The following is a 72,089-nucleotide window of genomic DNA, read 5'->3' on the forward strand; positions in this document are numbered from 1 at the left end:
GAGCACTGTTCCAGAAATGCCGAGTCTTGGCAGATTTCACTTGGAGGCTCTCTTTCTTGAGTGAAAGGAGAGCCAAGGGACAATCTCACAGTATTCTTTGCCTGAATGAGATGTACTAAATGACTGAGGGGTGCAGCAGCATATGATCACCTTAAATAACTTAAAACATCTTCTGAACTATTGGAAGAGATTGCTTTGTTCTGAATGACTTACCTGAGTGATCATATTACCAAACTACCAATTAATAAGGTCAGCCTGCCTCTCCAAATGTGGTGTGTGTAGTGTGTGTATGTGTGTGGTGGGGGAGGGTGGCAGGTGTGTGTTTGTGTGGGCAGGTTGTGGTCTAAAAATTGTATTTGTAAAATCCCATATGTGCTGAATGACTAAACTACTATTAAAGAATACACGTTGCTGGTTTCTTTGACATATAGGACTTCTTGCCAGGAAGCTACCTGTTCACTTTGGAAGGTGTTTGGGGTGTGTTCCCTATATTTATGGCAAATGAGGATAAGGAGAAAAGAAAAGCAACTGTATCTGACCACTGACTGGGTGGGGGTAGGGGGGTTTGTTGAATGGAGATGGTGCCCAGGCACCTCCATGGCCCTTTTAATCTTCTTGAACTTCATGGAGAAGATAACGAGTAGCATGTACACCTAGAGGAGGTTTCGAGTCTGTAGCACATCTTTATTTGGGGCCAGATGGTACAGGAGTGTGAGGTTCTGTTCCTTAAATCCCAGCCCTCCTGGCCAAAGTGTTTCTAAAATTTTAATTTCATAGTCGTCAGCAAGGAGGCCTCGGTGGAATATGTGGGGCAACCAGGACCCCGGAAGATAGCTCTTATAGTCACCACCACCAGGCTGCATTCCACTAATTATCAGGTATCAGATTATCCTCATTGAGGTTTAGTGGCTCTGCTTAGGGGAGTGCTGATGGGAATGGTGATTAGGAAGCAGGGGCTATTTGGGCTCAGGAAAGAGGGAAGCTATAGGAAACTCAGGTTGGCCATCTCTGCAGCTCACAGCAGTGCAGGCAGACAGAAGCCTGGGTGTCACTCTCCGTATGAGGCCAGGAGCTCTTGGGAGGCTCAGAACTGTTGTAGAATGTCCAGCCTCCCTGGCAAATGGAACTCAGGTAAAAGGGTGGTAGGTATCTCCATCTGGGAGTAGAATGAAGGAAGGCATTTTCTGGTGTACTACACTGAGGCAGAGGGTAGACTGAACAGTAGTCATGTGATGCCAGATATAATCTCCTACCCACCGGGGAACTGGTAGGGAAGGCTGCCACTCCACCTGTGGACTCAGGTACCTGGATCACAGAGAATGAACATTGTCTGATCCTGGAACACCCAGTGTCTCTGTTTATACTGTTTCACATCTTTCCACCAGATTTTTTAAGTCCAAATCCTCAAGGACTCATTTCTCTCACACCCCATCCCTGTCCACCCCTTCTCTTTCTCAACCTATTTTCTCTCTTCAAACCTCCAACACTGCCTCTTCCATCCTCACTCTTAGCGGATGACCTACTCTCAGTTTTTCCTTGAGCAAACTGCACAAGGGTCAACCCAAATCACCAAGTCCAAAATCAAACTCCCCCATCTTCCCCTGTAAACCTTCTCCACCTGCAGTGTTTCCCATGGCAAGGTAATGGCAACTCAGTCCTCCCAGGTTTTCGTGTCATAGACTTGAGAGTGATCTTTCACTCTTCTCCTTCATGCACCCCTTGTCTTCAACCTGTCGGGAAATCCTATGAGCTCTTTTTACACAGTATGTCCAGAATCTGACCACTTCTCACCACTCCACTGCTACCATCCTGTTCTGAGCCACTCTCAGTTCCCCCCACCCCGCCTCTGATTATTGTTTACTGACTTCTTTCCCTGCTTCATCCTCCCACCAAACCACCCCAACTGATCATCAATCCAGCAGCCAGAATAATGCTACTAAAACATATAATCAGATCATGCAGTGCCTCTGCTCAAAACCAACAGCTTTCATTTTGTTTAGGGTAAGTTAAGAGATTGGTAAGCACATCACTTAGACTCTGGATAGAATTTCTTACCTATAAAAATTTCTTAGGAGTTCTCTCATGGCTCAGCGGGTTGTCCATGCTGTGGCTCAGGTTACAGCTGTGGAGAGGGTTTGATCCCTGGCCTGGGAACTTCTGCATGCCAGTGATGTGGCTACAAAAAAAAATTTCTTATAAAAAAAATATATATGTGGTGTGTGTGTGTGTGTGTGTGTGTGTGTGTATAGTAGCTATATACTTGTGTGTTGTGCTTACGCCAGTGAAAGAGAGAAAATGGAAATGTCTATAAATCACCTTTACTTCTTAAGAAAAAAAAAAAGTCATTATAATTGCCTACAAGGCCATATGAGATTTGGCCACTAGTTACCTCTCTTACCTTATCTCATAATACTCTCCTCCTTTCTCAATCCCTTTGGCTACAGTGACATCCTGGCCACTCCTAACGTAAGGGCTTTGCCACCATCAGTTTTTTTTTTAGCCTGGAACATCTTTTCCCCACATGTCTGCATGGGTTACCTCCCTCATCTCTTTCATGTCTTTGATTAAACATCACCTTTCAAAGTGGCTTACCCCTAAACATCTTATTTCAAGTGCTCCACCCCCGACATGCACCCCGTTTCTGTTTACCTTTCTATTTTAGTCTTTCTCGCGTGCCTTTGTTCTTTCAACACATGATGTGATTTATTTCCTTATTATGATTGTTTGCTTGTCTCTGCCCACTAGAACCACTTCAAACCCACAGTTTTTGTTGCCGTTATTGTTGCTAGCACGTGTGTCTGCTGTTCACTTATTTATTCCCAGCTAGTAGTAGGTGCTCAAATAATGTTTTTTGAACGAATAAATACACATCACCACCATCCTCCTTCTCTCTTGATATTTCTTTTGACCCAGTGAAGAGTGAGAGGAAGGTGTTAACGTCCCCCACAAAATCATTTCTCTCAATTTTCCCCACGTGGTTTGTACCATCATCGACAAAATCCCAAGACAAGGAAATATTTCTAACACATATAACAGGCAAAGGGCAAAAACCCTAAGGAACAAAAGCAAGAAGCAACTAGCAATTACTACTGTCGTTTTTTGTTTTTTGTTTTTAAAGATCAGTTTTAAAGTAACAAGATCTCTGACTAGCATGAGTGCCTTGAAAGAAGGTACGGTGCACTATTCATTATCATATACCTAGGGCTTAACTACATAGGGGCACACCTCTGAGCAGGCTATCAAAATATTGGAGATGGAATGAAAGATTTTCTGGGGTATATTGCACATAAGAAATGAGATACACAAAGAGGAGATGAAATATAAACTAAGTGCAATGTCAACCCAATACGGGTAAAGAGCTGGTGCTGTGTCGAAGGTGGGATACCGAAAAGGGAAGCTCTTGTGACACCTCAAAACACCCGTTGCAAAATAAACCAAGGTCTCTGCACTCAGATAGGAATACACCTTAGGTAGGATGGCAAAATAACATCCAGGCCTATAATGGAAGCCCTCTCTTCTAAGAGAGTCTCGGGTCTGCTGTATGGGGCCCAGTGTGACCATCATACTGCATGTAACACAGTCCTTGGCACCCCAAGGGATTCTGACAGCAGAAGTTAAGAAGCGAAAGAGCATGAATATGAAAGCCTTTCCTTTTAGAAATAGACACCTTCTTCTCTGCCTGTTTCTCAAGTATTAGAAGTTCTGAACCCCCAAAACCTATGCGGGAGGAATGTTGCTACTTCCAGACCTACATGCTTCCTAACTATGCTTAAGCCTGAAGGGCCAACCCCGCCTGCCAGTTAGTTCCCCTAGAGAGAACGGATTTTATCTGTGAATTCTGTTCATGGGGACCATCCCATTTCTTCAGATTCCATTCTTTCATAAGACATCGCTGCCTTCAGTTTCTTTTCATCTCCCCACCCCCCCACCTGGGACAAGAAGCCAGAATTGTTCCTGGTCCCTGGCACAGCATTCAGGATTGATGCAGGATTTCTGAGGCTTAGTTGTGCTGCAGGGTGCAGCAGTGAGCAGCCCACCTTTGTTTATACAGCTGCTTAATAATGATAAAGAAAAGCTTAGCTTCCATGAATTGAACAGCTCTCCTCAGTTAGGTTATGTTCCACACTATGTCACTAATCTCAGAATAACTCTGCAACTTTAGGTATTTTTCTTCCCATTTAATATTAAAATGAGAGAGAGAGAGAGAGAAAAGAGAGAGACCCTGGGGAGAAAACACCAAATAGAGGAATGAAAACTTCAATTCAAGGTCCAAGTTTATCACTGGCTGGTGAATCGTGTTTCTTGAGTTTTCCTTCCTGAGAAGCAAGTCTGTTCATCGACTATGAAAGAACAGTAGCTGGAGTCCATGGCCAGCCTGGCAGCACTACTCATGACAGCACCCTGGGGACACCAAAGCTACTTCTCATGGCCAGGGGTAGCTTGGGGTGGGATTGTGGACATGACACAAAGCCGAGAGGGCCTCAAGGAGACTAGTGAGTGGCTCTACCTTTTGGTATGGAAGAGGCTTTGGTGTGTCAGTGTCAAGATGTCAACCCCTGCTGGCCAAAGTACCCCAAGACAGAGCAAGATTTTCAGGGATGTGTGAGTCCTCCCTACAGGGCAAAAGGGATGCAGTTCGTTGTGTAACCTCCTGTAACAATTGTGTCAGGTTGGCTGGGTTGGCATCCTGAGGGCTGCTCTACTTCCCCCTGACCACAACCAATCCTGGAATATGATCACCATGCTCACATGCACCAACTTCAGCAAGACGGCGCAGCCATCTCTTTTACCTTTCCCTGTTACACTGGGTAAATTAGGTTTTCCGCTTTCACAAAATACTCTCTCAGGTGATTTCTGACCACAGCCCCAATTTCTTTCCTCCAAGGTTTTGGCCACACTTTCAAGCCAATCGAGTTTACTTTCCTGTCTGTAGTGCAATGCCCAAACAGTCCTTAAGGACCACGCCCCAAGACTATGCACATATTTGCTACTCAATTCATGTTTAACATCTCGCTGCCCTCATTGTCCTAGGACACCCTATTCTTATCGATTGTAGCTTCTAGCCTGTCTGCATGAGTTGGACTCTGTTCGCTGTTTGAGGTGTAGTTTGGCCAATATCAAATGTATTATACATGTTGCAGGGACACTTGACAATAATGTGCACTATAGAACTGTTAGTTTCAGGGTTCAGAAATCATCCACTAAGTCAAGCTTGTTCACATGTGGCCGTTTGAGCAGTCACCTGCTGAGAGATATGCTAAAATGCCCCACTGTTCTAATGGATGTGTCTATTTCGCTTGTACTTCCTTCCTTGTTTTGCCTATGTATTTGAGGCTATGTTACTGTGTGGTTTGTGGGACAAGCTGGAATCTGGGAAGGCACCCTGAGGTCACTGTTGTGCTCCCTCCTGACCACAGAACACACTCTGTGGATAAGATAGATGTCATCTCTTATATGCTGTTTTCACATGAAACAGCCTCGTAAGATGACATGAATTGTCTTGCCCAGGTTTATATATATCATAGGACACTAACTAACATGGTTTCTGACCACAGCCCTATTTCCCTTCCTGTTTGTTTTGTTTTTTTCTAAATTGTCCAGTGCCAGTGTTTTTCTTTTTCTTTCTTTCTTTTTTTTTTCTCATTTAAATCATTTTATTGTGGTATATATAGTTGTTTACCATGTTTTCTTACCTTCAGGTTTACAGCAAACCACCAGTGCCGAGGTCCTTCAAGTTTGCCTTCCTCATGTAGCCTGACAGCCACATGATCCATATGTTTAGGGAGTATTTACATGGCTTCACCACCTGCGAATAGCAGCACTCACCCAACTGCTTTGCCGCTGACAAACTTACACCCAATGTTGTGAAATGCCTTCCTTGCATATAGGATGCCTTCCTCCACCCACCACCCCACGACAGCCAGCTCCAGCAATTACAGCTTTCACCTTCTCTTCACTCCTGTTATCCCTGGCAGGACAGACATCTCAGCACTGTAGTCAGGCATGGCGATGCCTTCTGCTCACCCATGGCATGTCTCCATGATCTGTCTTAGATAGAAGCTGAAGGTCAACTTAGCGGCACACTTCCAGCAAAGAGAGGGAATCATATCGGTGGACTTCCATCTCCAGTGTTCTTACCCGTACCTAAAGGTCTTTCCTCAGTATAGTTCTTGAAGCCCACCACCTCTCCCCCTTTATGACTGCCTTTTGTTCCTGGCACATTCCTCTTTCTCTTATTTTAATATCCAGCTCCTTGGAACCCATCTGAAACAACAGCCATGGGCACCAAGGTCAATGCTTACTCTGGTACCACTGCCCAGGCTGTTCCCTCACCTGGCAATAGGAAATGCTCTAAGTGAGAGTTTTTTCTCCTGCTCTTTGGGGCACAGAAGCAGTTGGCCCTTCCAATCTTGTGAGCACCCAGTTCTTGGTCTCTGCAAGTATCTAAGGCTGTGAGTACTTGAGAAGTGAGACTTCCCTTCCACTTAAAATAATAATCCTGGAGTTCTTGTGTTGGCACAGCGGGTTAAGAACCCGACTAGTATCCATGAAGATCCAGGTTCGAGCCCTGGCCTGGCTCAGTGGGTTAAGGATCTGGTATTGCTGCAAGCTGTGGCATAGACTGCAGATGCGGCTTGGATCCATTGAGGTTGTGGCTGTGGTGCGGCTGTGGCTGTGCCAGCAGCTGCAGCTCCAATTCCATTCCTAGCCCGGGAACTTTCATATGCCTCGGGAGCAGCCCTTAAAAAAAAAAAAAAAAGAAAGAAAATATATCAAACAAACCATGTATGTACCACACATCTTGATAGTTTTTTTTTTTAATTTAAAGGTGATGATCTGCCCAAAAGATCAGATAGAGAAAATAACCTAAGTGCTTTTTCAGGTGAAAGGCCAGTTGGGTTTCTTGGAATTCTACCCAGATACACTTGTTATGCATTGATGTGGCCGTCATCTTGAGTCTACCCTCTGTTTTCCTGTCGTCTCTTGACCTCCTTGTCAGGACTCCACATTCACTAACATTCAGCATCCATGTGCATGGCCCATGTTACATTCAGACCGCTGGGTTACATACAGACTGCCACCCTTGCAGAACCATGTCTGCTTGTTTTAGCTGAAAACTCTCCCCGCCCCATCTCCTCTTTAGATTGGTTCTCCCCCTCCTCTGAGCTGCTCTGCAGGAGTTCTCAAGACAAAGTCTTCTCAAGACAAGACTTTAACTCATTGCTTTTTGCCTCAGCTGCCCTCTCATGCTTCATAGAAAACCCTGAAAGCATCTGGTGGAACACCTCATTTTCCTGCTTGTGGCCGCCTCTTTTGTTCTGTTTCTCTGGAGATATACCTAGCCCACCTTCCAGGACAGTCTTTTGTATAAGGCCAATTCCCCAGTACACTTAAGTCTCTCTACACCTAACATAATAATTTTAAAAGTCCCTGAGGGTCCTCAAGAAATGAAGAATAAAATTACCACATGATCCAACAACCCACTTCTGGTGTAAATCCAAAAGAACTGAGAACAGGGTCTTGAAGTGATATTTGCACAGCCATATTCATAGTGACATTATTCACAATAGCCATAAGGTGGAGGCAACCCACTTGTTCATTGACGGATGAATGGGTACACAAAATGCAGTGTTTTGCATACAATGGTATGTTATTCAGCCTTAGAAAGGAGGCAATAGTGTCACATGGCAACAACATGGATGAACCTTGAGGACATTATTCTAAGTGAAATAAGCCAGTCACTAAAAGATAGATACCATATAAGAGGCAGGGAAAATGGGAGTTTTTATTTAATGGGTGTAGTTTCAGTTTTGCAAGACGAAAAAGTTCTGAAGATGTGTTGCACAGCAACGTGACTCTACCTAACACTATTGAACCATACACTTAAAAATGGTTAAGATGTACATTTTCGTGTTCTGCGTTTTTTACCACAATTTAGAAAGTCCCTGGACCTCACGTCTCTTTCTAGCTGCAACTCTAGCTGATAACTCTTTTTTTTCTTAAGTCTTCCCCCCACCCCACCCCGCACCAGCTAGCCTCTCTTCTTCCTAAGTAGTTCTGTCCTTGGCCTGACGCTCTCTGTGCTTTGTTTGTTTGTTTTCTTTTTAGGGCCACACCCAGGGCATATGGAAGTTCTCAGGCTAGGGATGGATCGGAGCTGCAGCTGCTGCCACAGCCACAGCAATGCTGGATCTGAGCTACCTCTGCGACCTACCCAGCAGCTTGTGGCAATGCCAGATCCTTAACCCACCGAGGGAGGCCACGGATCGAACCCTCATCCTCATGGATACTAGTTGGGTTCTTACCCACTGAGCCACAACAGGAACGCCTCTTTGTGCTTCTATAGTTTTTCATAGTTTCCCTGGGACAGCTCAATGAAACCTGAAGCAGCAACTATCGGATTCATAGCTCTTATCAGATCTCCCTCAGACTAGTCGCTGCTATCTGAATGTCCCATAGGCTCTTCAAACTCAGCTCCTCAATCAAACTCACCATCCCTCCTCCCTTGTTTTCTAGCTCAAGGACATTTATCCCCCAGCCTATTCTGAAACCTGAATAGGAGTCATCCTGGAGTCCCAATCCTTCTTTATCCTCCATATCAATTAGTCAAAAGTCCTATTGATTCATTTCCCCTATTAATTCTCAAAGTCCATCTCAACTGTCAGTGTCTTGGCTGAGGTTTTTATCACCCAGTGCCTTCAAGTTAGTCTCTCTGCTCCCCATTTTGCCTTCTTCTAATTTATCTTCTACATGGTGTTTTACTGAGCTCCTTGAAACTTATTTTGATCATGAGGCTGGGCTACTTAAAGGCTTTCAGTAGCCTCCTGTTACTTCTACGGTAAGGTCTCAACTCTTCAATGTTTAGCCTATCCATCTGCCTCACTCCAAATTAGGATCACAATGAATAAAAATATATATATTATGTATTCATATGACTGGGTCGCTTTGCTGTACAGCTGAAATTGGCACAGCGGTGTAAATCAATTATACTTTAAAAAAGATCAAAATCACTGCACTCTTGGTCCATCTGTTTCGAACTTCCAAACAATTTTCCATGTTTTTAAAATTTTCAGTGCCTTTGTATGTGAGATTCCCTTTGTCTGGAGTTTTCCTTGCCTCCCTCTTTGGCTACTTTGCTAACTGCCTTCATTATTTAGCTTAGGTGTCCTCTCTTTGTGTTCCCAAGATATTTGATACTATGATGAGATCACCATTTACTTGTTCCCTCACTGCTATGTAGCTCTTCCAGGTCAAGCACTAAATTCTTCTCTCCACCCCATTGCTAGCAGCATGCCTGTTTGTGGCTTGGGTTGCTGCAAAGTGTGTGTGTGTGTGTGTGTGTTGTGTAAGCGTGAGTAGGCACAAATGGAGAATGAATTCGAATCCCTACAGGCACTCAGCACAGGGGGTGTGAAAGTTGTTTTAACTCGATCCTGTCTCATGCTGATCACATATGTTACCGACCATTAAGCCACCTCTGATCAGGAAAGTAGCTTAGACTTGGCAACAACGCCGCATCTTTGCGTCTGCGCAGGGCGGGGGCTGAGAGGTCACGGAGTATAACCTACAGGGGCGGGAGATTCGCGCAGGCGCAGCGGCAGTCGGATGAACGCTGTTTTGCTCCGCCTTTCCTTTTCAAGGAACTGCGAAAGAATCACGCAAAAAGTCATTTCGCGGGGTGTGAAGCCACGCTTTGTCGGCTGCAAGATGGAGGCAACTAGTGGAGCTGATGATCTGGTGAGCGAGAGCCTGCTTAAGGTCAGTGAGCGGGAAATCGAGCTGGGTCGAGCCTTGAACTCTCCTCCCCACCTTTTTTCTTTCCCAGGTTTCCGGGGAACTGGTGTCAGTGGCACATGCTCTTTCTCTCCCAGCGGAGTCTTATGGCAATGATGTGAGTATGACAAACCCACAGCACCCACTCTCCAGCTGTCCAGGAGTGTTTGCAGGGCCAACCTGCAAATTGTTACCCCTACCCCGTTATCTTCTGTAGACCCTTTCCACGTCTGCTAGAAACCAAGCCTTTCAACTAATTCCAATCTCATTTAATAAACGCAGGACTAATGCTAATGGGAGCAGTTCCCAAACCATGCTGCACTTGGGAAGCTTTTAAATATCCCACTATCTAGCTCACAGTTCATCACAATTAAATTAGACTATCTTGGGTGAGAGTCAGGAATGAGTATTTTTAAAAGGTCCCAGGTGATTCCTTTTTGCAGTAAAGTTGCACTGGTTTATGGTGTATCTGGTTTAGATCCTTGAGAAAGCATATGATGTATTTGAGATACAAGATCAGGATATGAAAATAGTAATAACACTCAAATAAGAATGTGATGTATACTAGATTAGAGTTATCAGGACATAAGATCCAAAGGAGTTTAGCCAAAGAAGAAACTCAAAGGACCCAGACAGTACAAGACTAGTTCGCTGAGGAAGTGGATCTTGAACTGAATCTTCCAAGTGTAGGTGGACAAAGGACATGAATTGGCAGTCAGGAAAGGGCATTGTCTAAGGCATAGAGGTAAAAATGCATGTTTTTTTTTCCCTGGGATCAGTTAAATAGATCCATTTAATTGGAGTGAGAGATTCCAATGGAACAGTTGCTTGGTAAGGCTTATTATTGCCTGCTTCATGATACTGATACATTTCTAAACGTTGCAGGATAGGGAATTGGCTATCTGATAAACACAAATGATGATTATGACATGCTACACTTTTAAAAGTGAAAAGTAATTTCACTTCTGTTATATAACTCTGTCCTCTGAACAACTCAGGGTATGTGGGTATTTCAGTTTTACAGTGATTTAACTCAGTCCTGAGAAGGTAATTATCTCCTGCTTATTTTATTTGCTTTTTCCTAAGGGCTGCACCAAGGCATATGGAAGTTCCCAGGCTGGGGGGTCCAATTGGAGCTGTAGCTGTTGGCCTACACCATAGCCACATCAATGCAGAATCCGAGACGTGTCTGCAACTACACCACAGCTCACGGCAACGCTGGATCCTTAACCCACTGAGCAAGGCCAGGGATCGAACCTATGTCTTCATGGATGTAGTCAGATTCGTTAACCACGGCGCTCACAATGAGGGAACTCCCCCATCTCTTGCTTTATATTCTTCACTTCACTAGCTGCTGGAAAAGGGCTAGTGGCTCGTTTTGTTATTAGACTGTGTAGGTAGCTTCTTTGGTTGTCATAGGGACAAAGAGTTATTTTATTGTCCAAACTTAGTAGTCCAGTTTTCAACTTTTTTTTTTTCTTTTTAGGGCATACCTGTGGCATACGGAGGTTCCTAGCTAGGTGTTGAATCTGACCTGTAGCCTCCAGCTTATGCCACAGCCATAGCAACACAGGATCTGTGACCTACACCACAGCTCACAGCAACACTGGACCCTAGCCCACTGATCAAGGCCAGAGATCAAACCTGCGTCCTCGTGGATGCTAGTCAGATTCATTTCATTGAGCCATGACAGAAAGTCCTAGTTTTTAACTTTTGACAAGACCATTAAGCTTGATAGCCTCATGAGCATTAACTAGACATGTACAGGCTTCCTTAATTTGTTTTCTAGTAGTAGGATTGGGTGATTTTCTGACCTTGCATTCTTCACTCCTTTGCAGCCTGATATTGAGATGGCTTGGGCTATGAGAGCAATGCAGCATGCCGAAGTCTACTACAAAGTGAGTTGTCTGTCTTTCATTATTAAGCAGAATTAAAATGTGTAATTTCAGTGTATGGTACTCTGCTTGCTAATCACCATTCTAAGCAAGTTAAAACAGTTGTGTTTGGGAGATAATTTTTATTTACTATAAGATCTATCCACAAGAGAACAGAGTGTGAAGTGCACTTCGTTTGGACAGTGAGGATTTGTGATCTTTGCCCAGTGTTATGTTGCTAACCACAAAAGGGTGCCTCGCCCATAACTGAATTGAAGAAACCATAAAGGGCAATAACCAGGCATCACTAGGGCAAAGGGTTTGATTTGTGGAAGGGACTGTGGTATATTATGGCCCTTTAAAATAATGTCATGCTTTTATCTGGGACCTAGCTGTCTATACTTCTAATGAACTCTTCTGCCCTGAGAACCATGAGAATTTTCTGGGGAAAAGGTGATAGAAGTGTAATAAATTAGAGACTAGCGTCTTTGTGTTTTCTTATTTTCTGGCAGCTGATTTCATCAGTTGATCCACAGTTCCTGAAACTCACAAAGTGATGACCAATCTATTCTGAGTTTCGGGAAATTTTGAGAAACTCAGGATAGATGTATTAGACCCAGAAGAGCTCAAATCAAAATAGCTAAAGAGGTAGGAATTCTCTCTTTTAAATATTGCCTAGCATCTGACCAACAAGTATTAATTGTGAATACATTTTTATATATTAAACTTTTTTTTGGTTTGTTTTAAGGCAAATATGTAAAGAACCAGGTCTTTTATGTAGTTGTGATCAACTAATAAGTGTTTTTAAACTTACAGATTTCTCATGTTCACTGAATCTATTTTTTTCCTCCCCTTTGTCTTGACTTGGAATTTTTTTTTTTTTTGGTCTTTTTAGGATTGCACCTGTGGCATTATGGAGGTTCCCAGGCTTGGAATCAAATTGGAGCTGTAACTGCTGGCCTACGTCACAACCACAGCAACGCAGGTTCTGAGCTGCTTCTGTGATCTATACACAGCTCATGGCAACACTGGATCATTAACCACTGAGCGAGGCAGGATTGGAACCTGTGTCCTCATGGATACTAGTCAGATTGTTTCTGCTGAGCCATGACAGGAACCCTGACTTGGAACTTTCATCCCTACCATCTAGCCCTTTTAGAGGGGAGGAATAATTTACTTATGTGAATAGTTAGGCTTAGATAGAGGAATGGCAAATAGGTACAGAGAGGTGTTTAGAGTCTATGGATTTCAGGTCATATTATCACAGGCCATGAATAATTGGAAAACTTGTGTTTTGCATTGCTTACTTGATTATCTTATACTTTTACAGAGCACTAAACTCTGAGAGTTGGGAAATTTTTTCTGAGAGTAGATCTTGGCTTATGAGAAATTAACTTTTTTCTTTTTTTTTTTTTTGTCTTTGCTTTTTGTCTTTTGTTGTTGTTTGTTGTTTGATTTCTTGGGCCGCTCCTGCGGCATATGGAGTTCCCAGGCTACGGTTTAATCGAGCTGTAGCACCGGCCTACACCAGAGCCACAGCAACGCGGGATCCGAGCGCTCTGCAATCTACACCACGCTACGGCAACGCCGGATCCTTAACCACTGAGCAAGGCGGACTGAACGCAACCTCATGGTTCTACGGATTCGTTAACCACTGCGCCACACGGAACTCCAACTTTTTTTTTTAATAATTTTTTTATTTTCCACTGTACAGCAAGGGGTCAGGTTATCCTTACAGTATACATACAATTATTTTCCCCACTTTCTTCTGTTGCAACATGAGTCTAGACAAAGTTCTCAATGCTATTCAGCAGGATCTCCTTGTAAATCTATTCTAGGTTGTTCTGATAAGCACAAGCTCCCGATCCCCCACTCCCGCCCCCTCCCATCAGGCAACACAAGTCTCTTCTCCAGTCAATTGAATTTTCTTTTCTGGAAGATGTTCATTTGTGGATATTAGATTCCAGTATAGTGATATCATATGTATTGTCTTTGTCTTCTGGCTCATTCACTCAGGATGAGATTCTCTAGTTCCATCCATGTTGCTGCAAATGCATGATGTCATCCTTTTTTATGGCTGAGTAGTAACCATTGTGTATATTACCACCTCTTCCGAATCCAATCATCTTGTCGATGGACATTTGGAGTTTTCATGTCTGGTATTGGTGAATAGTGCTGCAATGAACATGTAGTCATGTGGTCTCTTTTAAGTCGAGCTTTGTCCGGATAGATGCCCAAGAGTGGGACTGCAGGTCTATGGAAGTTCTTATGTATAGTTTCTAAGTATCTCCAAACTGTTCTCCATAGTGGCTGTACCAGTTTACATTCCACCAGCAGTGCAGGAGGTTCCTTTTCTCCACAGCCCTCCAGCACTGTTATTTGTGGATTTATTAATGATGGCCATTTCTGACTGGTGTGAGTGATATCTATGGTAGTTTTGATTTGCATTTCTTATAATCAGCGATGTTGAGCATTGTTTCAAGTACTTGTTGGCCATCTGTATATTTCTTTTGAGAGATGTCTATTCAGGTCTTTTGTCCATTTTCCATTTTGATTATTGGCTTTTTTGCCTGTTGGGTTGTATAAGTTGTTTTCTATATTTCGAGATAAGCCTTGTCAGTTACATCATTTTGAAACTGTTTTTTCCCCGTTCTGTAAGTTGTCTTTTTTGTTTCTTTTGGGTTTTCTTTGCTGTGCAAAAAGCTTTTCAGTTTGATGAGGTCCATGGTTTATTTTTGCTCTAATTCTATGCTTTGGGAGACTTGACCATGGAAGAATATATCATTGATGTTGATGTCAGAGGAGTGTTTTGCCTATGCTTTTCTTCTGAGTTTGATGGTGTCCGTCGTAATTATAGTTCTTTCAGCATTTGGGATTTATTTTTTGTGCATGGTGTGAGGGTTGTTCTAGTTTCCTTGCTTTGCATGCAGCTTCCAGGTTCCCAGAATCTTGCTGAATGAGACTTTGCTTTCCCATTTGATGTTCTTGCCTCCCTTTCAAAGATTAAGTGACCATAGATGTAGGGTTATTTCTGGGTTCTGTATTCTGTTCCATTTTGGTTCTGTTCTGTCTGTTTTGTGATACCAGTACCACCTGTTTTGATGACTGTTGGGCTTTGTAGTATTTCTTGCATTTCGGGAGGTGATGCCTCCTGCTTGGGTTTTGTTTCTCAGAAATTGCTTTGGCGATTCTGGGTCTTTTGGTGGTTCCATATAGAATGTTGGATTTGTTCTGTTTTTAGTTTTTTTTGAAAAACATGTATGGCGTAATTTGATAGGATTGCATTGAATCTGTAGATGGGCTTGGGTAGTATGCCATTTTTTACAATTATTGATTTCCAATCCGGAACATGAATATCTTGTCCATTTTCTTGATTTCTTGATTAAAGTTTTATAGGTTTCTCGGCATATAGGCTCTTCTACCTCCTTGGTCGTGTATCCGAGGTTTTTGACTTTTGTGAGGTAGAATTTTTAAGGTATCTTTTTTGTATCCTTTTTAATGTTTCATTGCTGGTATAACAGAAATGCAACTGACTTCTGAATGTTAATGTTATATCCTGCTAACTTTGCGAATTATTAACAGTTCAAGGAGTTTTGGGGTGAGTCCTTAGGGTTTTTAGGTATAGTTATTTATATTTGTATCTGCATACAGTGACAGTTTGATCTCTTTCTCTTCCTTATATGGATCTTTATTTTCTTTGTTGTCTGATTGCTGTGGCTAGGCTTCCAAAACTATGTGAAGAGCAAGTGGTTGAGAGTGGCACCGCTGGTTTGTTCCAGATTTGAGTGAGAAGGCTTTTCAGTTTTTCCCATTGAGTATTATATTTGTTGTGTGGGTTTATCATAAATGGTTTGATCATATTCAGGAATGTTCCCTCTATTCCCAGTTTGGCAAGGGTTCCTTGATCATGAAGGACGTTGACTTTTGTCAAATGCTTTTTCTGCGTCTATTGAGATGATCATATGATGTTGACTTTCTTTTGTTAATGTGGGTATATGCTGATTGATTTGGCGTTATGTTGAACACATTGTGAAACCTGGGATGACCCCAACCTGGTCGGGGTGTATAATTTTTTGGTAATGTTTTGGATTCGGTGAGCTAAGAAATTTTGTTGAGAATTTTGCATCTATATCAATCCTAATATTTGGGCGATAGTTTTCTTTTTTGGTGGTATCTCTGCTGGTTTGGGAATGAGGGTAGGTGGCCTCATAGAAGTCTTGGGAGTATTCCTTCTCAACTTTGAAAGAGTTTAAGGAGGATGGGGCACCAATTCCTTCTTAATATGTTTGATAAAATTCACCTTGAAGCATCTGGTCCTGACTTTATTTGTTGGGAGTGATTTTTGCCTCTTCAATTTCATTTTAGTGATTGGTCTGTTCAGTTTGGTCTGTTCTACTTGATTCCAGTGTTTGGCAGGCTGTAAGATTTCTAGAGAAAATTGTTCCAGAATGTAAACTTTTAACCTCTAGTCTAATTATGATTCTTGGAAAATTGCCTCTATTGAATGACTTTTTCTTAACTTGTGACCTTGGGCAAATCCTGCCTTCTTGTTCTTGTTTGGTGCTCTATTGGGGATTGATTTAAACTGTTTGGCTGAACTATTCCCAGTACTTTAAACAGCATATATTTAAAAAATTAAATCTCTATTGCAAGGATTAAGTATTTTATTCAAGATATTTTCCTTGTTGGGAAAGTACCGAGCCTAAAGTACAATAGATAGCACAAGAAACCACTGCAGTGAAACTAACAATCAACTCAATCCTAGTCTCTTTCACTATGGTTATTTTCATGCTGGGGAAATGGAAGCCCCTTTCCTGACTTCAGCTAGCCTCCTGTGTTTTTTAGCCAAGGCATCTTTTTTTTACCTTCATAGAAGTGGAGACCATTCTGCTTGAAGTTTAATGGGATTGTTAGAGACTATCAACTATGGTACTTTTGCGAGACTGAAACTGTTCTCAGGCTACACTGAGGAAAACATCTATCTTTGTGATTTCTTTCTTCTGAATGTTTTGTTATAAGGAGAGTGAAGGATCTGGTTTACTGATGAATTAGTGAAGGAGGATTAGTTAGTTGACGGAGTTTATTTTGTTACATCTTTAAGACAATTACACTTACTGTCTTGAGTAACTAAGATAGTTAGGTATTTCCACCCTCATTAGTATAGGATTTTAGAATTCCACATCTCTGACGCTTATGACTATACTTGAATCTTTGCATGGTTAGTCAAACTAATGTCAATAGATTTCCTTAGAGTTTAGAGAAGTAATTGGTGACTGGACAAATAATCCATAATTGTATTGCCTTTCAGCCCCCGGTACAATTTTTTGCCATTGAAAGTTGCTCGGAACCGGGAGCGTATCCTCTCTCTTGTGTCCCACTCTGGCCTCCTTTCTCTATGGGTCTTATCTTTCCAGGTTAGGTCACTATGGGCTTTGCCTTGCTGTAAATGGAGGAGTTTGTCACCAACCCGCAGTACTGTTAGTGGATTGATTAGTGGATTGATTGATTGATTGTTTTTTAGGGCCACACCTGTGACATATGGAAGCTCCCAGAATAGGGCTCAAATCGGAGCTGCAGCTGCCGGCCTAACCACAGCCACAGCAACGCGAGATCCGAGCCGTGTCTGCGACCTACACCGCAGCTCACGGGCAACCCTGGAAGGCCAGGAATCAGACCCGCACCCTCATGGATACTACTTCTTAACCCGCTGAGCCACAACGGGAACTCCCAGGAATTTTAATTCCAGATGAGAGTTTGGAATAGGTCCATAGTACACAGTAGGTCCTAGGTAGTGACCGTGACTGTAATATTCTAAGGAATCCTGTAGTTCAGCATGAAGGTGAAACCATGTTGACAGCAGCATCACAAATTGAATGAAAGAATGCATGCATGCGTGCATGCATAGTCTGTGGAGGACAGCAATGGGATCCCCTCAGTTATCCTGGGTCTGGAGGAAAGAGGGGATTCAACTCTGAAAGGCTATAATAAACCCATCACTAGCTGTGGTTGTCCTTTTTGTAGAGGTGAGGTGCACAGTGAAGGGAAGTTGGAAAAAATAGGCCTTTGGAAAGAATGGCCACCATGAGATCCAGTTGACTGTCCAAACTAATATCCTGAGGCTCGGTCTCAACTTGGGAGAATTATGTCTGAGGCAAAAGACCTGTAAATAGGCAAAGCAAAGTGAATGGCCCTAGTGGGGGGTGGGGGGAAGAGAGGGTGGAACTGGTTGTTGTAGCTTAAGATAGATACTGAAAAGAGTCAGTGATGTCCTGTTAGAGGGCACCTACCTACCTGTGCTGAGTAGGAATATCGAGGACACCAGCTGGTCTAGGCCAAGGTAGTGGCAAGACTTTGCCCTGTTGTGTTGGATGGCAGGTTCCAGGTGACTACGCTCTTCACTTCTTTCTACGCTCAGCACCAGCCTTTTCTCCCAATATGGGATTCATCCTCTATGTTCTGGGCACTGAACATACTCTGCATATAACTCAGCTTCATTATTTCGGGGACAGGATTCTCTGTGGAGGCAGGGGAAAGGGAGGTTACAGGAGGACGAAACGTCTGCCGTGGTATGTTTTGAATAATGACAGTAACAACAATAACTGGCTACACCCATTCGGGCTTTACCATGTGGTGGGGCCCCATGCCAAGGGCCTTCTCCATGTTCCCTCATTTAATCTTCACAGTAACACGGAACACTGGTACTTTATTTCCATTTTATATATGAGGAAATTAAGGCTTAGTTTAAGAGACTTACCTGAGATTACACACCTACAGTGATGGTTTCAGTCTAGCTTTGTCTCTAGTCTGAATGTGTTGTTCCCAGAACAACAGCATCAGCAGCACCTGGGAACTTGCTTGGAATGCAAGTCCTCAGGCCCTACCCTACACCTACTGAATCAGAAACTGGGGTCAGGGCCCAGCCACCTGTGGTTTAAGGAACCTTCCAGGTGATTCGGACATGCACTCGAGTTGGAGAACCACCGCTCTAGTCGATGCCCCAGCGCTTAACCAGTCGTTAGAGCTGGACTTTTCAAACTTCAGTGTGCTCACAGGTCACATGCAGAGTTTGATTCATGGGCCGATCCATGGGCCATACTTTGAGTACCAAGGCTCTAAGCTATACTGCTCTTACCTGTGTCTTAGGGGAGCAGAGCTATTGATTAGATGCAGTTTTAGCTCCTTTTAAAGTCCTAGTCTCGGAGTTCCCATCGTGGCTCAGCAGAAAGGAATCTGACTAGCATCCATGAAGACGCAGTTTTGATCCCTGGCCTCTCTCAGTGGGTTAAGGATCCGGCATTGCCGTGAGCTGTGGTGTAGTTCGCGGACCCGGCTCGGATCTGGCGTGGCTGTGGCTGTGGCACAGGCTGGCAGCTGTAGCTCCCATTCGACCCCCACCTATCCTGGGAACTTCCATATGCCGCAGGTGAGGCCCTAAAAAGACAATCAACCAATCAAGTCCCGAGCTCTGAGAGCTGACAGGCTATAGAATTCTAAATTGCCCTGACTCTATTTATCTTTATCAAATGCTTGCTTGAGCACAACGGAGAGAGAAGTCAAGTGTCAGACTCCATTCTCCCCTCCTGAGCACTGTTCCAGAAATGCCGAGTCTTGGCAGATTTCACTTGGAGGCTCTCTTTCTTGAGTGAAAGGAGAGCCAAGGGACAATCTCACAGTATTCTTTGCCTGAATGAGATGTACTAAATGACTGAGGGGTGCAGCAGCATATGATCACCTTAAATAACTTAAAACTATCTTCTGAACTATTGGAAGAGATTGCTTTGTTCTGAATGACTTACCTGAGTGATCATATTACCAAACTACCAATTAATAAGGTCAGCCTGCCTCTCCAAATGTGGTGTGTGTGAGTGTGTGTATGTGTGTGGTGGGGGGAGGGTGGCAGGTGTGTGTTTGTGTGGGCAGGTTGTGGTCTAAAAATTGTATTTGTAAAATCCCATATGTGCTGAATGACTAAACTACTATTAAAGAATACACGTTGCTGGTTTCTTTGACATATAGGACTTCTTGCCAGGAAGCTACCTGTTCACTTTGGAAGGTGTTTGGGGTGTGTTCCCTATATTTATGGCAAATGAGGATAAGGAGAAAAGAAAAGCAACTGTATCTGACCACTGACTGGGGTGGGGTAGGGGGGTTTGTTGAATGGAGATGGTGCCCAGGCACCTCCATGGCCCTTTTAATCTTCTTGAACTTCATGGAGAAGATAACGAGTAGCATGTACACCTAGAGGAGGTTTCGAGTCTGTAGCACATCTTTATTGGGGCCAGATGGTACAGGAGTGTGAGGTTCTGTTCCTTAAATCCCCAGCCCTCCTGGCCAAAGTGTTTCTAAAATTTTAATTTCATAGGTTCCAGCAAGGGAGGCCTCGGTGGAATATGTGGGGCAACCAGGACCCCGGAAGATAGCTCTTATAGTCACCACCACCAGGCTGCATTCCACTAATTATCAGGTACTCAGATTATCCTCATTGAGGTTTAGTGGCTCTGCTTAGGGGAGTGCTGATGGGAATGGTGATTAGGAAGCAGGGGCTATTTGGGGCTCAGGAAAGAGGGAAGCTATAGGAAACTCAGGTTGGCCATCTCTGCAGCTCACAGCAGTGCAGGCAGACAGAAGCCTGGGTGTCACTCTCCGTATGAGGCCAGGAGCTCTTGGGGAGGCTCAGAACTGTTGTAGAATGTCCAGCCTCCCTGGCAAATGGAACTCAGGTAAAAGGGTGGTAGGGTATCTCCATCTGGGAGTAGAATGAAGGAAGGCATTTTCTGGTGTACTACACTGAGGCAGAGGGTAGACTGAACAGTAGTCATGTGATGCCAGATATAATCTCCTACCCACCGGGGAACTGGTAGGGAAGGCTGCCACTCCACCTGTGGACTCAGGTACCTGGATCACAGAGAATGAACATTGTCTGATCCTGGAACACCCAGTGTCTCTGTTTATACTGTTTCACATCTTTCCACCAGATTTTTTAAGTCCAAATCCTCAAGGGACTCATTTCTCTCACACCCCATCCCTGTCCACCCCTTCTCTTTCTCAACCTATTTTCTCTCTTCAAACCTCCAACACTGCCTCTTCCATCCTCACTCTTAGCGGATGACCTACTCTCAGTTTTTCCTTGAGCAAACTGCACAAGGGTCAACCCAAATCACCAAGTCCAAAATCAAACTCCCCCATCTTCCCCTGTAAACCTTCTCCACCTGCAGTGTTTCCCATGGCAAGGTAATGGCAACTCAGTCCTCCCAGGTTTTCGTGTCATAGACTTGAGAGTGATCTTTCACTCTTCTCCTTCATGCACCCCTTGTCTTCAACCTGTCGGGAAATCCTATGAGCTCTTTTTACACAGTATGTCCAGAATCTGACCACTTCTCACCACCTCCACTGCTACCATCCTGTTCTGAGCCACTCTCAGTTCCCCCCACCCCGCCTCTGATTATTGTTTACTGACTTCTTTCCCTGCTTCATCCTCCCCACCAAACCACCCCAACTGATCATCAATCCAGCAGCCAGAATAATGCTACTAAAACATATAATCAGATCATGCAGTGCCTCTGCTCAAAACCAACAGCTTTCATTTTGTTTAGGGTAAGTTAAGAGATTGGTAAGCACATCACTTAGACATCTGGATAGAATTTCTTACCTATAAAAATTTCTTAGGAGTTCTCTCATGGCTCAGCGGGTTGTCACTGCTGTGGCTCAGGTTACAGCTGTGGAGAGGGTTTGATCCCTGGCCTGGGAACTTCTGCATGCCAGTGATGTGGCTACAAAAAAAAATTTCTTATAAAAAAATATATATGTATGGTGTGTGTGTGTGTGTGTGTGTGTGTGTGTATAGTAGCTATATACTTTGTGTGTTGTGCTTACGCCAGTGAAAAGAGAAAATGGAAATGTCTATAAATCACCTTTACTTCTTAAGAAAAAAAAAAAGTCATTATAATTGCCTACAAGGCCATATGAGATTTGGCCACTAGTTACCTCTCTTACCTTATCTCATAATACTCTCCTCCTTTCTCAATCCCCTTTGGCTACAGTGACATCCTGGCCACTCCTAACGTAAGGGCTTTGCCACCATCAGTTTTTTTTTTTAGCCTGGAACATCTTTTCCCCACATGTCTGCATGGGTTACCTCCCTCATCTCTTTCATGTCTTTGATTAAACATCACCTTTCAAAGTGGCTTACCCCTAAACATCTTATTTCAAGTGCTCCACCCCCGACATGCACCCCGTTTCTGTTTACCTTTCTATTTTAGTCTTTCTCGCGTGCCTTTTGTTCTTTCAACACATGATGTGATTTATTTCCTTATTATGATTGTTTGCTTGTCTCTGCCCACTAGAACCACTTCAAACCCACAGTTTTTGTTGCCGTTATTGTTGCTAGCACGTGTGTCTGACTGTTCACTTATTTATTCCCAGCTAGTAGTAGGTGCTCAATAAATGTTTTTTGAACGAATAAATACACATCACCACCATCCTCCTTCTCTCCTTGATATTTCTTTTGACCCAGTGAAGAGTGAGAGGAAGGTGTTAACGTCCCCCACAAAATCATGTTTCTCTCAATTTTCCCCACGTGGTTTGTACCATCATCGACAAAATCCCAAGACAAGGAAAATATTTCTAACACATATAACAGGCAAAGGGCAAAAACCCTAAGGAACAAAAGCAAGAAGCAACTAGCAATTACTACTGTCGTTTTTTGTTTTTTGTTTTTAAAGATCAGTTTTAAAGTAACAAGATCTCTGACTAGCATGAGTGCCTTGAAAGAAGGTACGGTGCACTATTCATTATCATATACCTAGGGCTTAACTACATAGGGGCACACCTCTGAGCAGGCTATCAAAAATATTGGAGATGGAATGAAAGATTTTCTTGGGGTATATACTGCACATAAGAAATGAGATACACAAAGAGGAGATGAAATATAAACTAAGTGCAATGTCAACCCCAATACGGGTAAAGAGCTGGTGCTGTGTCGAAGGTGGGATACCGAAAAGGGAAGCTCTTGTGACACCTCAAAACACCCGTTGCAAAATAAACCAAGGTCTCTGCACTCAGATAGGAATACACCTTAGGTAGGATGGCAAAATAACATCCAGGCCTATAATGGAAGCCCTCTCTTCTAAGAGAGTCTCGGGTCTGCTGTATGGGGCCCAGTGTGACCATCATACTGCATGTAACACAGTCCCTTGGCACCCCAAGGGATTCTGACAGCAGAAGTTAAGAAGCGAAAGAGCATGAATATGAAAGCCTTTCCTTTTAGAAATAGACACCTTCTTCTCTGCCTGTTTCTCAAAGTATTAGAAGTTCTGAACCCCCAAAACCTATGCGGGAGGAATGTTGCTACTTCCAGACCTACATGCTTCCTAACTATGCTTAAGCCTGAAGGGCCAACCCCGCCTGCCAGTTAGTTCCCCTAGAGAGAACGGATTTTATCTGTGAATTCTGTTCATGGGGACCATCCCATTTCTTCAGATTCCATTCTTTCATAAGACATCGCTGCCTTCAGTTTCTTTTCATCTCCCCACCCCCCCACCTGGGACAAGAAGCCAGAATTGTCTCCTGGTCCCTGGCACAGCATTCAGGATTGATGCAGGATTTCTGAGGCTTAGTTGTGCTGCAGGTGGCAGCAGTGAGCAGCCCAGCCTTTGTTTATACAGCTGCTTAATAATGATAAAGAAAAGCTTAGCTTCCATGAATTGAACAGCTCTCCTCAGTTAGGTTATGTTCCACACTATGTCACTAATCTCAGAATAACTCTGCAACTTTAGGTATTTTTCTTCCCATTTAATATTAAAATGAGAGAGAGAGAGAGAAAAGAGAGAGACCCTGGGGAGAAAACACCAAATAGAGGAATGAAAACTTCAATTCAAGGTCCAAGTTTATCACTGGCTGGTGAATCGTGTTTCTTGAGTTTTCCTTCCTGAGAAGCAAGTCTGTTCATCGACTATGAAAGAACAGTAGCTGGAGTCCATGGCCAGCCTGGCAGCACTACCTCATGACAGCACCCCTGGGGACACCAAAGCTACTTCTCATGGCCAGGGGGTAGCTTGGGGGTGGGATTGTGGACATGACACAAAGCCGAGAGGGCCTCAAGGAGACTAGTGAGTGGCTCTACCTTTTGGTATGGAAGAGGCTTTGGTGGTGTCAGTGTCAAGATGTCAACCCCTGCTGGCCAAAGTACCCCAAGACAGAGCAAGATTTTCAGGGATGTGTGAGTCCCTCCCTACAGGGCAAAAGGGATGCAGTTCGTTGTGTAACCTCCTGTAACAATTGTGTCAGGTTGGCTGGGTTGGCATCCTGAGGGGCTGCTCTACTTCCCCCTGACCACAAACCAATCCTGGAATATGATCACCATGCTCACATGCACCAACTTCAGCAAGACGGCGCAGGCCATCTCTTTTACCTTTCCCCTGTTACACTGGGTAAATTAGGTTTTCCGCTTTCACAAAATACTCTCTCAGGTGATTTCTGACCACAGCCCCAATTTCTTTCCTCCAAGGTTTTGGCCACACGTTTCAAGGCCAATCGAGTTTACTTTCCTGTCTGTAGTGCAATGCCCAAACAGTCCTTAAGGACCACGCCCCAAGACTATGCACATATTTTGCTACTCAATTCATGTTTAACATCTCGCTGCCCTCATTGTCCTAGGACACCCTACTTCTTATCGATTGTAGCTTCTAGCCTGTCTGCATGAGTTGGACTCTGTTCGCTGTTTGAGGTGTAGTTTGGCCAATATCAAATGTATTATACATGTTGCAGGGACACTTGACAATAATGTGCACTATAGAACTGTTAGTTTCAGGGTTCAGAATTCATCCACTAAGTCAAGCTTGTTCACATGTGGCCGTTTGAGCAGTCACCTGCTGAGAGATATGCTAAAATGCCCCACTGTTCTAATGGATGTGTCTATTTCCGCTTGTACTTCCTTCCTTGTTTTGCCCTATGTATTTTGAGGCTATGTTACTGTGTGGTTTGTGGGACAAGCTGGAATCTGGGAAGGCACCCTGAGGTCACTGTTGTGCTCCCTCCTGACCACAGAACACACTCTGTGGATAAGATAGATGTCATCTCTTATATGCTGTTTTCACATGAAACAGCCTCGTAAGATGACATGAATTGTCTTGCCCAGGTTTTATATATTCATAGGACACTAACTAACATGGTTTCTGACCACAGCCCTATTTTCCCTTCCTGTTTGTTTTGTTTTGTTTTCTAAATTGGTCCAGTGCCAGTGTTTTTCTTTTTCTTTCTTTCTTTTTTTTTTCTCATTTAAATCATTTTTATTGTGGTATATATAGTTGTTTACCATGTTTTCTTACCTTCAGGTTTACAGCAAACCACCAGTGCCGAGGTCCTTCAAGTTTGCCTTCCTCATGTAGCCTGACAGCCACATGATCCATATGTTTAGGGAGTATTTACATGGCTTCACCACCTGCGAATAGCAGCACTCACCCAACTGCTTTGCCGCTGACAAACTTACACCCAATGTTGTGAAATGCCTTCCTTGCATATAGGATGCCTTCCTCCACCCCACCACCCCACGACAGCCAGCTCCAGCAATTACAGCTTTCACCTTCTCTTCACTCCTGTTATCCCTGGCAGGACAGACATCTCAGCACTGTAGTCAGGCATGGCGATGCCTTCTGCTCCACCCATGGCATGTCTCCATGATCTGTCTTAGATAGAAGCTGAAGGTCAACTTAGCGGCACACTTCCAGCAAAGAGAGGGAATCATATCGGTGGACTTCCATCTCCAGTGTTCTTACCCCGTACCTAAAGGTCTTTCCTCAGTATAGTTCTTGAAGCCCACCACCTCTCCCCCTTTATGACTGCCTTTTGTTCCTGGCACATTCCTCTTTCTCTTATTTTAATATCCAGCTCCTTGGAACCCATCTGAAACAACAGCCATGGGCACCAAGGTCAATGCTTACTCTGGTACCACTGCCCAGGCTGGTTCCCTCACCTGGCAATAGGAAATGCTCTAAGTGAGAGTTTTTTCTCCTGCTCTTTGGGGGCACAGAAGCAGTTGGCCCTTCCAATCTTGTGAGCACCCAGTTCTTGGTCTCTGCAAGTATCTAAGGCTGTGAGTACTTGAGAAGTGAGACTTCCCTTCCCACTTAAAATAATAATCCTGGAGTTCTTGTTGTGGCACAGCGGGTTAAGAACCCGACTAGTATCCATGAAGATCCAGGTTCGAGCCCTGGCCTGGCTCAGTGGGTTAAGGATCTGGTATTGCTGCAAGCTGTGGCATAGACTGCAGATGCGGCTTGGATCCATTGAGGTTGTGGCTGTGGCTGCGGCTGTGGCTGTGCCAGCAGCTGCAGCTCCAATTCCATTCCTAGCCCGGGAACTTTCATATGCCTCGGGAGCAGCCCTTAAAAAAAAAAAAAAAAGAAAGAAAATATATCAAACAAACCATGTATGTACCACACATCTTGATAGTTTTTTTTTTTAATTTAAAGGTGATGAATCTGCCCAAAAGATCAGATAGAGAAAATAACCTAAGTGCTTTTTCAGGTGAAAGGCCAGTTGGGTTTCTTGGAATTCTACCCAGATACACTTGTTATGCATTGATGTGGCCGTCATCTTGAGTCTACCCCTCTGTTTTCCTGTCGTCTCTTGACCTCCTTGTCAGGACTCCACATTCACTAACATTCAGCATCCATGTGCATGGCCCATGTTACATTCAGACCGCTGGGTTACATACAGACTGCCACCCTTGCAGAACCATGTCTGCTTGTTTTAGCTGAAAACTCTCCCCCGCCCCATCTCCTCTTTAGATTGGTTCTCCCCCTCCTCTGAGCTGCTCTGCAGGAGTTCTCAAGACAAAGTCTTCTCAAGACAAGACTTTAACTCATTGCTTTTTGCCTCAGCTGCCCTCTCATGCTTCATAGAAAACCCTGAAAGCATCTGGTGGGAACACCTCATTTTCCTGCTTGTGCCGCCTCTCTTTGTTCTGTTTTCTCTGGAGATATACCTAGCCCACCTTCCAGGACAGTCTTTTGTATAAGGCCAATTCCCCAGTACACTTAAGTCTCTCTACACCTAACATAATAATTTTAAAAGTCCCTGAGGGTCCTCAAGAAATGAAGAATAAAATTACCACATGATCCAACAACCCCACTTCTGGGTGTAAATCCAAAAGAACTGAGAACAGGGTCTTGAAGTGATATTTGCACAGCCATATTCATAGTGACATTATTCACAATAGCCATAAGGTGGAGGCAACCCACTTGTTCATTGACGGATGAATGGGTACACAAAATGCAGTGTTTTGCATACAATGGTATGTTATTCAGCCTTAGAAAGGAGGGCAATAGTGTCACATGGCAACAACATGGATGAACCTTGAGGACATTATTCTAAGTGAAATAAGCCAGTCACTAAAAGATAGATACCATATAAGAGGCAGGGAAAATGGGGAGTTTTTATTTAATGGGTGTAGTTTCAGTTTTGCAAGACGAAAAAGTTCTGAAGATGTGTTGCACAGCAACGTGACTCTACCTAACACTATTGAACCATACACTTAAAAATGGTTAAGATGGTACATTTTCGTGTTCTGCGTTTTTTACCACAATTTTAGAAAGTCCCTGGACCTCACGTCTCTTTCTAGCTGCAACTCTAGCTGATAACTCTTTTTTTTTCTTAAGTCTTCCCCCCACCCCACCCCGCACCAGCTAGCCTCTCTTCTTCCTAAGTAGTTCTGTCCTTGGCCTGACGCTCTCTGTGCTTTGTTTGTTTGTTTTCTTTTTAGGGCCACACCCAGGGCATATGGAAGTTCTCAGGCTAGGGATGGAGTCGGAGCTGCAGCTGCTGCCACAGCCACAGCAATGCTGGATCTGAGCTACCTCTGCGACCTACCCAGCAGCTTGTGGCAATGCCAGATCCTTAACCCACCGAGGGAGGCCACGGATCGAACCCTCATCCTCATGGATACTAGTTGGGTTCTTAACCCACTGAGCCACAACAGGAACGCCTCTTTGTGCTTCTATAGTTTTTCATAGTTTCCCTGGGACAGCTCAATGAAACCTGAAGCAGCAACTATCGGATTCATAGCTCTTATCAGATCTCCCTCAGACTAGTCGCTGCTATCTGAATGTCCCATAGGCTCTTCAAACTCAGCTCCTCAATCAAACTCACCATCCCTCCTCCCTTGTTTTCTAGCTCAAGGACATTTATCCCCCAAGCCTATTCTGAAACCTGAATAGGAGTCATCCTGGAGTCCCAATCCTTCTTTATCCTCCATATCCAATTAGTCAAAAAGTCCTATTGATTCTATTTCCCCTATTAATTCTCAAAGTCCATCTCAACTGTCAGTGTCTTGGCTGAGGTTTTTATCACCCAGTGCCTTCAAGTTAGTCTCTCTGCTCCCCATTTTGCCTTCTTCTAATTTATCTTCTACATGGTGTTTTACTGAGCTCCTTGAAACTTATTTTTGATCATGAGGCTGGGCTACTTAAAGGCTTTCAGTAGCCTCCTGTTACTTCTACGGTAAGGTCTCAACTCTTCAATGTTTAGCCTATCCATCTGCCTCACTCCAAATTAGGATCACAATGAATAAAAATATATATATTATGTATTCATATGACTGGGTCGCTTTGCTGTACAGCTGAAATTGGCACAGCGGTGTAAATCAATTATACTTTAAAAAAGATCAAAATCACTGCACTCTTGGTCCATCTGTTTTCGAACTTCCAAACAATTTTCCATGTTTTTAAAATTTTCAGTGCCTTTGTATGTGAGATTCCCTTTGTCTGGAGTTTTCCTTGCCTCCCTCTTTGGCTACTTTGCTAACTGCCCTTCATTATTTAGCTTAGGTGTCCTCTCTTTGTGTTCCCAAGATATCTGATACTATGATGAGATCACCATTTACTTGTTCCCTCACTGCTATGTAGCTCTTCCAGGTCAAGCACTAAATTCTTCTCTCCACCCCATTGCTAGCAGCATGCCTGTTTGTGGCTTGGGTTGCTGCAAAGTGTGTGTGTGTGTGTGTGTGTTGTGTAAGCGTGAGTAGGCACAAATGGAGAATGTGAATTCGAATCCCTACAGGGCACTCAGCACAGGGGGGTGTGAAAGTTGTTTTAACTCGATCCTGTCTCATGCTGATCACATATGTTACCGACCATTAAGCCACCTCTGATCAGGAAAGTAGCTTAGACTTGGCAACAACGCCGCATCTTTGCGTCTGCGCAGGGCGGGGGCTGAGAGGTCACGGAGTATAACCTACAGGGGCGGGAGAGTTCGCGCAGGCGCAGCGGCAGTCGGATGAACGCTGTTTTTGCTCCGCCTTTCCTTTTCAAGGAACTGCGAAAGAATCACGCAAAAAGTCATTTCCGGGGTGTGAAGCCACGCTTTGTCGGCTGCAAGATGGAGGCAACTAGTGGAGCTGATGATCTGGTGAGGCGAGAGCCTGCTTTAAGGTCAGGTGAGCGGGGAAATCGAGCTGGGTCGAGCCTTGAACTCTCCCTCCCCACCTCTTTTTCTTTCCCAGGTTTCCGGGGAACTGGTGTCAGTGGCACATGCTCTTTCTCTCCCAGCGGAGTCTTATGGCAATGATGTGAGTATGACAAACCCACAGCACCCACTCTCCCAGCTGTCCAGGAGTGTTTGCAGGGCCAACCTGCAAATTGTTACCCCCTACCCCCGTTATCTTCTGTAGACCCTTTCCACGTCTGCTAGAAACCAAGCCTTTCAACTAATTCCAATCTCATTTAATAAACGCAGGACTAATGCTAATGGGAGCAGTTCCCAAACCATGCTGCACTTGGGAAGCTTTTAAATATCCCACTATCTAGCTCACAGTTCATCACAATTAAATTAGACTATCTGAGGGGTGAGAGTCAGGAATGAGTATTTTTAAAAGGTCCCAGGGTGATTCCTTTTTGCAGTAAAGTTGCACTGGTTTATGGTGTATCTGGTTTAGATCCTTGAGAAAGCATATGATGTATTTTGAGATACAAGACTCAGGGATATGAAAATAGTAATAACACTCAAATAAGAATGTGATGTATACTAGATTAGAGTTATCAGGACATAAGATCCAAAGGAGTTTAGCCAAAGAAGAAACCTCAAAGGACCCAGACAGTACAAGACTAGTTCGCTGAGGAAGTGGATCTTGAACTGAATCTTCCAAGTGTAGGTGGACAAAGGACATGAATTGGCAGTCAGGAAAAGGGCATTGTCTAAGGCATAGAGGTAAAAATGCATGTTTTTTTTTCCCTGGGATCAGTTAAATAGATCCATTTAATTGGAGTGAGAGATTCCAATGGAACAGTTGCTTGGTAAGGCTTATTATTGCCTGCTTCATGATACTGATACATTTCTAAACGTTGCAGGATAGGGAATTGGCTATCTGATAAACACAAATGATGATTATGACATGCTACACTTTTAAAAGTGAAAAGTAATTTCACTTCTGTTATATAACTCTGTCCTCTGAACAACTCAGGGTATGTGGGTATTTCAGTTTTACAGTGATTTAACTCAGTCCTGAGAAGGTAATTATCTCCTGCTTTATTTTATTTTGCTTTTTTCCTAAGGGCTGCACCAAGGCATATGGAAGTTCCCAGGCTGGGGGGTCCAATTGGAGCTGTAGCTGTTGGCCTACACCATAGCCACATCAATGCAGAATCCGAGACGTGTCTGCAACCTACACCACAGCTCACGGCAACGCTGGATCCTTAACCCACTGAGCAAGGCCAGGGATCGAACCTATGTCTTCATGGATGCTAGTCAGATTCGTTAACCACGGCGCTACAATGATGGGAACTCCCCCCATCTCTTGCTTTATATTCTTCACTTTCACTAGCTGCTGGGAAAAGGGCTAGTGGCTCGTTTTGTTTATTAGACTGTGTAGGTAGCTTCTTTTGGTTGTCATAGGGACAAAAGAGTTATTTTATTGTCCAAACTTAGTAGTCCAGTTTTCAACTTTTTTTTTTTCTTTTTAGGGCCATACCTGTGGCATACGGAGGTTCCTAGGCTAGGTGTTGAATCTGACCTGTAGCCTCCAGCTTATGCCACAGCCATAGCAACACAGGATCTGTGACCTACACCACAGCTCACAGCAACACTGGACCCCTAGCCCACTGATCAAGGCCAGAGATCAAACCTGCGTCCTCGTGGATGCTAGTCAGATTCATTTTCATTGAGCCATGACAGAAAGTCCTAGTTTTTAACTTTTGACAAGACCATTAAGCTTGATAGCCCTCATGAGCATTAACTAGACATGTACAGGCTTCCTTAATTTGTTCTCTAGTAGTAGGATTGGGTGATTTCTGACCTGGCATTCTTCACTCCTTTGCAGCCTGATATTGAGATGGCTTGGGCTATGAGAGCAATGCAGCATGCCGAAGTCTACTACAAAGTGAGTTGTCTGTCTTCATTATTAAGCAGAATTAAATGTGTAATTTCAGTGTATGGTACTCTGCTTGCTAATCACCATTCTAAGCAAGTTAAAACAGTTGTGTTTGGGAGATAATTTTTATTACTATAAGATCTTATCCACAAGAGAACAGGAGTGTGGAAGTGCACTTCGTTTGGACAGTGAGGATTTGTGATTCTTTGCCCAGTGTTATGTTGCTAACCAGCAAAAGGGTGCCTCGCCCATAACTGAATTGAAGAAACCATAAAGGGCAATAACCAGGCATCACTAGGGCCAAAGGGCTTTGATTTGTGGAAGGGACTGTGGTATATTATGGCCCTTTAAAATAATGTCATGCTTTTATCTGGGACCTAGGCTGTCTATACTTTCTAATGAACTCTTCTGCCCTGAGAACCATGAGAATTTTCTGGGGAAAAGGTGATAGAAGTGTAATAAATTAGAGACTAGCGTCTTTGTGTTTTCTTATTTTCTGGCAGCTGATTTCATCAGTTGATCCACAGTTCCTGAAACTCACCAAAGTGGATGACCAAATCTATTCTGAGTTTCGGGAAAATTTTGAGAAACTCAGGATAGATGTATTAGACCCAGAAGAGCTCAAATCAGAATCAGCTAAAGAGGTAGGAATTCTCTCTTTTAAATATTGCCTAGCATCTGACCAACAAGTATTAATTGTGAATACATTTTTATATATTTAAACTTTTTTTTGGTTTGTTTTAAGGCAAATATGTAAAGAACCAGGTCTTTTATGTAGTTGTGATCAACTAATAAGTGTTTTTAAACTTACAGATTTCTCATGTTCACTGAATCTATTTTTTTTCCTCCCCTTTGTCTTGACTTGGAATTTTTTTTTTTTTTTGGTCTTTTTAGGATTGCACCTGTGGCATATGGAGGTTCCCAGGCTTGGAATCAAATTGGAGCTGTAACTGCTGGCCTACGTCACAACCACAGCAACGCAGGTTCTGAGCTGCTTCTGTGATCTATACCACAGCTCATGGCAACACTGGATCATTAACCCACTGAGCGAGGCCAGGGATTGAACCTGTGTCCTCATGGATACTAGTCAGATTTGTTTCTGCTGAGCCATGACAGGAACTCCTGACTTGGAACTTTCATCCCTACCCATCTAGCCCTTTTAGAGGGGGAGGAATAAATTTACTTATGTGAATAGTTAGGCTTAGATAGAGGAATGGCAAATAGGGTACAGAGAGGTGTTTAGAGTCTATGGATTTCAGGTCATATTATCACAGGCCATGAATAATTGGAAAACTTGTGTTTTGCATTGCTTACTTGATTATCTTATACTTTTACAGAGCACTAAAACTCTGAGAGTTGGGAAATTTTTTTCCTTGAGAGTAGACTCTTGGCTTATGAGAAATGTAAACTTTTTTCTTTTTTTTTTTTTTTTTGTCTTTTGTCTTTTTGTCTTTTTGTTGTTGTTGTTGTTGTTGCTATTTCTTGGGCCGCTCCTGCGGCATATGGAGGTTCCCAGGCTACGGGTTGAATCGGAGCTGTAGCCACCGGCCTACACCAGAGCCACAGCAACGCGGGATCCGAGCCGCGTCTGCAATCTACACCACAGCTCACGGCAACGCCGGATCCTTAACCCACTGAGCAAGGGCAGGGACTGAACCCGCAACCTCATGGTTCCTAGTCGGATTCGTTAACCACTGCGCCACGACGGGAACTCCAACTTTTTTTTTTTTTTAATAATTTTTTTTATTTTCCCACTGTACAGCAAGGGGGTCAGGTTATCCTTACATGTATACATTACAATTACATTTTTCCCCCACCCTTTCTTCTGTTGCAACATGAGTATCTAGACAAAGTTCTCAATGCTATTCAGCAGGATCTCCTTGTAAATCTATTCTAGGTTGTTCTGATAAGCACAAGCTCCCGATCCCTCCCACTCCCGCCCCCTCCCATCAGGCAACCACAAGTCTCTTCTCCAAGTCCATGATTTTCTTTTCTGAGGAGATGTTCATTTGTGCTGGATATTAGATTCCAGTTATAAGTGATATCATATGGTATTTGTCTTTGTCTTTCTGGCTCATTTCACTCAGGATGAGATTCTCTAGTTCCATCCATGTTGCTGCAAATGGCATGATGTCATCCTTTTTTATGGCTGAGTAGTATACCATTGTGTATATATACCACCTCTTCCGAATCCAATCATCTGTCGATGGACATTTGGATTGTTTCCATGTCCTGGCTATTGTGAATAGTGCTGCAATGAACATGTAGGTGCATGTGTCTCTTTTAAGTCGAGCTTTGTCCGGATAGATGCCCAAGAGTGGGACTGCAGGGTCATATGGAAGTTCTATGTATAGATTTCTAAGGTATCTCCAAACTGTTCTCCATAGTGGCTGTACCAGTTTACATTCCCACCAGCAGTGCAGGAGGGTTCCCTTTTCTCCACAGCCCCTCCAGCACTTGTTATTTGTGGATTTATTAATGATGGCCATTCTGACTGGTGTGAGGTGATATCTCATGGTAGTTTTGATTTGCATTTCTCTTATAATCAGCGATGTTGAGCATTGTTTCAAGTACTTGTTGGCCATCTGTATATCTTCTTTGGAGAAATGTCTATTCAGGTCTTTTGTCCATTTTTCCATTGATTGATTGGCTTTTTTGCTGTTGGGTTGTATAAGTTGTTTCTATATTCTAGAGATTAAGCCCTTGTCAGTTACATCATTTGAAACTGTTTTTTCCCGTTCTGTAAGTTGTCTTTTTGTTTTCTTTTGGGTTTCCTTTGCTGTGCAAAAGCTTTTCAGTTTGATGAGGTCCCATGGGTTTATTTTTGCTCTAATTTCTATTGCTTTGGGAGACTGACCTGAGAAAATATTCATGATGTTGATGTCAGAGAGTGTTTTGCCTATGTTTTCTTCTTGGAGTTTGATGGTGTCCTGTCGTATATTTAAGTCTTTCAGCCATTTGGAGTTTATTTTTGTGCATGGTGTGAGGGTGTGTTCTAGTTTCCTTGCTTTGCATGCAGCTGTCCAGGTTTCCCAGCAATGCTTGCTGAATAGACTTTCCTTTTCCCATTTGATGTTCTTGCCTCCCTTGTCAAAGATTAATTGACCATAGATGTCAGGGTTTATTTCTGGGTTCTGTATTCTGTTCCATTGGTCTGTCTGTCTGTTTTGATACCAGTACCACACTGTTTTGATGACTGTGGCTTTGTAGTATTTCTTGAAGTCTGGGAGAGTGATGCCTCCTGCTTGGTTTTTGTTTCTCAGAATTGCTTTGGCGATTCTGGGTCTTTTGTGGTTCCATATAGATGTTTGGATTGTTTGTTTTAGTTTTTTGAAAAATGTCATGGGTAATTTGATAGGGATTGCATTGAATCTGTAGATGGCTTTGGGTAGTATGGCCATTTTTACAATATTGATTTTTCCAATCCAGGAACATGGAATATCTTTCCATTTCTTTGATTTCTTTGATTAAAGTTTTATAGTTCTCGGCATATAGGTCCTTTACCTCCTTGGTCAGGTGTATTCCGAGGTATTTGATTTTGTGAGGTAGAATTTTAAAGGTATCTTTTTTTTGTATTCCTTTTCTAATGTTTCATTGCTGGTATACAGAAATGCAACTGACTTCTGAATGTTAATCTTATATCCTGCTACTTTGCTGAATTGATTAATCAGTTCAAGGAGTTTTGGGGTTGAGTCCTTAGGGTTTTCTAGGTATAGTATCATGTCATCTGCATACAGTGACAGTTTGATCTCTTCTCTTCCTATATGGATGCCTTTTATTTCTTTTGTTTGTCTGATTGCTGTGGCTAGGACTTCCAAAACTATGTTGAAGAGCAGTGGTGAGAGTGGGCATCCCTGTCTTGTTCCAGATTTGAGTGAGAAGGCTTTCAGTTTTTCCCCATTGAGTATTATATTTGTTGTGGGTTTATCATAAATGGTTTGATCATATTCAGGAATGTTCCCTCTATACCCAGTTTGGCAAGGGTCTTGATCATGAATGGACGTTGGACTTTGTCAAATGCTTTTTCTGCGTCTATTGAGATGATCATATGATTTTTGACTTTTCTTTTGTTAATGTGGTGTATGATGCTGATTGATTTGCGTATGTTGAACCATCCTTGTGAACCTGGGATGACCCCAACCTGGTCGTGGTGTATAATTTTTTTGGTATGTTGTTGGATTCGGTTGGCTAAGATTTTGTTGAGAATTTTTGCATCTATATTCATCAATGATATTGGGCGATAGTTTTCTTTTTTGGTGGTATCTCTGTCTGGTTTTGGAATGAGGGTGATGGTGGCCTCATAGAATGTCTTTGGGAGTATTCCTTCTTCAACCTTTTGAAAGAGTTTAAGGAGGATGGGCACCAATTCCTCTTTATATGTTTGATAAAATTCACCTGTGAAGCCATCTGGTCCTGGACTTTTATTTGTAGGGAGTGATTTTATGGCCTCTTCAATTTCATTTTTAGTGATTGGTCTGTTCAGTTGGTCTGTTTCTACTTGATTCAGTTTTGGCAGGCTGTAAGATTCTAGAAAATTGTCCAAGAAATGTAAACTTTTAACTCTAGTCTATTATTGATCTTTGGAAAATTGCCTCTATTGAATGGACTTCTTTCTTAACTCTGTGACCTTGGGCCAAATCCCTGCCTTCTTTGTCTTGTTTGTGCTCTATTGGGGATGATTTAACTGTTTGGGCTGAACTATCCAGTAACTTAAAACAGCATATATTTAAAAAATTAAATTCTCTAGTCAAGGATTTAAGTATTTTATCAGATTATTTTTCCTGTTGGGAAATACCAGCCTAAAAGTACAATAGATAGCACAGAACACTCACTGCTAGTGAAACTAACAATCAACTCAATCCTAGTCTCTTTCACTATGGTTATTTTCATGCTGGGGAAATGGAAGCCCCTTTCCTGACTTCACTAGCCTCCTGTGTTTTTTAGCCAAGGCATCTTTTTTTACCTTCATAGAAGTGGAGACCATTCTGCTTGAAGTTTAATGGGATTGTAGAAGACTTCAACTATGGTACTTTGCTGAGACTGAACTGTTCTCAGGGCTACACTGAGGAAAACACTATCTTTGGTGAGTTTCTTTCTTCTGAGATTGTTTCTGTATAAGGAGAGTGAAGGATCTGGTTTTACTGATGAATTAGTGACAGGGATAGTTAGTTGAGGAGTTTTATTTGTTACATCTTTAAAGATCACATTACTGTCTTGAGTAACTAAGATAGTTAGGTATTTTCACCCTCATTTAGTATAGGATTAGAATTCCACATCTCTGACGCTTATGACTATACTTGAATGCTTTGCATGTTAGTTCAACTATGTCAATAGATTTCCATTAGGTTTAGAGAAGTAATTGTGACTAGGACAATAATCAATTGTATTCGCCTTTCAGCCCCCCGGATACAATTTTTTGCCATTGAAATTGCTCGGAACCGGGAAGGTTATAACAAAGCAGTTTACGCTACTGTTCAGGACAAAGAAGAGAAAGGAGCCAACAATGGAGGAGACAAGGGAGCTGACAGTGGAGGAGAAGAGAAAGGAGCCAACCAAGAAGGAGAAAAAGAGAAAACCAGCAAAGGAGGAGAAAAAGAGAAGTAATCCTGTAAAAAAATCAACAAAAGTGGTGAAGCAGCTATGTAAGGTAGACAGGGAATAGCACTCTAAAAGCTGCGACTCACCTGAGCCTACAAGTACCATGATGCTATTTGCACAGGCCCTTATGGTCAGATGTATCTCCTTGTTCAGTGGAAGGGCATACAGAAGGATGTCTTTCTGGCCTAATCATTAGCAGCTGCAGTAGTTGTTCTCTTGTATGAATTGGCTTGAAGACTATTAGTGGGGTCTTAGTTGATGGTTTCTTGTTCCTCGCCACCAGTCGAGTAAGAAATTTTGTAAATAAATTTCTTTTGGTTCTTATGACTATATCTGTGATTGACTTTTAAAAGGTATTGAAAATTACTTGACAGTTGATTTTTTTAGGTATATAATCCTTTTGTCATGTCTTATAAAAAATGACTTATGCCTCTCAGTGCTTCTTAGTATTTCCTGTAATGAAATTCCCTCAAACCTGTATAGTTGTACATGGTTTTGGATTAGAAGTCCTTACATAAGAATTGACTCTTGCCATTTGAGTGACTATAGCTTTTTTGATTTTCTTTGATATATCTTTCAAAAGATTTGATAAATACTCTATGGGGATAATAGCAGCAGCCTGAACCAGTTAGACTGGTGAACACAGCCCAGTTCCCATTAGAGCAGCAGGAGACTGGACCTGCTTCAGTACCTGCTTGTCTCTTGTAGCAGTTGTTACCTGAAATATAACAGAAATTAATAATTAAATATAAAACCTGATAGAGTGGCTTTTATTTTTTCCAATTTATTTTTTATTTTTGTTTTTTTGCTTTTCAGGGCTGCACCCACGGCATATGGAGGTTCCCAGGCTAGGAATCTAATCAGAGCTACAGCTGCTGGCCTATACCGCAGCCACAGACATCAGATCCAAGCCACATCTGTGACCTAGACCATGCATCTGTGACCTACACTGCAGCTCATGGTAACGCTGGATCCATAACCCACTGAACAAGGCCAGGGATCGAACCTGCAACCTCAAGGTTCCTAGTCACATTTGTTTCTTACTGTGCCACAATGGGAACTCCCATACTAACCATTTGATTTTGACTTGATCAAAAGTGATAATCAGATGAGTCCTTAAAGGAGACAAGAAATATCATTAGATAATCTGTTGCACTTGAAGAAGCAAACAGATATGTGAGAGAAGGGGGCCATGTGGGAAGGGCCATCTGGGAGCTGAAAGTGCTCCCAGGATGATAGCCAGCAAGAAAATGGAGATGTTATTCCTACGGTTAGAAGAAACTGAATTTTACCTATAACCGGTGAGCTTGGGAGAGGAAGCCAAGCTTCAGATGAGATTGTAGTCCTGGTTAATACTATGATTTCAGCCTTGTGAGACCCTGAACAGAGACCCAGTTAAGCCATACCTGGACTCTTAACCCATAGGACTGTCAGGTAACAATAGGTGTTGTCTTTTTTTTTTTTTTTTTTTTTGCCTTTTTTTTGGATTGGATTAAAAGACTATGTTTGTTAGCCTGTCTTGCATCTAGATTTAGCCATACCACTAAGTATGGCTAATACAATGTAACCTGAACTTTGTTTTGTGGCTCTTTTAGGGAAGTTACTTAAAGGAAGCTAATCTATCCACTGAGGTCCCAAGCACCAGCAGGACTGCTGCCTTAAGAACCCCTGAGCCCATAGCTGCTCCAGGATAGTCTTGTCTATCAGAGGGCCTAGGTCCTGGCTCCACACACTATTGGGTCAGCACTGGCCCTGGGAACCCACCAGCAGGCCAAAAGTCCACTGCCAGAACCCATAGAACCCTACAACCAGAGAACCTGAGACCTGGCTCTGCCCACCAGTGAGCTGGCACTAGCCCCAGAGCACACTGGGCCTCAACCTTGCCTATTAACAGGCCAATACCAGCTCTTGGACACTGGGCCCTTCAGCCAGAGATTTCAGGCCCCAGCTCCACCCACCAGTGGCAGGAACCAGGCCTTGAATCCCTGGACCCTAGTCCTACTCACCAGCTCCAGGATCACCACAGCCCTGCAACCTCCCATACCAGGACCCAGCCCATCCACCAACAGGCCCAGCACCAGCCCTGGAACTCCCTGGACAATAGCCCTGTCCACCAGAAGGCCAATTCCAGGTCTGGGACCCCCTGGGCCCTAGCGCCAGAGTCTTGGCATCTAGTACCATTCACCAGTAGGTCAAAACCAGATTTGGGACACCCCAGACCCCACAGCCAGCTGTGTTAGGAACTGGCCCCACACACTAGCAAGCTGACATCATATCTGGGACTCCCAGCCCCATAACCACCCACTCCAGAACCTAGCTCTGCTTACCAATGAGCAAGCACTAGCCCCAGGAATCCCTGTGACACTGCAGGCAGCAGTCTTGTGACACAGCCCCACCAACTAGTGGCTGGCAGCCTCCTCACAAGGCAGGGCCTGGTAACCAATCGAACCTAGGGGCAGGCTTACCTATCGGATCACCCACAGTAGTCAGCCATCAAGTGTACTAACATTTGCATTATAGGAGTCACAGAAGGAGAAGAGAAAGTGACAGGGACGAAAAAATGTTTGAAGACATAATAGCTGAAAACTTCTCTAACCTGGAAAGGAAACAGACATCCAGGTCCAGGAAACACAGAGTCCCAGACAGGATCAACCCAAAGAAGACTACACCAAAGCACATTGTAATTAAAATTGCAAAAAATAAATATCAAGAGAGAATATTAAAAGCAGCAAGGGAAAAGAAACAAGTTATGTGCAAAGGAACACCCACAGGCTATCAGCTGGCTTTTCAGCAGATAGGCCAGAAGGGAAAAAACCCTACAACTAAGAATACCCAGCAAGGCTCTTGTTCAGATTTTATGGAGAGATCAAAAGCTTTACAGACAGGCAAAATTTAAGAGTTCAACATCACCAAAGAAGCTTTACAAGAAATGTTAAAGGGACTTCTCTAAGCAGAAAAGAAAAATCCACAACTAGAAACATGAAAATTACAAAAGGAAAAAAATCACATTGGTAAAGGCAAATATAAAGTAAATATAATAACTCAGCCATGCACAAAGCTATAAGGAACGTTAAAAGACAAAAGTAGTAAAATCATCTTATTCACAATGCTTAAGGGATACACAGAACAAAAAGATGTAAAATATGATGTTGACAATAGTAAACATGGTGGGTGGTACTAAAAAGGGAGGGTTGTTAAAATGCATGAACTTAAGAAGATGCATTCTCCTTTGAACTTGAGATCAGCATTAAAATAATCACTAATGTATATAGATTGCTATGTACAATGGGAGGAATATAGTAAATATGTAATATCTTCGTGTGGTGACATTGTAAGTAGCCTTAACATGGTGACCATTTTGAAATGTATAGAAATACCAAATCAGTATGTTGTGTAACAGGAACTAACATAGTGTTGTAGGTTAGTTATACTTCAAAACCAAACAAACTCATAGAAAGAGAGATTTGATTTTTTGTTACCAGAAGTAGGGATTAGGTGGAGGGGGAATCAGATGGAGGCAGTCAAAAGGTACAAACTTCCAGTTATAAGGTAAATAAGTATTGGGAGTTTCACTGTGGCTCAGCGGTAATGAACCTGACTAGTATCCATGAAGACCCATGTTTGGTCCCCAGCCTTGATCAATGTGTTAAGGATCTGGCATTGCTATGAGTTGTAGATGCAGCTCAGATCTGGTATTGCTGTGGCTGTGGTGTAGGTCGGCAGCTGCAGCTCTGATTTGACCCCTAGCCTGGGAACTTCCATATGCTGCAGGTGTAGCCCTAAAAAAATAAAAATACAAAAAAAGATAAGTACTAAGGATATAATGTATGACAGAAAAAATATAATTAACATTTCTGCATGTCATATACAAGAGTTGTTAAAAAAGTAAATCCTAAGTGTTGTCATCACCAGGAAAAAAAATTTTTTTTCTATGTCTTTGTGAGGTGATGGACGGATATTCACTACCTATTGTGGAAATAATCTTATGAAGTAGGGTAAGTCAAATCATTATGCTGTACATCTTATACAGTGCTGTGTGTCAATTATATCTCAATAAAATTAGATGAAGAAAAAAAAGGATTAACAATGTTGTTCATTGCTCAGAGGTCCTGGACAAACTTCCACCTTAGCCTTTAGGTTTTCTTCCTGGTAAAATGAGTGTTACAGGGACTAGTATAAAGGTTAAAGAGGCCTTGAACCTTGTAATCTTATATTTTGGGCTTTATGCCTTGGAGAACTTTTTTTTCTTTTTTGGCTGCCCTGTGGCATATGGAGTTCCCAGGCCAGGGATCAGATTTGAGCTGCAGCTGCAACCTAAATCATGGGTGTGGCAATGCCAAATCTTTAACCCACTGTGCCAGGCCAGGGATGGAACTTGCATCTCAGTGCTCCCAGGACACCCATTGTGCCAAAGCTGGAACTCCAGGAATTCTTTATTTGTAGGGCTGGTTAATTCTGGGATGAAGTTTTAGGGGTATATTTGAATTTTGATGGGAGATACAGTGTGAACATCATTTGGAGATTTTGCCCATAAGGAAGGTGGTAACTGATTTAATACAGACAGATGATCAATGTTTCCAGAATCAATTCTAGTACCATCATAGATGGAAACAATAAAATGTTAAAGTGTCAGTTAACTGATTATTACTATCAAACTCTAGAATTATTTACTCTTTTGAGAAGAAAGAAATTCTTTTTTTTTTTCATTTTATTTTCCCACTGTACAGCAAGGGGATCAAGTTATCCTTACATGTATTCATTACAATTACATTTTTTTCCCCACCCTTTCTTCTGTTGCAACATGAGTATCTAGACAAAGTTCTCAATGCTATTCAGCAGGATCTCCTTGTAAATCTGTTCTAAGTTGTGTCTGATAAGCCCAAGCTCCCGATCCCTCCCACTCCCGCCCCCTCCCATCAGGCAACCACAAGTCTCTTCTCCAAGTCCATGATTTTCTTTTCTGAGGAGATGTTCATTTGTGCTGGATATTAGATTCCAGTTATAAGTGATATCATATGGTATTTGTCTTTGTCTTTCTGGCTCATTTCACTCAGGATGAGATTCTCTAGTTCCATCCATGTTGCTGCAAATGGCATGATGTCATTCTTTTTTATGGCTGAGTAGTATTCCATTGTGTATATATACCACCTCTTCCGAATCCAATCATCTGTCGATGGACATTTGGGTTGTTTCCATGTCCTGGCTATTGTGAATAGTGCTGCAATGAACATGCGGGCGCATGTGTCTCTCTCTCTTTTCTTTTTTTTTTTTGTCTTTTTTTTTTGCTATTTCTTTGGGCCGCTCCTGCGGCATATGGAGGTTCCCAGGCTAGGGGTCTAATCAGAGCTGTAGCTGCCAGCCTACGCCAGAGCCTCAGCAACGCGGGATCCGAGCCGCGTCTGCAACCTTCACCACAGCTCACGGCAACGCCAGATCGTTAACCCACTGAGCAAGGTCAGGGACTGAACCCGCAACCTCATGGTTCCTAGTCGGATTCGTTAACCACTGCGCCACGACGGGAACTCCCGCATGTGTCTCTTTTAAGTAGAGTTTTGTCCGGATAGATGCCCAAGAGTGGGATTGCGGGGTCATATGGAAGTTCTATGTATAGATTTCTAAGGTATCTCCAAACTGTTCTCCATAGTGGCTGTACCAGTTTACATTCCCACCAACAGTGCAGGAGGGTTCCCTGAGGAGAAAGAAATTCTGACATGATATTTCTCTAAGAAGTCTTGGCCTAATAAATGGGTAGGGATAGAGGAACTAAAGAGAAAAAGAGTGTGTATCTGTCAAAGGGCCTAAATAAAGTGAAATGGGTTCAGAGGTAGAATTTGAGGTTCATTAGTGATCCACACTTATTTGAACTGTTTTAGTACTCTGAGTCAGGGACTGTTTTATAGTAGTGGGGTTGAGCACTAAAAGTGTGGCTCTGGTGTAAATTAGGACTGGAGAAACATTTCTCCAAGCTGATTAAGAAGGATGATTTGTGTACAGCCAAGCACAGGGAACTATATTCAATACCTTGTAATAACCCATAATGGAAAAGAATCTGAAAAGAATATATATGTGTATATATATTCTTTATATATATAAATGTATATGTGACCTGAATCACTTTGCTGTACACCTGAAATTAACGCAACACTGTAAATCAACTATACTTCAATTTAAAAAATGGTTAAAAAATTTAAAAAAGGAGGATTAGAAAGCACCCCTTTAATTTCTCAAGCTTCATCACTGAGAATTGGGATGACAATGGAAAGGCTGGTTAGAGGGCTGAAGATGCTTAAAGCCCTTAAATTTGTAACAGTCTCTTTACTAATTTTCACTCTGCAATAATTGCAGAAACTAGGTTTCCTCTGAGTTGACTCATCTAGAATGAGAGAGACGTGATTTGCCAGGTTATCTACATCTGGAGTGGATTAAGTTTTCACTCCACCCATTTTATTTTATTTTTTTTTTTACTCTATGGGAAAGGTTCCCGTTCCATCCATTAATAAACATAGAATTAAAAGCTACCTAGGTCGAATCAAAAGCTGAAGGAAGGTGAGAAAATTCTTTCAAAAAAACTCAAGTCAATTATAATAATTATGAGTAAGGCAATCAGATTTTGTGTGCAATCCTGAATTTTGTTCCAATCAACAGGCTTTGGAAAAGAACTAGGGATTTTTCAGTGAAGTTGCCTCGATCCTGGCTTATAGCAATTTAGTGGGTGGTCTCCTCATTCTAATTCTAGACACCTTTCATGATTTTCAAAATTAGCAATTTTTATTCAGTGTTGGGCTTGGCCTTTCCTGATAAGCATATCCTATGGCTAATATAATTAAGAGAAACCAGATTGATAAATTTGAATGACTATATTAAATTTATCTGGAAATCTGTGAGGATCTTCACTTATTTGGGGAAAATCTTTGACTATGGATCAAGTTCAGCTTTAGTGCAGGGAGCATAACAAATTAAGTGTTTAGCTTTAATATCCTCAGAAGGCTTAATTTTAAAGGAATAGATTTTCACATGTTCAGAGCAAAAGGGAGTAGGGACAGTTTCTGAGAAAAGGGGACATACAGCTAGTATGGGGAATTTGGGGATATAGAGGAGGCATAGGCAGTGTAGAAGTAAAGGAGGGAAATGATGTCAGAGGCAGGTTATGACCATGAGGAGCCAAGGTAAAGAGACAAGTAGTGGTGGAGGTGAATCCTGAGACAAAGAAGCCAAGGGAGAAGAGCTTGGGCCATTTTATCTTTCTTTATTGTTTTCTTCAGTTGATCTTAAAATCTTATTTTACAGAGAGGCAATACATGATTATGCTATATCTTTTCATTTATGGAATTAATTTTTGTGATATTGTATTCAATTAATAAACTTTTTTTTTCTTTTTCAGCTGCCCTGGCCAGCTGTGAACTATGCCACAGCTGCAGCAATTCTGGATCCTTAACCCACTGTTCTGGGCTGGGGATTGAACCATTGCCTCCAGAGAGACAAGCCAATCATTAACCCACTGGGTTCACAGAAAAATTGTATGAAAGTTCACAGTTCCTCTATAGTCCTTGTCCTCACATATGTGCAGCCTCCCTTATTTTCAAATCCTGCACCATGATTGTCTATTTGTTAAAATCAAGAAACCTACATTGACACAATATTATCACTCAAAGTCCATAGTTTACATCAGGGTGTATTTCTGGTGGTGTATATTCTATAGGATTTTTTTTTTAGCAAATTTATAGTGACATGTTCCCATCACTGTACTATCGTATGGAGTATTATTACTGCCCTAAAAATTCTATGTACACTCTTATTCATCCCTCCCTTGTTCCTGACTCCTAACAATCACTAATATGTTTACTGTCTTCATAGTTTTGCCTCTTTCCCAGCATGTTATATAGTTGGAATCATATGCACTGGAGGCTTTTTTTTAAATGATTTTAATTTTTTCCATTATAGCTGGTTTACAGAGTTCTGTCAATTTTCTACTGTACAGCAAAGTGACCCAGTCACACACACATATATACATTCTTTTTTCTCACATTATCATGCTCCATCGTAAGTGACTAGATATAGTTCTCAGTGCTATACAGCAGGATCTCATTGCTTATCCATTCCAAAGGCAATAGTTTGCATCTATTAACCCCAAATTCCCAGTCTATCCCGCTCTCTCCCTCTTCCCCTTGGCAACCACAGGTCTGTTCTCCAAGTCCATGATTTTCTTTTCTGTAGAAAGGCTCATTTGTGCCACATGTTAGAGTCCAGATATAAGTGATATCATATGGTATTTTTTTATGGCTGAGTAGTATTCTATTATGTATATATACTACATCTTCTTAATCCATTCATCTGTTGATGGACATTTAGGTTGTTTCCATGTGTTGGCTGTTGTGAATAGTGCTGCAATGAACATACGGGTGCATGTGTCTTTTTCAAGGAAAGATTTGTCCAGATATATGCCCAAGGGTGGGATTACTGGGTCCTGTGGTAGTTTATTATTTAGTTTTCTGAGGTACCTCCATACTGTTTTCCATAGTGGTTGGACCAATTGACATTCCCACCAACAGTGCTTTTCTCCACACCCACAGAATGATGGCCATTCTGACTGGTGTGAGGTGGTACCTCATAGTAGTTTTGATTGGAGGCTTTTCTTTTTCTTTTTTTAAAAATTTCTTTATATATATATTTTTTCTACTGCATATCATGGTGACCCATTTACACATACATGCATACATTCTTTTTTCTTACATTACGTGTTCCATCATAATTGACTAGACGGAGTTCCCAGTGCTACACAGCATGATCCCATTGCTAATCCATCCCGAAGGCAACATTCTGCATCTATTTAACCCAAGCTCCCAGTCCCTCTCACTCCCTCCCCTTACCCCTTGGCAACTACAAGTCTATTCTCCAAGTCCATGATTTTCTTTTCTGTGGAAAGGTCCTTTGTGCCATATTTAGATTCCAGATATGTGATATCATATGGTATTTGTCTTTCTCTTTCTGACTTCCTTCACTCAGGATGACAGTCTCTAGTTCCATCCATGTTGCTGCAAATGGCATTATTTTGTTCTTTTTTATGGCTGAGTAGGATTCCCTTGTGTATATATACCACATATTCCTGATCCAATCATCTGTCAGTGGACATTTGGGTTGATTCCATGTCTTGGCTATTGTCAATAGTGCTGCAATGAACATGTGGGTGCATGTGTCTTTTTAAAGTAGAGTTTTATCTGATATATGCCCAAGAGTGGGATTGCTGGATCATATGGTAGTTCTATGGATAGTTTTCTAAGGTACCTCCATACTTTTTTCCATAGTGGTTGTACCAGCTTACATTCCCACCAACAGTGCAGGAGGGTTCCCTTTTCTCCATAGCCCCTCCTGCATTTGTTATTTGTGGACTTATTAATGATGGCCATTCTGATTGGTGTGAGGCGGTACCTCATGGTAGTTTTGATTTGCATTTCTCTAATAATCAGGGATGTTGAGCATTGTTTCAAGTACTTGTTGGCCATTTGTATATCTTCCTTGGAGAAATGTCTATTCAGGTCCTTTGCCCATCTTTCAATTGGGTTGTTGGCTTTTTTGCTGTTGAGCTGTATAAGTTGTTTGTATATTTTAGAGGTTAGGCCTGTGTCAGTTACATCGTTTGAAACTATTTTCTCCCATTCTGTAAGTTGTCTTCTTTGTTATCTCAATAGATGAAGAAAAAGCATTTGACAAAGTCCAGTATCCCTTCATGATAAAAACTCTTACCAAAGTGGCTATAGAGAGAACATTCCTTAACATAATCAAAGCCATTTATGACAAACCCACAGCAATTATAATACTCAATGGAGAAAAGCTGAAAACCTTCCCACTAAAATCTGGAACAAGACAAGGATGCCCACTCTCACCACTGTTGTTCAACACAGTACTGGGAAGTCCTAGCCATGGCCATCAAACCAATGAAAGAAATAAAAGGCATCCAAACAGGAAGAGAAGAGGTAAAACTGTCACTGTATGCAGATGACATGATACTATATATAGAAAACCCTAAGGACTCAACCCAAAAACTACTTTAACTGATCAACAAACTCAGCAAAGTATCTAGATATAAGATTAACATTCAGAAATCAGTCATATTCCTGTATACTAACAATAAAATATTAGAAAAGGAATACAGAAATATAATACCTTTTTAAATTGCACCACAATTTTAAATGGGATTTAAAATACACCTGGGAATACACCTGACCAAGCAGGTAAAGGACTTATATCTGAGAACTATAAAACATTAATCAAGGAAATTAAAGAAGATGTAAAGAAATGGAAAGATATTCCATGCTCCTAGGTTGGAAAAATTAATATTGTAAAAATGGCCATACTCCCCAAAGCCATCTACAGATTCAATGCAATCTCTCTCAAATTACCCATGACATTTTTCACAGAACTAGAACAAACAATCCAAAAACTTATATGGAACCACAAAAGACCCAGAATTGCCAAAGCGATCCTGAAGAACAAAAACCAAGCAGGAGGCATAACTCTCCCAGACTTCAAGCAGTATTACAAAGCCACAGTTATCAAGACAATATGGTACTGGTACCAAAACAGACATACAGACCAATGGAACAGAATAGAGAACCCAAAATAAACCCAGACACTTTTGGCCAATTAATCTTCAACAAAGGAGGCAAGAACATAAAATGGGGAAAAGACAGTCTTTTCAGTAAGTCTTGCTCAGAAACCCAGACAGCTGCATGCAAATCAATGAAACTAGAACACACCTTCACACCAGACACCAAAATAAACTCAAAATGGCTTAAAGACAAATATAAGACAAAACACCATCAAACTCCTGGAAGAGAACACGGGAAAAAAACATTCTCTGACATCAACCTTACAAATGTTTTCTCAGGTCAGTCTCCCAAAGCAACAGAAATAAGAGCAAAAATAAATGAATGGGACCTAACCAAACTGACAAGCTTTTGCACAGCAATGGAGGCTTTTCTGAATGGCTTCTTTCACTTAGTAATATGCATCTAAGTTACTTTAATTATTTTTCATGGCTTCTTAACTCATTTCTATTTAGCTCTAAATAATATTTCATTGTCTGGATGTACCACAATTTAACTATTCCTCTATGAATGATATCTTGGTTGCTTCCAAGTTTTGGAAATTATGAATAAACATCCATGTGCAGGTTTATGTTTAGACAGTTTTTTTAATGCATTAGATTTATTTATTAAAGTATAGTTGATTTACATAAATAGGTTTTTGATTCATCTGTGTAAATGTGAAGGAACATGATTGTTGTATCATGTGGTAAGAGTATGTTTAGTTTTTTGAGAAACCACCAAAATATTATCCAAAGAGTCTGTGCCATTTTGCATTCCCATGAGAAATGAATTAGAGTTCTTATTGCTCTACGTTCTTGCCAGCATGTGATGTTTTCAGTGTTTTGAATTGGGGCTATTGTAATAGGTGGTTGTGGTATCTCACTGTTGATTTAATTTGTAATTCCTTAATGAGATATGTTGAGCATCTAATCTTATGCTTATTTGTCTCCTGTATATCTTTGGTGAGATATATGCTCAAATGTTTGCATATTTTTAGTCAAATTGTCTCCTTATTGGTAAGTTTTAAGAGTTCTTTGTATATTTTGGATAATGCTCTTTTATCAGTTGTGTCTTTTGCAAATATTTTTTCCCAGTCTGTGGCTTGTCTTTTTAATCTCTTGACAAGGTTTTTTGGAGGAGAAATTTCAATTTTAATGAAGTCCACCTTATCAATTACATTTTTCATGGATCATAACTTTGGTGTTGTATTTAAAGTTATTTCCCTAACCAATAGACATTCTCCTATGTTATCTTCTGGAAGTTCTATCAGATTTTTCCTCATATATTTTGATTCTCTGTTGTTAGACACACATGCATTAAGGATTGTTATGTCTTCTTCCTTGTTTTTTTTTTTTTTGTTGTTGTTGTTGCTTTTTTAGGGCCGCACCCATGTCATATGGAGGTTCCCAGGCTAGAGGTTGAATCAGAGCTACAGCTGCTGGCCTATGCCATAGCCACAGCAATGCAACACAGGATCTGAGCTGTGTCTGCGACCACACCACAGCTCACTGCAATGCCAAATCCTTAACCCACTGAACGAGGCCAGGGATCAAACCACAACCTCATGGTTACTAGTTGGATTCGGTTCCTTTGCACCATGACAGGAACTCCTGTTATGTCTTCTTGAAGAACTGACAACTTTATCATCATGTAATGCCCCTCTTTAACCTTGATAACTTTTCTTGTTCTGAAGTTGGCCCTGTCTTAATTTAATATAGATACTTCCAATTTATTTTTATTAGTAATAGAATGGCATAACTTTAATCCTTTTAGTTTTGTTTTCCTTTTTTGCAGAAGTTCTCGGTCCAGGAATTGAACATATGCCACAGCAGCAACCTGAGCTGCTGCAGTTACAGTGCTGGATCCTTAACCCACTGTGTCACAAGAGAACTCCTAGTTTTGATCCATTTGTGCCTTCTATATGTTTCGACAGAGAAACCAGCTGGTAGCATTATGGGGGGGGGGTCCTTTGTGACTGACTCTGTTTTTCTCTTGCTTTCTCTTTATTTTTTTATTTTTATTTTTTTGGTTTACTGTTATTGCTGACTTTAGAATCCTCTTTTTATCTTCAATGTTTTCTGTTTTAATTAAGATATATCTTGGTGTGGGTCTACTTGGGTTCATCTTGTGTCCATTTGTGACTCCCATACCTGGATATATGTTTCCTTCTTTAGATTTGGGAAGTTTTCATCCACAATTTCTTTAAATACAGTTTTGATCCCTTTCTTTCTCTCTTTTCCTTCTGGAACCCCTATTATGCATAGGTTGGCACATTTTATATTATCCCACCAGTCTTATATGTTTTTTGTTTGTTTTTTTGTTTTTGCTTTTAAGGCCACACTTGCAGCATGTGGAGGTTCCCAGGCTAGGGGTTAAGTTAGATCTGCAGCCGCCGGCCTATGTCACAGCCACAGACATCAGATCCAAGCAGCATCTGCCACCTATACCACCTATCTTCAACCTACACCACAGCTCATGGCAAAGCTGGGTCCTTAACCCACTGAGTGAGGCCAGGGATCAAAGCCACAACCTCATGGTTATTGGTCAGATTCATTTCTGCTGCACCACAGTGAGAATTCCTACCCACCAATCTTATATGTTGCTTTCATTTTAAAAAAATCACTTTTCTGTCTGTCAATTCCAATTGGGTGATTTCCATTATTCTATCTTCCAGATCACTTATTTACTATTCAGTGTCATTTATTCAGCTATTCATTGGTTCTACATTGCTTTTTATTTTGGAAATTGAATTATCTACTTTTGATTGGTTTACTTTTATAGTTTCTAGTTCCTTGTTGCAATGTTCTGCATTTATATTAATAATCTTTATTCAGAGTTCCCATGGTGGCTCAGCAGAAACAAATCTGACTAGGAACCATGAGGTTGTGGGTTCAATCCCTGGCCTCACTCAGTGGGTTAAGGATCTGGTGTTGCTGTGAGCTGTGGTGTAGGTTGCAGACGTAGCTCGGATCTGACATTGCCATGGCTCTGGTGTAGGCTGGTGGCTACAGCTCTGATTAGACCCCTAGCCTAGGAACCTCCATATGCCATGGGTGTGGCCCTCAAAAGACAACAAAAAATAATAATAATTTAAAAATAATCTTTATTTGGTTAGCATTTTTATTATCACTTTTTTTCTTTTTGGTCTTTTTTTTTTTTTTTTTTTTTTTTTTTGCCTTTTCTAGGGCTGCTCCCACAGCATATGGAGGTTCCCAGGCTAGGGGTCCAATCGGATCTGTAGCTGCTGGCCTATGTCAGAGCCACAGCAATGTGGAATCCAAGCTGCATATGTGACCTATACCACAGCTCAAGGCAAACACTGGATCCTTAACCCACTGAGTGAGGCCAGGGATCAAACCTGCAACCTCATGGTCCCTAGTTGGATTCGTTAATCACTGAGCCACAGTGGGAACTCCTGATTCAGTAATTTTTCACAATACAAAATTAATATACAGAAATTTGTTATGTTTTTATACTCTAATGATGAACTATCAGAAAAGGAAATTAAGAAAACATTCCCATTTACAATTGCATTAAAAGGAGTGAAATGCCTAGGAACGAATCTAACCAAGGAGGTAAAAGACTTGTATTTGAAAATCTATAGTGTATTAATGAAAGCAATTGAAGATGATATAATCAGATGGAAAGCTATACCATGCTCAGGAATTGCAAGAATTGATATTGTTAAAGTGACCATACTATTCGGGCAAGCTACAGATTCAATTCAATCCTTATCAAAACACAGATGATTTTTCACAGAACTGGAACAAATAGTTCTAAAACTTGTATGGAAACACAAAAGACCCTGAATAGTCAAAGCAATCCTGGGAAATAAGAATAAAGCAGGAAGTATCACATTTCCTGCTTTCAAACCATATTATAAAGCTATAGTAATAAAAAATTCATGGTACTGGCAGAAAAACAGACTCATAGATCAATGGAAGGAAACATAGAGTCTGGAAATAAACCTACATTATCTGGTCAATTAATATATGACAAAGTGGCAATAATATACAATGGGGAAGACAGTCTCTTCAGCAAGTGGTGTGGAGAAAATTGGACAGTTACATGTAAAAGAATAAAACTGGATGATTTACTCACACCATATACAAAAATAAACTCAAAATGGATTAAAGACTTAAACAGAAGACCTAAAACCATAAAGCTCATAGAAGATAACATGGGCCATACGATCTTTAACATTGGTTAGTGATATTTTTTCAAATCAACCTCCCCAAGCCAGGGAAACAAAAGCAAAATATATGCAATGGGACTACTTCAAACTAAAAATCTTTTGCATAGTGAAGGTAACTACCAAGAAAATAAAAAGGCAGCCCATTGAATGGGAGGAAATTTTCAAACCATTTGTCTGATAAGGCCTTAATATCTAAAATATATAAGGAAATCATACAACTCAACAGCAAAAAAAAAAAAAAAACCCAAAAACAAAAACAAAAAACAAAACCCGTAAATAATCTTATTAAAAATGGGGAGTGGATGTAAAAAGACATTTTTTCCAAAGAAGACATATAGATGGCCAACAGGTACCACAAAAATTTCTTAGCATCACTAACCATTAAGAAAACACATATCAAAACCACAAGGAGCTAATACCACACATGTGTCAGAATGACTACCATCAAAAAGATAGCCAATAACTAGCTTTGGTGGGGCTGTGGAGAAAAGGGAAAACTTGTTCACTCTTGATGGAAATGTAAATTGGTATAGCCAATTATAGAAAACAGTACGAAGATTCCTTAAAAATTAAAACTATAACTATGTTATGATCCAGGAATCCCACTTCTGTGTATATATTCAAAAGAATTGCAGTCACTCTCAAAGAAATATCTGCACTCTTGTGTTTACTGTAGCATTATTCATAATTGCCATGATATAGAATCAACCTAGGTGTCCATCAACAGATGAATGGATAAAGAAGATGTGTGTGTGCGTATATATATGTGTGTGTGTATATGTGTGTATATATGCATATATAGTATATGTGTGTGTGTGTGTGTGTGTGTGTGTGTGTGTGTATTATCGACCATAAAAAAAGGAAATCCTGACATTTGTGACAACATGAACGTACCTTACGGGCATTATTCTGGATGAAATGATTCAGAAAGGGAAAGACAAATACTACATGTTCTTGATTACATATGGAAGATAAAACAGCCAAATTCAAAGAAATATAGAGTAGAATGGTGATTGCCAGGGGATGTGGTGTGGGAGAAATGGGTTATGATTCTCAAAGTTTACAACATGTAACTTTTGAAGATCTAACGTACAGTGTGATGGCTATAATTAACGATAATGTATTACATACTTGAAAGTTTAGAGAATGAATCTTAAAAGTTTTATCTAAAAAAATAAATGGGAAATACATGAAAGGCTGAAAGTGTTAACCAATATTATTGTGGTAATTACTTCACAATGTGTATGTGTATTGCATCATGTACATCTTAAATTTACATGTATTATATGTCAATATCTTGATGAAACTAAAACAACAATATCTCAATATATTCTAAGATAAATATTTCAATACAGTGAAGGCAAATTCTCCAGTATGAGGTAGCCTAATGTAGAGTTTAAAAGCAATATGTCTGACATGCTCCAGAGGTTACTTTATAGCCATGTTAAACTATTCTTTTATGTAGCTCTCTATCCCTCCATTTGCTTTTAGTGGTTATAATAACTGTAACAAATGCTCAGGACTTTTATAAATATTAACTAATATTAGAAATTACTCAAAATTGCTTTTTGTGTACGACTGGTGTATGTGTTTGCTAAGTAAATAAAAATATTTTTATGAAAACATGTGCTCATAATTTCCATAAATCACTTAACTCTCATTGTTGTCACAATATATACTTGTTTGTTTAGTTTCATTCATGTTTATTTTTTGATTTCTTACAGCATTACATGATCATTATTCTATCATTCCAGTTCTATAGTATGCTGCCTCTGTTACATTTCTTTCAAGAAAAAGCTTCTTCAGATTTTAAAGAAGTCAATATTTGAACTATCTTGTGAAATTTCATTTCTTAATTCTGAATGTAATCATGTTAAAAAGCAAGTGGTTGTGCTGCAAAATGAATTATTATTCAGGAGTTTCCACTGTGGCTCAGCGGGTTAAGAACCCAACATCTCCATAAGTATGTGGGTTTGATCCCTGCCGTTGCTCAGTGTGTTGAGGATCTGGCAAGTGATGGCAAAGGTTGCAGATGCAGCTTGGGTCCAGCATTGCTGTGGCTGTGGTGTAGGCCTGCAGCTGCAGCTCCAATTTGACCTCAAGCCTGGGAACTTCCATATGTCGCAGGTGTGGCCCTAAAAAGAAAAAAAAAAAAAGAATTATTATTCACATCTTAATGTAAGTAAATATAAGTATTTAAAGACAAATAGAGAAGAAGTACTAATTCTCATATCTTGTGAAACACCAAATACTTTTTAGACTATGAATGCTATAAATCTGAACATGTTTCTGCAATCTTGTCTTTGCATTTGTGCCAATGACGTAAAAAAAAAAAATTCTGCTGATTCTCAAAGTTGACGAAATATCCCTCTCTAAAAGATAATTTATAGTAGAATGGAAATTCTTATGAAACTATTCTGAAATATACCTGTGTAGGTTTAGTTTCTGAGTGCATCTACTTACAAGGTGGGTTAATACATGGATCAGAAAAATAGTAGTATTAAAGCTCTATGGATCTTTTCCAACTATTTCTAAAAGGATGCTGACTATGCTTTGGAGAATAAAGAATTATACATAATGTATATCGACACAGAAAATTAAGCTGTCTATTTTTTAAAGGTTGTTTTAATTTATTGATCTATTGGCATTTCCATTTCTTCTTATAGAACTGGATTTCTAGGTGATATTTTTCTTCAGCATTTAGAACATCTTTCAGAATTTAGTAATGCAGCTCTGGAAAGGATGAGTTCTTTCACCTGTTTGGCCAAATATATCTTTATTTATCTTCATTTTTGAAGGATATATTTATGATGTTTGGAGTTTTAAGGTGACATAATGATGGTGGTTTTTTTTCCCTTTACACATTTAAAAAATGATATTCTTGTCCTCCAAGTTTAAATTGAAATACAGTTGCTGTACAATATTATGTTAGCATCAGGTGTACTATATAGCTATTTGACATTTACATACGTAATATCTTCTATTATTGTCTATCCCAAGAGACTGGATATAGTTCCCCATGCTATACAGTAGGACCTATTGCTTATCCAACCTAAATGTAATAGTTTGCATCTACCAACCCCAAATTCCCCATCCACCCCACTTCTTTCTCCCTCTCACTTGGCAACTGCAAGTCTGTTCTCTATGACCATGAGTCTCTTTCTGTTTGGTAGATAGGTTCATCTGTGTTATATTTTAGACTGAAAGATATATGCACTCCTATGTTTACTGAAGCACTATTCACAATAGCTAAGACATGGAAACAACCTAAATGTCCATTGATAGATGAATGGATTAAGACAGATGTGGTATATACACACAATGGAATACTTCTCAGCCATAAAAAGAACAAAATAATGCCATTTGCAGTAACATGGATGGAACTAGAGATTCTCATACTAAGTGAAGTAAGTCAGAAAGAGAAAGACAAATACCATATGATATCTTTATCTTTTTCTGAGAAGTTTTTGAATATTGTTTCTGTCTCCTTACTCATTATTGATCTGTTAAAATTTTATGTTTATTCATGATTCACCCTTGGTAAGTTTTATGTTTATAGGAATCTACTCATTTCTTCTAGGTTGTCTGATTTGTTTACATATAATTCATCATGGTAGTTAGTCTCGTGTTCCTATGTATTTCTTTGGAATCATTTTTTTTTCCTTTTTAGGGCTGCACCTGTGGCATATGGAAATTCCTGGGCTAGGGGTCAAATCAGAGCTGTAGCTGCTGGCCTACACTACAGCCACAGCAACACAGGATCCAAGCCATGTCTAATATCTACACCACAGCTCATGGCAATGCCAGATCCTTAACCCACTGAGCAAGGCCAGGGATTGAACCCGCATCCTCATGGATACTAGTCAGGTTCATTACCACTGAGCCACGATGGGAACTCCTGGAATTAGTTGTAGTGTCTCCTCTTTAATTTCTGATTTTATTTGAGTCTTCTCTCTTTTCTTTTTTAGTCTAGCTAAAGAATTGTCAACTTCATTTATTATTATTATTTTTTGTCTTTTTTAGGGCCGCACCTGTGGCATATGGAGGTTCTCAGGCTAGGAGTTGAATCAGAGCTGTAGCTACTGGCCTATGCCACAGCCACAGCAATGCCAGATCTGAGTGGTGTCTGTGACCTACACCACAGCTCATGGCAATGACAGAACCTTAACTCACTGAGCAAGGCCAGGGGTCAAACCTGTGTCCTCATGGATACTAGTCAGATTCGTTTCCACTGAGCCACAACAGGAAGTCCATATATTATTTTTATACACTGGCTCTTAGTTTTTAAAACTTTTTTGTCTTGAAGTGTATTTTGCCTAATATGAATATGGCTGTACTTGCTTTCTTTTGGCTGCCATTTGCTTGGAGTATTATCTTCTATTCCTTTACTTTGAGTCTAGATTTGTCTTTATAGCTGAAGTTGTCTTCTGGAAGAAGCATATATCTGTGTCTTATTTTTTAATCCAACAACTCTGTATCTTTTGATTGGTGAATTCAATCTACTTGTTTTTAGGGTGATTATTGATAAATGAGGGTTGCTATTGTATCTTCTATATTCTGATTGCTTTGTATCTTTTTTGTGTCTTCGTTAGTGCGTTTCTCTCTGCCATTTTACTTTGGTGATTTTCTATGACGCTTTTCCCAGTTTCTTTTTTATGTCTTGTATCTTGTCTTTAGATTTATGTTTTGTGGTTACCATGATGTTTGTCTAAAATGTCTCATAGATCAAATAGTCTTTTTTGTTCTGATATCATCGTACCTTTATTTGCCTATTTAGGTTTGGTCCTTTTTATCTTCCCCCATTATGTCTTTGTTGTTGCAAATTATCCCTTTTTATATTATGAGCGTTTTACCAAATTGAAGTATCTGTAGTACTTTTTTTTTTTTTTTTACTGATTTCCCCCTTTAACTTTTATGTTACAATTACATGTTTAACAAGATACATGCACTCATGTTCATTGCAGCACAATAGCCAAGACGTGGAAACAACCTAAATGTCCATCGACAGATGAATGGATTAAGAAGATGAGGTAGAGGAGTTCCCGTCATGGTGCAACAGAAATGAATCTAACTAGGAACCATGAGGTTGTGGTTTGGATCCCTGGCCTCGCTCAGTGGGTTAAGGATCTGGCATTTCTGTGAGCTGTGGTATAGGTTGCAGATGCAGCTTGGATCTGATGTTGCTGTGGCTGTGGCATAGGCCAGCAGCTGTAGCTCCGACTGGACCCCTAGCCTGGGAATCTCCATATGTTGCTGGTGAGGCCTTAAAAAGGGGGAAAAAAAGAAGATGCAGTATATATACACATTGGAATACTACTCGGCCATGAAAAAGAACAAAATAATGCCATTTGCAGCAACATGGATGGAACTAAAGACTCTCCTACTAAGTGAAGTAAGTCAGAAAGAGAAAGACAAATACCGTATTATATCACTTATATCTGGAATCTAATATACGGCACAAATGAACATTTCTACAGAAAAGGAAATCATGGACTTGGAGAACAGACTTGGGGTTGCCAAGGGGGAGGAGGAGGGAGTGGGATGAACTGGGAGTTTGGGGCTAATAGATGCAAACTATAGCAGTTGGAATGGATAAGCAATGAGATCCTGCTGTATAGCACTGGGAACTATATCTAGTCACTTGTGATAGAACATGAGGGGGGAAAATGTGAGAAAAATAATATATATATATATGTATGTATGACTGGGTCACTTTGCTGTACAGTAGAAATTGACAGAACACTGTAAGTCAACTGTAATGGAAAAAATAAAAATCATAAAAATAAAACCAAGCTATTTTGTTATAAAGTTGTAATTTCTGATTCTATCAATTTGCTCAAAATTTTGTATACTTTTGCTTTTTAGTTTCAGGTAGAAGAAATGTTTTGTTTCAACATATCTTTTTTTTTTCCATTTTTCTACTGGCTTATGGACGTTCCTGGGCCAGGGATCAAATCTGAGCCACGTATGTGACCTATGATGCAGCTGTAGCAATGCCAGATCCTTAACCTACTGCTCCAGGCTGGAACTCAAACTGGCAATGCCACAGAGACAAGCTGGATCATTAATCCACTGTACTACAGTGGGAACTCCCTGTTTCAACATATCTTGTAAGGCAAATCCAGTGGTGATGAACTCTTTCAGCTTTTGTTTGCCTGGAAAAACCTTTATTTCTCCGTCACAATTGAGGGATAACTTTGTTAGATAGAGTATTCTAGGGTTCAAGTTTTTATATTTTAGTATTCTGAGAATAGCATTCCATACCCTCCTGGCCTGCAGGGCTCCTGCTGATTAATCTGCCAGTAGCCTAATTGGGGTTTCTCTGTAAGTCACCATCTTTTTTTTCCCTTTAAAATTATTTCTTTGTTGTTGACTTTGGACAATTTTAGTATAATGTTTCTTGGATAAAGCCTTTTTTTTTTGTCTTTTGCCTTTTTAGGGCTTCACCCATGCACCCATGGCATATGGAGGTTCCTAGGCTACAGGCTGAATCAGAGCTGTAGCTGCTGGCCTATGCCACAGCCTACGGCAACGCCAGATCCTTAACCCACTGAGCGAGGCCAGGGATTGAATCTGCGTCCTCATGGATGCTAGTCAGATTTGTTTTTGCTGAGCCACAACGGGAACTCCGAGTAAAGTCTTTTCGTATGGAGATAATCAAACATTCTCTTTGGCTTCATTGACTTATGTATTCAGTTTCTTATTCAGGCTTCAGAAGTTCTCAGCTATTATTTTTTTGGTCTTTTGTCTTTTTAGGGCTGCTCCCACGGCATATGGAGGTTCTCAGACTAGGCACTGAATCCGAGCTGTAGCCACTGGCCTATGCCACAGCCACAGCAGCATGGGATCCTAGCTGCATCTGCAACCTACACCATATCTCAGGGCAATGCTGGATCCTTAACCCACTGAGTGAGGGCAGGGATCAAACCTAAAACGTCATGGTTCCTAGTTGGATTTGTTTCCCCTGCGCCATGACGGGAACTCCATGACAGCTATTTTGAATTCTCTACCAGTTAGACTGTATTATTCTATGACTTTAAGTTTGGTTTCTGAAGAACTGGCATTCTTGTTTCATGATGCTGTACTACTGTGGTTTTCATGGTGCTCAGTGAGTTGTTCCTCTGCTGATATATTTGAAGCAGCAAATAACTTTCTTCTTTAGGTAATTTTTTTTTTTACTGGATTTAACAATTCAAGATTAGTAATTATGGGGCCTTTCCTTTCTTTTTTTCAGTAGGTGGCTATATAGCACAATTGGTTTCTCTTGCCTGAGCTGCCTCTGGTTATTTGTGAGGATTGGCAGTTTTCACCTTCCACTGTGTCTGCCAGGGGTGTCCCTTGTTGTCACTGTTTGTGCCTCCTAGGCTTCTGGTAAGTTGCTGCTGCCAGTGTTGCTGCTGTCACTGGTGCCGCTGCCTAGGGCATTGGGATGGTGTGTACTTTTACCACATCTGGTGTCATCTGGGTCAGGAACTCCACTGCTATGAGGGGAGAGGGAAAGGTAGTGAGGAGCCAGGATCATGGGTGCTTTTGCTGAGTTACAGTTAGGTTCGGAGTTCCCGTCGCCCGCGTTGCTGTGGCTCTGGCATAGGCCTGTGGCTACAGCTCCGATTCGACCCCTAGCCTGGGAACCTCCATATGCTGCGGGAGCACCCCAAGAAATAGCAAAAAGACAAAATAAATAAATAAATAAATAAATAAATAAATAAATAAAGTTAGGTTCATTTGTGCCATCACTGTTGGAAGGGTGGTTCGGGTTACAGGCATCTCTGCTGCTGAAGGGATTAGGTCACAAGCCCTGCTGCCAGTGCTGCCTGGTTCCCTGTGGCTGTGCATGCAGTTATGGCCAGGAGGCCAGAGTTATCTGGGGCACCTCTCCTGCTGCTGTCAGTTTCCCTAGGGCTGTAGGCCCAGTCACCATACCAGAGAAGCTGGGGTGGCAGGCACCACCTCTGCTCTTCCCCTAGTTCTGCCTCTTCTATGTGTTCCAGTCCACCCACTTTTAGATGTACAGATGTGTAGAACTCTCTTGTATCCTTGTGTGTTATATAGAGAAACCATCATTGAATTATAGAAGTTTTATTGGTTTTAGATTGAAGGGCAAATACAAAGAGAGTATTTCATGCTGCCGTGATACTGATGTAACTGTTCTAACTTAAAAATTATGTTTTATTTAACTGAATATATCCAAAATGTTATCATTTCAACATAAAATTAATATAAAATGTATTAAGATGATTCATTTTTATAAATATACAATTAACATGCTGTAAAATTACTTTAATGTATATAATTTAGTAGTTTTTAGTATTTCACAGAATTGTGCATTCACCAACCCTGTCTAATTCTAGAACATTTTCATCTTTCTAAAAAGAAACAAAAAAATAGGAGGAGGACAAGATGGCGGAGGAGTAGGGGGACACGCTCGCCCTCTCCCACAAACACAACAAAAAAAGCACATCTACAGAAGAAATGACTCGCACAGAACAACAACCAATCGCTGGCAGAGGAACCTAAACTCCAATAACGGCAAGAAGTTCGTGACATTATTGGGCAGAACGGGAGAAAAGAGGAGAGTGAGAGAAGGTGAATCCGAGCGGGACGGGCGCTCCCGAAAGGGAACTGCGGAGGAGAAAGGGATCCCGCACCCTGGAAAGTCTCCTACCGGGGGAAAGATCAAACGAACCGGAGGAATCTCCAGATGCAGAGAAGAGTGTAGCAGTAAGTCGGAGTACGGAAAAACGATCAAGAACCCAACGGACCATCTGAACTACGGGCACAGTCACCAAAAATTGAGACGCCTGGGTGGGGGCTGGGCACCGAATCCTCGGCTCCAGAGGTTAGTCCCCGGGAAAGGGCCGGGGGACGCCTGGGTGGGGGCTGGGCACCGAGACCTCAGCTCTGAAGGTTGGTCCCCGAGAGGGGGCCGGGGGACGCCTGGGTTGGGGCTGGGCACCGAGACCTCGCCTCCGAAGGTTAGTCCCCAAGAAAGGGCCGGGGGGCGCCGCCTGGGTGGGGGCTGGGCACCGAGACCTCGGCTCCAGAGATTAGTCCCCGGGCTAGGGGGCGGGGAAGAGCGGAAACTGCTTGGGAGGTCTCTAAACCATTTGACGGGGCAGAGACTGCCTGAGAGACTAGAAAACAAAGCTGTCGCAGAGGAAGGGAGCAATACTCTAGGGGCGGGGAAGTGGAAAGCCGCCTCAGAGGGAACCTGGGAGAAGAGCCTGGTCTGCGCCCGTGCTGGGGAGGGGAGAGAAGAAGGGGTGGGTCCCCATAGAATACCCCCCACGCCACAGCAAGCTTACAGGCCCGCTAGCTAGCAGAAAGCTGTGCTTCCCAGTGCATTCCCTCCCCCCACCCCCGCCACCCCCTACGCTCTCGCCGAACCTGGGGCTGCCTGCCATCCAGGAGGGCTGGCCTCAACAATTGCCTGAAGCCTACCACCGCAGGGGCTCTCCCTGCACAGGCCTGCTTGCCCTTTGGAGGGGCTACACTTCCACAGAGCAGCACCAAACACCACCAGCCCCTAGAAAAGGCCTGCAGCCCAGAAAAGCTAGAACAAGCCTAGCCAGGCCGTGAATAGATCGACCTAATTCTCCGACGGTTTTTCTGAGACGGGCTCCCCCGGGGAGGAGCCTCTTGAGTCTCCAAGGGCCTTGCTACACGCCCAAGACCCCAGGGGGTGCTAAGACCTAGGGGACCAGCTGCATAGGACTGCCAGCTCCAGGCAGGACCCCCTGCAGCCCAGAAAAACTGCAACAAGCCTGGCCGAATTGGGAAAAGATCTCAGACGGTCTTTCTGAGTCGGGCTGTCCTGGGGAGGAGCCTCTTGAGTCTCCAAGGGCCCTGCTACCCGCCCAAGACCCCAAGGGGTGCTGAGACCTAGTGGACCAGCTGCATAGGACTGCCAGCTCCAGGCAGGACCCCCTGCAGCCCAGAAAAGCTGCAACAAGCCTGGCGGAATCGGGAAAAGATCTCAGACGGTCTTTCTGAGTCGGGCTGTCCTGGGGAGGAGCCTCTTGAGCCTCCAAGGGCCCTGCTACCCGCCCAAGACCCCAGGGGGTGCTGAGACCTATTGGACCAGCTGCATAGGACTGCCAGCTCCAGGCAGGACCCCCTGCAGCCCAGAAAAGCTGCAACAAGCCTGGCCGAATCGGGAAAAGATCTCAAACGGTCTTTCTGAATCGGGCTGCCCTGGGGAGGAGCCTCTTGAGTCTCCAAGGGCCCTGCTACCCACCCAAGACCCCAAGGGGTGCTGAGACCTAGTGGACCAGCTGCATAGGACTGCCAGCTCCAGGCAGGACCCCCTGCAGCCCAGAAAAGCTGCAACAAGCCTGGCGGAATCGGGAAAAGATCTCAGACGGTCTTTCTGAGTCGGGCTGTCCTGGGGAGGAGCCTCTTGAGCCTCCAAGGGCCCTGCTACCCGCCCAAGACCCCAGGGGGTGCTGAGACCTATTGGACCAGCTGCATAGGACTGCCAGCTCCAGGCAGGACCCCCTGCAGCCCAGAAAAGCTGCAACAAGCCTGGCCGAATCGGGAAAAGATCTCAAACGGTCTTTCTGAATCGGGCTGCCCTGGGGAGGAGCCTCTTGAGTCTCCAAGGGCCCTGCTACCCGCCCAAGACCCCAAGGGGTGCTGAGACCTAGTGGACCAGCTGCATAGGACTGCCAGCTCCAGGCAGGACCCCCTGCAGCCCAGAAAAGCTGCAACAAGCCTGGCCGAATTGGGAAAAGATCTCAGACGGTCTTTCTGAGTCGGGCTGTTCTGGGGAGGAGCCTCTTGAGTCTCCAAAGGCCCTGCTACTCGCCCAAGACCCCAAGGGGTGCTGAGACCTAGTGGACCAGCTGCATAGGACTGCCAGCTCCAGGCAGGACCCCCTGCAGCCCAGAAAAGCTGCAACAAGCCTGGCGGAATCGGGAAAAGATCTCAGACGGTCTTTCTGAATCGGGCTGCCCTGGGGAGGAACCTCTTGAGTCTCCAAGGGCCCTGCTACCCGCCCAAGACCCCAGGGGGTGCTGAGAACCAAGTGAAATCTGCTACCATCGTGGGGTGGACCTCCCAGTCCTGTCTGCCCTCAGGAAGTCCTCCTTTGCTTCAAAGAAACACTGTTAGTCCCATCAACACTCCAGAAAAGCCACACTGCCTCAAAAAAAAGATTGACCAACAACGACAGCCCTCAGGAAATATTCCACGGCAGTGACAAGGCAAACACTACCCGATAACGGAGAGTACAACTCCCTCAGGAGAAAGAAGACAACAAGCAAGATGAAGAAGCTGAGAAACCACCCCCAGTCAAACCAACAGGAGAACTCACCTAAAACAGTCAACAATGAAACTGATCTCTGCAGTCTGACAGACCTGGAGTTCAAAAGAGAAATAGTGAAAATACTGAAGGAATTAAGAGAAGATATGAACAGCAATGCAGATACCCTCAGAAAGGAGCTAGAAAATATAAGGAGGAGCCAAGAAAAACTAGAACATTCATTTGCAGAGATGCAAACTGAACTAGGGGCAGTAAAAACCAGAATGAATAATGCAGAAGAACGAATCAGTGATATGGAAGATAGAATAATGGAAATCACTCAATCTGGTCAACAGACAGAAAACCGAATCAAAAAACTGGAAAGCAATATAAGAGACCTATGGGATAATATAAAACGAGCCAATCTACGCATAATAGGAATTCCAGAAGGAGTAGAAAAAGATAAGGGAATGGAAAATATATTTGAAGAAATTATCGCTGGAAACTTCCCAAATCTAAAGGATACTGGATTCAAGATACAAGAAGCACAGAGGGCCCCAAACAAACTGAACCCAAACAGACCCACACCAAGACACATCATAATAAAAATGGCAAAAGTTAGTGATAAAGAGAGGATCCTAAAGGCAGCAAGAGAAAAACAGAATGTTACCTACAAGGGAACCCCCATAAGAATATCAGCTGATTTCTCTACAGAAACACTACAGGCCAGGAGGGAATGGCAAGAGATATTTAAAGTGCTCAAAGGAAAAAATATGCAACCTAGAATACTTTATCCAGCAAGAATATCATTTAAAATAGAAGGGGAAATAAAAATTTTTCCCAACAAACAAAAACTTAAAGAATACAGCAACACAAAACCCAGGTTAAAGGAAATATTGAAAGGGCTTCTCTAAACCAAAAGAAAGGAAGGAAAGGGAAGAAAAAAGAAAAGAAAAAAAAAAAAAAAAGAAGAAGAAGAAGAGGAAGAACTAGGACAGAGGAAGATACAATCAGAGAGCAGTCATTCAAATAAGCCAGCATACAGATTTAATCATGAACATGCTTCAAACAAAATAAAATTAAAAAGAAAAAAATAAAAGAGTCATCAAAACCATAAAATGTGGGCAAGGGATGTTAGGAGGTAAATAATCCTTTTTGTTTGTATGTATGTCTCTCTTCTTAATTTTAATATAATAATGAAGTGTTTGAACTTACAGGACCATCAGGCTAAAACACACAATTATGGGAAGGGGTTAGCATACTTAAAAAACAGGGCAACCACAAGCCAAAACCAAATATTGCATTTGCAAAAAATGAAAAAAAAATACACTCAAGCAGATAATAACAGGAGACCATCCAACCAAAAAAAAAAAAAAAAAGAAAGGAAGAATGGAGAACCATAGAATCAACTGGAACACGAGGATCAAATGGCAATAAATAATCATCTATCAATTATCACCTTAAATGTCAATGGACTGAATGCCCCAATCAAAAGACACAGAATGGCTGAGTGGATAAAACGGCAAAAACCTTCAATATGCTGCCTACAAGAAACTCACCTTAGGACAAAAGATACATATAGATTGAAAGTGAAAGGCTGGGGAAAAGTATTTCATGCCAATAGACATGACAGAAAAGCAGGAGTTGCAACGCTCATATCAGACAAAATAGACTTTAAAACAAAAGACATAAAGAAAGACAAAGAAGGACACTATTTAATGATTAAGGGATCCATCCAAGGAGAGGATGTTACTATCGTCAACATATATGCCCCAAACATAGGAGCACCCAGATACATACAACAAATATTAACAGACATAAAGGGAGATATTGATGAGAATACAATCATAGTAGGAGACCTAAATACCCCCTCACATCAATGGACAGATCCTCTAGACAGAAAACCAATAAAGCAACAGAGATCCTAAAGGAAACAATAGAAAAGTTAGACTTAATTGATATCTTCAGGACACTACATCCAAAAAAATCAGAATACACATTCTTCTCAAATGCTCATGGAACATTCTCAAGAATCGACCACATATTGGGACATAAAGCGAATCTCAATAAATTTAGGAGCATAGAAATTATCTCAAGTATCTTCTCTGACCACAATGCCATGAAATTAGAAATCAACCATGGGAAAAGGAAAGAGAAAAAACCTACTCCATGGAGACTAAACAACATGCTACTAAAAAACCAATGGGTCAATGAGGAAATCAAGAAGGAAATTAAAAACTATCTTGAAACAAATGATAATGAAGACACAACCTCTCAAAATCTATGGGATGCTGCGAAAGCAGTGCTCAGAGGGAAATTTATAGCAATACAGGCCTTTCTCAAAAAAGAAGAAAGATCCCAAATTGACAACTTAACCCTCCACCTAAATGAATTAGAAAAAGAAGAACAAAGAAGTCCTAAAGTCAGCAGAAGGAAGGAAATTGTAAAGATCAAAGAAGAAATCAATAAAATAGAGACTCAAAAAACAATAGAGAAAATTAATAAAACCAAGAGCTGGTTCTTTGAAAAGGTGAACAAAATTGATAAACCCCTGGCCAGACTCACTAAAAAGAGGAGAGAAAGAACCCAAATCACCAAAATTATAAATGAAAAAGGAGAAATCACAACGGATACAGCAGAAATACAAAAAACCATAAGAGAATACTATGAACAACTATATGGCAATAAGTTTGACAATCTGGAAGAAATGGACAATTTTCTAGAATCTTACAGCCTGCCAAAACTGAATCAAGCAGAAACAGACCAACTGAACAGACCAATCACCAGAAATGAAATTGAAGAGGTCATAAAATCACTCCCTACAAATAAAAGCCCAGGACCAGATGGCTTCACAGGTGAATTCTATCAAACATATAAAGAGGAATTGGTGCCCATCCTCCTTAAACTCTTTCAAAAGGTTGAAGAAGAAGGAATACTCCCAAAGACATTCTATGAGGCCACCATCACCCTCATTCCAAAACCAGGCAGAGATACCACCAAAAAAGAAAACTATCGCCCAATATCATTGATGAATATAGATGCAAAAATTCTCAACAAATCTTAGCCAACCGAATCCAACAACATATCAAAAAAATTATACACCATGACCAGGTTGGGTTCATCCCAGGTTCACAAGGATGGTTCAACATACGCAAATCAATCAACATCATACACCACATTAACAAAAAAAAGGTCAAAAATCATATGATCATCTCAATAGATGCAGAAAAAGCATTTGACAAAGTTCAACATCCATTCATGATCAAGACCCTCGCCAAAGTGGGTATAGAGGGAACATTCCTGAATATAATCAAAGCCATTTATGATAAACCCACAGCAAATATAATCCTCAATGGGGAAAAACTGAAAGCCTTCTCACTCAAATCTGGAACAAGACAGGGATGCCCACTCTCACCACTGCTCTTCAACATCGTTTTGGAAGTCTTAGCCACAGCAATTAGACAAACAAAAGAAATCAAAGGCATCCATATAGGAAGAGAAGAGATCAAACTGTCACTGTATGCAGATGACATGATTCTATACCTAGAAAACCCTAAGGACTCAACCCCAAAACTCCTTGAACTGATTAATAAATTCAGCAAAGTGGCAGGATATAAGATTAACATTCAGAAGTCAGTTGCATTTCTGTATACCAGCAATGAAGCATTAGAAAAGGAATACAAAAATACGATACCTTTTAAAATTGTACCTCACAAAATCAAATACCTCGGAATACACCTAACCAAAGAGGTAAAGGACCTATATGCCGAGAACTATAAAACCTTAATTAAAGAAATCAAAGAAGATGTAAAAAAATGGAAAGATATTCCATGTTCCTGGATTGGAAAAATCAATATTGTGAAAATGGCCATCCTACCCAAAGCAATCTACAGATTCAATGCAATCCCTATCAAATTACCCATGACATTTTTCACAGAACTAGAACAAACAATCCAAACATTTATATGGAACCACAAAAGACCGAGAATCGCCAAAGCAATCCTGAGAAACAAAAACCAAGCAGGAGGCATCACTCTCCCAGACTTCAAGAAATACTACAAAGCCACAGTCATCAAAACAGTGTGGTACTGGTATCAAAACAGACAGACAGACCAATGGAACAGAATAGAGAATCTGGAAATTAACCCTGACACCTATGGTCAATTAATCTTTGACAAGGGAGGCAAGAACATAAAATGGGAAAAGGAAAGTCTATTCAGCAAGTATTGCTGGGAAACCTGGACAGCTGTATGCAAAGCAATGAAACTAGAACACACCCTCACACCATGCACAAAAATAAACTCCAAATGGCTGAAAGACTTAAATATACGACAGGACACCATCAAACTCCTAGAAGAAAACATAGGCAAAACACTCTCTGACATCAACATCATGAATATTTTCTCAGGTCAGTCTCCCAAAGCAATAGAAATTAGAGCAAAAATAAACCCATGGGACCTCATCAAACTGAAAAGCTTTTGCACAGCAAAGGAAACCCAAAAGAAAACAAAAAGACAACTTACAGAATGGGAGAAAATAGTTTCAAATGATGCAACTGACAAGGGCTTAATCTCTAGAATATACAAGCAACTTATACAACTCAACAGCAAAAAAACCAATCAATCAATGGAAAAATGGGCAAAAGACCTGAATAGACATTTCTCCAAGGAAGATATACAGATGGCCAACAAACACATGAAAAAATGCTCAACATCGCTGATTATAAGAGAAATGCAAATCAAAACTACCATGAGATACCACCTCACACCAGTCAGAATGGCCATCATTAATAAATCCACAAATAACAAGTGCTGGAGGGGCTGTGGAGAAAAGGGAACCCTCCTGCACTGTTGGTGGGAATGTAAACTGGTACAGCCACTATGGAGAACAGTTTGGAGATACCTTAGAAATCTATACATAGAACTTCCATATGACCCTGCAATCCCACTCTTGGGCATCTATCCGGACAAAGCTCTACTTAAAAGAGACACATGCACCCGCATGTTCATTGCAGCACTATTCACAATAGCCAGGACATGGAAACAATCCAAATGTCCATCGACAGAGGATTGGATTCGGAAGATGTGGTATATATACACGATGGAATACTACTCAGCCATAAAAAAGGATGACATCATGCCATTTGCAGCAACATGGATGGAACTAGAGAATCTCATACTGAGTGAAATGAGCCAGAAAGACAAAGACAAATACCATATGACATCACTTATAACTGGAATCTAATATCCAGCACAAATGAACATCTCCTCAGAAAAGAAAATCAATCATGGACTTGGAGAAGAGACTTGTGGTTGCCTGATGGGAGGGGAGGGAGTGGGAGGGATCGGGAGCTTGGGCTTATCAGACACAACTTAGAATAGATTTACAAGGAGATCCCGCTGAATAGCATTGAGAACTATGTCTAGATACTCATGTTGCAACAGAAGAAATGGTGGGGGAAAAACTGTAATTGTAATGTATACATGTAAGGATAACCTGACCCCCTTGCTGTACAGTGGGAAAATAAAATTAAAAAAAAAAAAAAAAAAAAAAAAAAAAAAAAAAAAAAAAAAAAAAAAAAAAAATTAAAAAAAAAAAAAAAAAAAAAAATTAAAAGAGAAATAAAGTGTTGGGAATGGCTGAGGCAATTATATTAGCAATAAAAAAAAAAAAAAAAAAAAAAAAAATGAGGAAAATTAAAAAAAAAAAAAAAAAAAAAAAAAAAAAAAAAAAAAAAAAAAAAAAAAAAAAAAAGAAACAAAAAAATAAAAAGAAATTCCATACCCATCAGCAATTATTCCTCATTTTTCCTTTTCCACCAGCAATTTCCCCTGAGAAATTACTAATCTAATTTCTTTATATAGATTTTTCCATTCCAGACATTTCTTATAATAGAATTATACATCATGTATTTGCATGTGACTTTCTTCACTTAGCATATCATACTCAAGATTTACCCATGTTGCAGTATACATTAGTATTTCATTCCTTTTTATTTATATTGTATGGATATACCATGTTTTGCTTATCCATTTATCAGTTGATAGACATTTAATTTGTTTCCAATTTGGCAATTATGAATAATGCTGCTATGAACATTTGTGTGCAAGTTTTTTTTTAACCTGGAAATATGTTTTAAATTCTCTGGGGGTATACCTAGGAGTGGAATTGCTGGGTATGGAAAGCAGAATAATGGCCCTCTGAAGTTGTCCATGACCATGCTAGGATACATGGAAAAGGGAATTAAAGTTGTAGATGGACTTAAGGTTGCCAACTGGGTGACCTTAAAATAGGGAGATTATGCTGAATTATTTAAGTGGGCCCACATGTAATCACAAGGGTTTATAAATGTAGAAGAAAGGGGCAAACGAGAAGATCCAGAGAAAAAGATGTGACATCAAAAGAAGGGTTAAAGCAATGTTAATGCTACTGGCTTTCACGATTGAGGGAGGAAGTCACAAGTCAAGAAATGCTGGATGCCTTTAGAAGCTGGAAAAGGAAAGAAAAGTGATCTCATACAGCCTCCAGAAAGGAAGGCGGCTCTGCTGACACACTGATTTTAGTCCAGTGAGATCTGTATCTAATTTGTGAAATAGGGAACAATAAGGTAATGTCTTTTTATTGTGCTAAAATATGCATAATATAAAATTTACCAATTTTAAACATGCTAAAGCATACAATTCAACGTATATACAGTATATGTATTAAATATATTCACAGTGTCATGCTACTACCATTCATATCTAGTTACCGAATTTTTTGTTATGACAAAAAGAAACTCCATATTTATTAGCAGTTACTCTCCATTTACCACTTCACTCAGTCCCTGGCAACGACTAATCTGTTTTTTGTCTTTATGAATTGTCAGTTGTAAATATTTTATGTAGTACAAACATATGTGGCCTTTTGTATATAGTTACTTTCACTTAACATAGTTGTTTTAAGGTTCTTACAAGCTGTACCATGTGTTAGCACTTTATTCATTATAATGGCTGAATAATATTCTACTGTATGTATTATCCATTCTAAATGTAACAGTTTGCATCTACTAACCCCAAACTCTCAGTCCCTCCCCCTCCCCCTTGGCAACCCCAAGTCAGTTCGCTATGGCTGTGAGTTTGTTTCTGTATTGCAGATAGGTTCATTTGTGCCATATTAATTAATTAAATTAACTTTTAAGGGACACACCCACAGCATATGGAAGTTCCCAGGCTAGGGGTCAAATTGGAGCTGTAGCTGCCAGCCTATGCCACAGCCATAGCCACAGCAACAGGGGATATGAGCTGCATCTGCAAACTACACCACAGATCATGGCAATGCCAGATCCTTAACCCACTGAGCGAGGCCAGGGATAGAACCCACATCCTCATGGATACTAGTCAGATTCGTTTCCACTGTGCCACAATGGGAACTCCACGTGCCATAGTTTAGATTCTACATATAAGTGATATCATTTGTATTTGTCTTTCTTTCTGACTTACTTCACTTAGTATGAGAGTATCCAGTTCCTTCCATGTTGCTGCAAATGACATTATTTTGTTCTTTTTACGGCTGAGTAGCTTTCCATTGTTTATATGGACCACATCTTCTTAATCCATTCATCTGTCAATGGACATTTAGGTTGTTTATAGGTCTTGGCTATTGTGAATAGTGCTGCAGTGAACATAGGGGTGCATGTAGCTTTTTGAATTCTAGTTTTATCTGGATATATGCCCAGGGACAGGGTTGCTGGATCATATGGTAGTTCTATATTTAGACATTTCTCCAAAGAAGACCTACAGATGGCCAACAGGCATGTGAAAAAACACTCAACATCACTAATTATTAGAGAAATACAAATCAAAACCACAATGAGGTACCACCTCACACCAGTCAGAATGGCTATCATTAATAGGTCTACAAATAACAAACACTAGAGAGGATGTAGAGAAAAGAGAACCCTCCTACACTGTTGGTGGGAATGTAAACTGGTACAAACTCTTTGGAAAACAGTATGGAGGTTCCTCAAAAAACTAAACATAGAACTAATTTTGTTCATTTTAAATATAATTTTTACATGTTACTTTTTGTTATTACAAAATATTACTATATTCCCTGTGTGTCATTGTTGAGCCTATTTTAGCCCTCATAGTTTGTACCTCTCACTCCCCAACCTTTATGTTGCCCCTCCCCTACCCCACTCATAACCATTAGTTTATTCTATCTGCGTCTGCTTCTTTTTGTTATATTCACTAGTTTGTTGTATTTTTAAAATTTCACATATAACTGATATTGTACAGTATTTGTCTTTCTTTGTCTGACATTTCATGTAGCATAATGCCCTCCAAGTCTGTCTATGTTGCTACAAATGGCAAAATTTCATTTTTTAAATGATTGAGTAGTATTTATATAAATTTTAGAATTTTTTCATGTCTGCAAAAGTACTGTTGATATTTTCTAGCAGTTGCACTGAATCTATAGATTACTTTGGGCAGTATTATTATCTTAAAAAAGCACACAGCTCAATTAAAAAAAATGGGCAGAAGACCTAAATAAATAAGTAAACAAGACCTAAATAAAAGCAGTATTATTATCTTTAAAAAGCAGACAGCTCAATTTAAAAAATGGGCAGAAGACCTAATAAACATGTTTATTTATTTATTTGCATGTTTATTTATTATTATTACACAATAACATAATATCTGCATGTTATTTAGAACATACAGATGGCTAACAGGCTTGTGCAACAATGCTCAACATTGCTAATTAGTAGAGAAATGCAAATCAAAACTACAATGAAGTGCTACTTCATACCAGTCAGAATGGCCATCATCAAAAAGTCTATAAACAATAAATTCTGGAGACGGTGTGGAGAAAAGGGAACCCTCCCACACTCTTGGAAGGGATATAAATTGGTACAACTGTTATGGAGAACAGTATGGAGGTTCCTTCAAAAACTAAAAGTACAACTACCATAAAATCCAGTAATTCCACTCCTGTGCATATATCCAGAAAATAATTCAAAAAGATATGTGCACCCTAGTGTTCATAGCAGCACTATTCACAGTAGTCAAGACATGGGAACAATCTAAACGTCCACTGACAGAGGATTAGATAAAGAAGTTACAATGGAATATTACTCAGTCATAAAAAGAATGAAACGCCATTTGTAGCAACATGGATAGACCTAGAGACTATCATATTAAGTGAAGTAAGTCAAACAAAGGCAAATATCACATGATATCACTTATATGTGGAATCTAATAAAAATGATACAAATGAACTTATTTACAAAATAGAAACAGACCCACAGATTTTGAAAACAAACTTATGGCTACCAAAGGGGAAACATTGGGGGCGGGGAGGGAGGGAGAAGGATAAATTAGGAGGTTGGGATTAATAGATACACACTGTTATATTATAAAATAGATAACAAACAAGGACCTACTATATAGCACAGGGAGCTCTACTCAATACTCTA

The 72,089-nt window shown here is 41.2% G+C and overlaps 1 protein-coding gene and 1 pseudogene across 2 annotated transcripts; both read left to right on the forward strand.

The window, feature by feature from the left end:
- Positions 9,667 to 16,666, forward strand: LOC110257681 (annotated as a pseudogene).
- LOC100515118 (protein PBDC1) lies at positions 28,723 to 36,937 on the forward strand. Of its 2 annotated transcripts, XM_005657838.3 has the most exons (6): positions 28,723 to 29,051; positions 29,146 to 29,211; positions 30,958 to 31,017; positions 31,512 to 31,652; positions 35,980 to 36,091; positions 36,407 to 36,937. In XM_005657838.3, the coding sequence occupies exons 1-6, from the start codon at positions 28,920 to 28,922 to the stop codon at positions 36,610 to 36,612; spliced, it is 717 nt and encodes a 238-aa protein (XP_005657895.2). In that variant the 5' UTR covers positions 28,723 to 28,919; the 3' UTR covers positions 36,613 to 36,937. The 2 variants fall into 2 exon arrangements, with proteins under 2 accessions (XP_005657895.2, XP_013846388.1); XM_013990934.2 differs by lacking the exon at positions 31,512 to 31,652 and having other exon boundaries at positions 28,891 to 29,051; positions 36,407 to 36,936.

This window comes from Sus scrofa, chromosome X (assembly GCF_000003025.6).
Source record: "Sus scrofa isolate TJ Tabasco breed Duroc chromosome X, Sscrofa11.1, whole genome shotgun sequence".
Classification (NCBI taxonomy): Eukaryota; Metazoa; Chordata; class Mammalia; order Artiodactyla; family Suidae; genus Sus; species Sus scrofa.

Coding starts and splice junctions, on each gene's coding strand:
- LOC100515118 (XM_005657838.3), top strand. CDS start 28,920: ATGAACGCTGTTTTTGCTCCGCCTTTCCTTTTCAAGGAACTGCGAAAG. Junction 29,052..29,145: donor CTAGTGGAGCTGATGATCTG/GTGAGGCGAGAG, acceptor TTTCTTTCCCAG/GTTTCCGGGGAACTGGTGTC. Junction 31,653..35,979: donor AATCAGAATCAGCTAAAGAG/GTAGGAATTCTC, acceptor TTACCTTCATAG/AAGTGGAGACCATTCTGCTT.